The 71,538-nt window shown below is 49.9% G+C and overlaps 2 long non-coding RNA genes across 2 annotated transcripts; both read right to left on the bottom strand.

Annotated features, from left to right (window-relative positions):
• Positions 1-35,632: 35,632 nt before the first annotated feature.
• On the bottom strand, positions 35,633-38,125 carry LOC140594813 (uncharacterized). Its single transcript, XR_011996156.1, has 2 exons — positions 37,159-38,125; positions 35,633-36,908 (listed from the first exon to the last, which is right to left on the bottom strand). It is a non-coding gene; the product is annotated as an uncharacterized lncRNA (long non-coding RNA).
• A 6,035-nt stretch (positions 38,126-44,160) lies between these two features.
• On the bottom strand, positions 44,161-50,733 carry LOC140594812 (uncharacterized). Its single transcript, XR_011996155.1, has 3 exons — positions 50,654-50,733; positions 45,920-46,064; positions 44,161-44,350 (listed from the first exon to the last, which is right to left on the bottom strand). It is a non-coding gene; the product is annotated as an uncharacterized lncRNA (long non-coding RNA).
• Between the last annotated feature and the right edge of the window lie 20,805 nt (positions 50,734-71,538).

Raw genomic sequence — 71,538 nt, 5'->3', positions numbered from 1 at the left:
TAATTTGAGATGCTTCTTTTAACATATACTAAAATTCTTTTGGGTATTTTGGGTATGGGGGTGGGGCTTCATTCTGTTCACGTGTTTCCTGAAACCAAATACCTTGATTACTTTATTTTTTTTTATTACTTTAGCTTCATGATACATTTTATGATGTCTGCTAGTGTCATTCTCCCTGTTATTTCTATTTTTTACAGAATTTTCCTATTTTTGCACAGTACTTCTTCCTTTTGTCAAATTCTGAAACTGAAATCTTCTTAGCGTTTTAATTGAGATTCATTAGGTTTATACATTAATTTATTAATAAACAGATTAAAGAGAAGCTACATCTTCACAATATTGCAATCTTCTAATAAACACAATCCATATCTACTTACTCCTACAGTGCTTTCAGCTTTTTATATGCCAATTTAAGAGCTATTGATTTATTAAAATAACTTATATAACTTGCTTGCCAAAAAAAAAACTCATTTGGAAAAGAGAAACATAAAATATAAAAGAAAATACGGAAGCAAATAAAAATCCCATATAATTGCATCACACATGGAGAACATTCCGTCTCTTGTGCGTGCGGGGCACACGCAGACACATGCGCTGGGCATTATTATGCAGAACATTTAGTTTTACATTGTTTAAAAATGAAGCTTCACATTGGATCCCATGACAGTAGATATGCTCTAAAGTACAATTATAACTGCCCAACACTGTATCACATAAATATACTACGATGTATGCAACCACTCTTCAACTGCAAAACCTTTCAGGGATTGACTGATTTATTTAGGTAACGTTTTGTTCTTCTAAGGGCCCTACAGAGAAAAAACACACTTACCAATAGGTATGTGTTCTGGTTATTTCTTAAAGATAAATTTTTTGACATGACCTGTGGGCTCACGTCCCTTGCTACTTTTTCCTCTGACATACAAGACCTCTTTTGAAAGTAAAGATTTTGACCTCTTGTCTGCCAAAGGTATGGTAAGTTTGCCTAGTTTTTGCTGGCCTTTATTTTTTTTTTAAGATTTTATTTATTTATTTATTCATGAGAGACACAGAGAGAGAGAGACACACACAGGCAGAGGGAGAAGCAGGCTCCATGCAGGGAGCCTGATGTGGGACTCGATCCCGGGACTCTGGGATCACGCCCTGGACCTAAGGCAGGTGCCCCACCGCTGAGCCACCCAGGCGACCCTTTGCTGGCCTTCTAACTGTACAAAGTAAATAGGGGAAAATTGAATTTGCTTAATATTTGGGGGACATGGTAAAAGATGAGGAGCCATCTAACTTGATTTTCCTTCCAAATAGCCAATTATCACAAAAAAATATTTTGGACTCTATATGCTCTTATCGTTTTCCTTCCATAGCCTGATCTGGACCAAGTTGTGGTGTAGACAGGGCTATGTATTCTATTCCATTGGCCTGCCAGTTGATTCTTATGAAAGTGTCAAACTGTATCAATTACTAGTTTCATAATACATTTTAATAAACCAAAGGTAAGAATCTCCTTGTACTTCCTATTTTATTTTATTTTATCTTATTTTATTTTATTTTGTTTGAGAGAGAGCCCACGCACACATGCACGAGGTGGGGAGAGACTGAGGGAGGGGGAAAAGCAGGCTCCCCTCTAAGCAGGAAGCCCCGATGTGGTGCTGGGTCCCAGGATCCTGGGATCACGACCCGAGCCGAAGGCAGATGCTTAACCGACTGAGCTACTCAGGTGTCTTGTTCTTGCTTTTTTTTTTTAAATGCTTTAATTATGAACCAGAGTAAAAAGCAGCCTCCACTGAAGAGCAAGAAGTCCATATGGGTTGGCCAATATGTTCATATGAGAATCGATTCCATGCTAAGTGTACCGCCTCTGCTGGAGTGGAAGAGCTGGCAAGGAGAGCCTGCACCCCCACTGCCTACCTCCCGGAAACACAGGAGCTCACTGAAAACCATCATTCCCAGAATGTGCTATTGCCGGTCTCTCCCGGGCGCCTCCAGCAGCAGCGCAGGGTGAGCTGTGATTGTGGGCCACACGTGGCAGGCCAGGAGTCCTACACCAGGCCCCAGACGGCGCCCAGGGGAAGCGCGGGGGGTGTGGGCCAGAGAAGGGAGCGAGCAGAGATGTGCTGTGAGGCTTCAAATACCCTGCCACCGAGGTGGATGGCCAGTTGTCGGCTTAGACGGGACTCTGGCCCTCAGCTTCAAGAATCCCACAGACGAGGGACTCCAGATCTATCTTCCTTCCTTGTAAACTGATGAGTTCACTCTGATTCAAAAGGCAGGACAAACTTGGGCTTCCAGCAGCAATCTCCACTCCACCCCTTGTGGAAACTGTCCCCAGAGGCCTCGGCCAGCGGCCACCAGTCTTAGGTCCTGGTGCAGCCATAGCACTCTGCTCCCTCCATTACTTCCAAGGTCTTTCTGAAGGACCTTGGAAGATAGGAGTGAAGATTGCTTGCAAGATGCCACTTGGGGTTAGAACAAGGCACCCTCTATGTGTTTGTCAGATAAATATAACAAATGCAAAATACTATCTTTCAATACTAAGTTTTGTGAGACCATAGCCACAATCTTCTCTGGGTGCTGCGGCAAGCTCCTGCTTGGTGGTGGGAAGCCGGGGAAGAAAGAGGGAATGGTGGCTGCTAGAAGCTTAGGAGAGACTCTGCACCTCTGATCTCAGAATGTGCCCCATCACCTGGTCCCCAGAGGTCTTCCTGGGTGCTCCCACGGGGGTCCCGCTGAGAATCAGAAGCTGGTAGCTTTGTTCCCACTTCCCAGGCTTCCCTGGAGCCTTCCTCCCTCGCTTGGAGACCCTACAGGAATGAAGGAGGCTATTCAAGACTCTCCCGGGTCCTCTGGCCGTAACCCCATCACCACCTTGGGCAGTATCTTCCCCTGCTCCCCACATTCCGGCCCCCTAGTTACCCAAACACTAACCTAGACACTTCTTTCTGGGAAGGATTTGGCAGATGAAATCAAAGTCTCAAGCCAACTGATCTTTAAAAACAGGGATTATCCAAGCGGGCCTGACCCAGATGGCTGGGCGTTTAAAGGCAGAGTTTTCTCTGGCTGGTGACAGAAGAGGAAGTCAAAGGGACTCAAAGCACAATGGGGGATTTGATCTGCCTTTGCTGGATTGAAGGTGGAGGCGGCCGCATGAGAAGAAATGCCCACAGCCCTAAGTTGCTCAGAGAGGGCCCTTCCTTGCGCCGCGGCCGCAGGGAGACGGGACCCCAATCCTTACCTGCAAGGAACTGAACCCTGCTGATACTGTGCGGGCACGTGACAGATGTGCCCCCCGGCTCCCGGGCCCAGGCTCAGCCCGGCCATCGCCTTGAAATCAGCCCTGTAAAGCCCCGAGCAGAAAGCCAGCCACGCCATGCCAGGCTTCTGACCCACAGACCAGGAGCTAACAAATGGGTGTCATTTTAAGCTACTATGAAGCCACAGAAAACGAATGCACCGTCCAACGGCAACAAAACGCGCCTCCCACGCGGGCCCTCGCTGTGCGGAGCAGGGCAGCCAGGATTAGAGCCCCACTCTGCATGCATCGTTGCAGGAAATTCCCTGTCAAAGATCAAAAGTTGGCTCAGCGTGGTTCATGAAAGGAAAACCAATCGCTCCCTGCCTGGCTCTGTGCCCCCCGATCTGAGGGGAAAGGGAGAAAGATCTGCCCATATAATAGTGTCCCTGGCAGCAGGGACGGCAGGGCAGCAAGCGTGACCCATTAACACATCAAGAGGATGCCAGGGGACAGCATCACTAAAGCCCTGCTTTGATTTTTCCAGGCAGGAGGGGGAGGAAGCCGGCGCAGAGGCTGTGTTCTGAATCCAAAGCCATCTATTTCTATGCCTTCAAAAGGGAAAATCATCTAAGCCCTCAGGAGGGGAAGGAACGAGAAGACGGAGGGAATGAGTGTCTGGGCAGCCAGGCGGCCAAGAGCAAGTGCGGCCGCGGATCTGGGGCAGGGGACGCTCCCTGGGCCCCCGCGGACCCTGCAACTAGACGTCGAGGCCGAGTCAGGTTTTCTCAGCCTCAGATTAGCCCCTGTAAGCGCTTATCTTCTTTCCCCCCAATTGACTTTAATCAAGTGCTTCAGAAGCCGGGAAATATTTTAAGTTAATCAGGCCCTTAGCACGGCGCCTGGGGAACGCAGGGGAGCTGCCGTGCTCCCGCCCGCCGCGCTCGCCCGTCCCCGTCCCTGCGGTGTGTGTGCAAGCCTGCACACTCGGCTCCCCACTCAAAAGGAGGCGGAGGAAGCACGGGCCCGTGGACCTGGCACACGACAGCAGCTCGTACCCTGCTCCTCTGACAGTGGCCGCAGGGCCCTTCCCCACCACGGGCTTCGCGGGGCGCCCTACCAGAGCGTTCCAACCCGTGCACGGAACCCTCGGATCGGTTCTGAGGACCCCCACACAGGGCCCTGGTGTCTGAACCCAACCAGGAGCCCAAGGCCTGACAAGACAGTACATGCCTGAATGCCAGTGGCAACCGCCAACGCCCATGGCCCTCAGGAGGTGCCCGGTGCTGCTTCCCATCTGCAAGTTCTCTGCTCACACGGTCCATTAATATCAATACAATTATTACTCCCATTTTACAGATGCGGAGGCTAAGGAACCCCCCCTCAGAGATCTTCCCAGCTCACCTTCCACAGTGCTTGCGAATCTGGGGCGCTGCAGAGATCCCGATCTGGACGTTTCCCCGCACCTGCGGCCCAGTCAGGGAGACGCGCTGGTCATGGGCCACGAGGGACACACCCTGGGGCTCCCGGGAGGGCAGGCAAGGGTCAAACAGACTTCCAAACCTTAGGCCGGATGGCCCAGAAGCAGACCTGGAGGTGAGAATGTGTGTGCAAGGGATTCATTACGGGGTAAGGACAAGACACAGCTCAGCAAGAGGAGAAAGATGAACCAGAGAAAGGGAAGAAGCCAAGCAAAGGCGTGAGTGAGTCCAGGTGGGGTCCCAGCTTCCGCGGACCTCTGGAGCACATGTGACCCCTCAGAGGCTGTCCTGCCTCCAGGGCAGGAGCTGGCCTTCTGGACCCCAGTGCTGGCTGCTCCTTGACTGCAGGCCACCCGGGAGGCAGTGGGATTTCCAGGCTCCCATAGCCCAAGGGAAGGCCCCCTGGGAGAGTCACAGGTACCAGAGTTAGGGACACAGTCTGTGGAGCTGGGTGCAGAGTCGGAAAGACCGATCTGGGTGGTCTGGGCAGCACCCTGAGCGTGTCCACTACAACCTATCTGAATCTCTAGGCTTCTCATCTAGCTGTGCTGCTTCAGGAAAGTTGCTTAACCTCCCTGAGCCTCAGGATCTACGTCTGTGAAATAGGAATAAAGATTCCTATTCCTCCCTCACAGAGTTGCCGGGAGGATTCGATTCAATAAAACGAATCAGCATGGGTTCCAGGAGGCAGCATCACACCAACCGCAGTAAAACCACCCCCAAAGACGCAGGAAAAGACAAACTCCACTGAACGGCCACGAGTAGTAACTCACGAGGACTCGCAAATGCCCTCCTGAGGCCCACCCCCTTCCTCCTCTGGCCGGGAGGAGATGTCTGGTACCAAGCCCTTGGGCTGGGACCCTGCAGCTGGATCATGCCTCCCCCTCAAACCTCCCCACTACTCCCCTTGAAACAAGCTCATGGGAAGAGTTGAGAGCGATCCCCATGCGTAGCCGACTACCCCCTGCACATCAAGCGTCTGGGACCTGCATCTCTGTTGCCATCCAGGACAGCCCTGATAGTTTGCCAGCAGGGCACCATCTGAAAGATGGAGTGGGTCCTACCTACCTGAAAGTAGGTCCGGGGGCCTCGGCTGGGACTCTCCAGCTGCACTGCTCTAGCTCTCTGATCAGGGGGCTCCCCTCACACCTGAGCTCACCTTCCCTAGGAACCCAGCTCTACTGAGCAGATGGTAAAAGCTGACAGATTCTTATCAAATTTTCACAGCTCAAATTGTTCAGTTGCACGGGAAATGATTAGTAAATAGAGGGAGAAAGTGTCAGGCCCAGAGGCGGCCGGCAAGCTGGGGAGGACTGAAGGCAGTGCCCTGGCAGGGGTAGGGGGTGGAGGCCTCACTGAACTCGGAGCGGGGGCCTCCTTCCAGTCCTCGAAGGGCCCAGTGGGTCTTGTGCTGAGCGTCCAGGAAGCGCGGAGGGCCGAGAGCAGCTGACTGCCCCGTGGTGTCAGAGAGAGCTGTGCTCTTGCCAACGGCAGGCAGAGGGCCCGAGGCCAAGGCCAAGCCACCGAGCAGCTGGGGGAAATGGGGGAAGCCACGCCACATCCCCAGCGTTGGTTTACTTAGTCCACCTAGCCAGCACGAGGGCAGAAACCCGGGTATCGGCCACACCTGGGGCCTCCTCGCGCTTTAATGAGCGCTGGCGCCCAGAATCCTCTCCTGCAGCCGCATGCCACCGCGCCTTCCGCTCTGGGCTGCTGAGCCGTCTGCTTTACAGATGCAACCTGAACCGGGAGCCTTCCTTCCTGCCCGGGACGGCGGGCCCTCCCTCCCGTTACCCAGATGCTGACACTAAGCCCCAGAATCAGTGCGTGACCGTCGGAGGCCGCAGCCCTGTTGCAATAAAACATTCTTGTGGTTGCTGGAGGAATTGTTTTTTCCGTCAGGGATATGAAAGGAGAAAGCTTAATGTGTCTCATTTTCCTGGAATGTCTCCTTCAGATGAACTATTTGTATGTTGATGGTCTGGCCTCCATCCCCTACACACACAGAATCTACAAATCACACAGTGACGTGAACAGAACACTCAGCCACATTTGGACCCTTGGCGTGGATTTTTGACAACTATCACTCCCTTTGTACGAGATTTCTTCCCTCTGGTTGTTAAAAAGACAAAATCTATTATTTCTTTAAGCTCGGTTCCCTGGAAGTATAGAGGAGCTACAGGACCCTACAGAGCTCGAGTCTGGGATTGGGGGCAGGAAACCGGGAGAAACACATAGGGTGGGGGTGAGGAGGGGGTCCCTTCTCTCTTTTGGATCAAGATATTCCTGCGGGATAAAACCCGAGGAAGCAGAATTTGGACATAGCCTGGCTCAGGCCAAGCCAGGTAGAGAGAGCCAGTGGCCGAGGCCGGATTACCGGGCACGTGATCTGAGGATCTGAAGCAGAAGCAAAGCAGAACTCCTGGGACGGCCTCGCTCTGCCCCCGTGTAGGTGTACACTGGTCGCCAAAGAAGCATCGTCGTCTGCCCTGAATGGGACTCAAACATGAGCAAGAGCGTATGACCAGGATCTTGGGGAGATTTGCTAGGAACAGCCGAGCATGGAGGGGAGAAAACCCACCAGACAAAGACAGTGCACAAGAGTCCTGCTCGAAGCTAACAGAAACCCTGGCATTTTATCAGGCAGACGTCTTCTCCCATGGCCATGCTAGGACAGCAAACTGGGAGTCTCCGGCAAGCTCATGGGTGAACCAGAAAGAAAATGGAGCAGAGAGAGGACGGAAGCGAGAGGTGGAGCGTGCAGGAGACTGGGAGAGCCAGAGCAGGGAGGAGGCCTTCCCAAGGCCAACAGGGTGCAGCCTGCCTATGTCAACTAGAGAGCCGCCCCGGGCATGAGGTCAGGTAGGGCAGGCAGGGCTGCTCGCTGATGGGTCCCGGGACTGGAATTTCCCAGACTTGGTCCCAGATCCCTTCACTTACTCTCCACGGGGCCCTGGCTGAGCTCCAGGTATGTCAGCCACCTCCCAGGTTTCCGTGCGTACCAGTGGACTCGCATGGAAAAGCACCGATCACGGGTCCCGGGACCCAAGAGGCATCCTTGGTCCCCACCACACCCCTGCACAGCGATGTTGCCGCTGAAACACTTGACTGGGTCCCACAGAGCTCATGTTCCTTCTCTGTTGCCACCGGCTGCTGATAGGCTCTAGAGCAGCAGCCCCTTTAGCCAAGTTACCTACGACATGGAACCCCAACGAGAAAAGCCCCACGAGTAGAGCTGCACTGGTTGAAGTCAGAAGACAGAGCTCAGGCCCTCGCCGAAGCGCTCCCCAGCCCACACCCCAGCGCCAGCCTGGCCGGTCACTCACAGAATCCAGGGCTCTACACGCCCAGCTTGGGAACTGTGGATTCAGGATGACTTTTCACAAAGGAACGGCTCCACCAAAAATGACGGAATGACTTAAACATTTGTGCGGTTACTTTTCAGACGCAACCTGATGAGGTAGGTTTTGCCGTCAGGTCCATCTTACAGATGGAGAGACTGAGGCTGGTGAGCTCATCCAGGGACGTACACGTGATGGGTGATAGAACCGGGTCGTAAGCTCAGACTCCCCCACTGTGAATCCACTGTTCTTTCCGATGGCAAAGTTCCTGATGGGCCCTTTTGGCCTCCTGCAGAGGAAGCAGGGCCGAGACAGCGGGGTGGCCCGTCTTCCCAGCTCCCTCAACCCGTCGCCTCCAACTGCCACTGCCACCTGCTCCCTTTCAGTGTCAGAGGCTGGAGCCCACTGGAGCCCTGGCACACGGCGCGCAGACGTCCCTGGGGGCTCTCAGCTCGACACAGGCAGAGGCGCAGGCCGCAGCACTGGTCCCCCCGAGGCTCCCCTTGTCATCTACAGCCCTCCCTGCGCCCGCCCTGGAACGCAGAGGCGAGGCAGAGCCGAGTGCTCGCACCAGGCCATCCCACAGCGTCGGCTGCTCCCAGGCCGGGCATGTCCCCGATCCAGTCTGCATCATAAACGTGTCTTCCCAACCCAGGGTTTGGCCCAGGGCCTGAGGACCCTGAGAAATAGCCCCAGAATTGTAGCAACGACGGACTCGGGGCAAGAGGCAGACGCGTCACATACGTGGCAGGAACGTGGCTGTATTGTGGGTGCCTGCCCTTGCTCAGTTCCAGGGGGAATGACAAGACACGTGTCCCTGAGGACCCAGAGAGTCTGTAGAGGTCATTTAGTCCTACTCATCCATTCAAGATATGAGAAAACTGAGACCCAGAGCTGAGGGCTTGCCCCAAGATGCCCCCGTGATTGAAGCCACCAGAGCCCCTTCCGCAGACTCCTCAAGCTGGGGCGGGAGGCTGTGTGGCTGGGGGCCTTGGGGCCAGGCCAGGACGGCAGCACACTGAGGCACATGACACAGCCGCAGGGCTGAGGAACCAGCCAGAGGCTACCAGAGGCAAGACCTAGCTCCCAGCCCTGCAGGACCCTAGTGTCCAGGTCACACATCACAAGTCATTTTCTCTGCACGTGGCTTGCAAGTCCGGGGGCGTTACCTTTCCATCTTCCCTTTCCCCGAGTGGATGCCGGGAGCTGGGCCTAGCGATGTTTGCATTTGAGCAACAGTGAGAATGGGTGTCGGCACCCCCCCCCCCGGGGGGTGCTCCTAGTAAGATGAGGAAACGGAGCAGGCTGTCTCCAGGCGAGGGAGAGAAGCAGGGAAGGCCCAGGACGGACTGGGGTGAACAGCAAGGGAAGGAAGTGCACGGGACGCAGGACTCGCCGCCGCTGCTGCACTGAAGTACAGTTTGCAAAGCCAGCTGCAGGCGACAGGCCTGGCGTCTCCTGGCCGAGGAACCGAGGTCCCCGCCCGGGGGTGCCTTACTCGCTCTGTGACCTTGTGTGAGTTACTCTGAACTCGAGTTCGCTCACCAGCAAGACGAGGCCTGCTTCCGCAGACTGGCCACGCGCCCTGGATGCGCCGCACGCCCGAGACGCTCCGCAGAGCCCCGGCAGCCCGCAAGCGCTCGCCCACCCCGGACAGCATCATCGCTGGGCCAGAACCGGGAGAGCTGCTCACGCCAGAAGACGGTGGATGGAGAAGCTGCGTTCTGGTCTTTCTCACGATCTCAACGGGTCCGCCCTGAACAGGTAACGCTCACCTGAACCACAGAGGGCCGCTCTACCCTGACCCGTGGAACTGGGAGTTCTGGCACGGAGGACAACGTGCGGCATCCACCTCTCGCCTTCCGCTGTCAGGGTAACATGTAATTAGTATCTTATTTAAAGATATGCAAATGTCCAGGTCAGCTAACTTGAAACCACTAGAAACCACGTTGCGTGTGCCCCGGTTTTTCCTCGGGCTTGAGCCTTCTGCAAATGGGAACCTGTGCCTGCGTTACAGAGATAGTTTGAAAAAACAGGTTCTGCTGCTTTAAAAAAAAAAAACAAAGTTTGAAAACCACCATCCTAGCTAATAGTACCTCTAGGTACAGGTTCACGCCTCTGTGACCCCCTTGCAGTCACTTGGCTCCAGAGGAGATGCCCCTCTGAGGACGCTGAGCGTCCAGCCGGTTGAGGCCAAACCCCGGGAATGACGGCTAAAGAAATGCCAGTCCCACCGCTGATACTTGTTGGTGGTAAACAAGGAACGCGTGATGGGATTATTCCTCTGGTTTTAAGAGACCCTCCTTTCTGACCACGGAGGCACTGCTGTCAATTTAACGGAGCCAAATGGAGTTCATGGAGAGAGAGGGCCTCCGTTTCAAGGACTGCAACCTTTGAAAATGCATTTAAACGGAAGAGAACAAGGTTTTTTGATGTGAATAGCCAGGCGGAGGAAAGGTGACCCTGCCAGGTCAGCTGTTAACCTCTCCCAGGTAGGAGGCAAGGGTCACCCTCTGCCCCAAAATATCCACATAGGGCCCATGCTTGCCGTCCAGGCCCAGGGCCAGGTTTTTTAATCAGGATATACTGAAGTGTAACACCTAACGGTCTTTACTAAAGACAGAAAAATCCCCTCAAGCCCAGAGAGCAGCTGACCCGGGAAGAAATCCCCTGACCACCTAGGACGTGTCTTCCTTGAAGATACCGTATTTATTTTTAGTAGGAAAGCTGCGGAGGGGAGTCCTTTCCACTCCTTGACTTTTGTATGTTTTTTAAAAGAACTCTTAAAACTTCACTATCTGGGAATTATTTTCCCTCAACACATTTATATCAGGATTTTTTTTTTCCCCAGAAACTCTGGCTAACTTTTTTTTTCAAGAAAGGAATTTATTGGAAGCAAAGAGGGTCGCTCACAGAATCGGAAGCGAAAATATAAGTGTAGTATGCCTGGGGAAGGAGGGAACTGGTGGCTTATCTTTCTAGACTGTAGGGGGACAGAGGTGGCCTCCCTCACCTCCCCAGGCCCCAACTTGGGGCAGAGTGATTGACAGGTCCTCCCAAACATACATACCAAAGGAAGGGGGGGTAGCTCGATTTCTCCATGGGGAAAAAAAATCACACTGAGGTTTCGACAATTTATCACGTATGTGTCTCTTTCTGGTGAGAAATGGTGTTTAGTCAAACTCCCAAACCTCTGGGAAAAGTTGGGCATTCTATCAAAATAACAGCAGAGGGGGTGGGGGGGAAGGTTCTCTTTATCTCCTTCCATCCTAATACATACTCTGGATTAGATGCTGATTTATTCGGCACTAAGGGCTGCTGTTAATCAGTTGTATGTCAGCGATCATTTCCAGCGACATTTGAATTATAAAGCGCGGTGGGATTAACTGCACTTTTGCAAATTACCTCTTTATAAAAGTATGAGTAAACCTGATGTGCGCTCCGGGGGTGTCATCACCCCCCCCCACCCCCACCCCCGTTTACATTCGCTGTGATTCTGGGGGTTATGACAAGGCTTGGTTTGAGCTGATGAATCTGGTTGGGCCTGTTTAACAGGCATCCTGAAGAGACCTGGGACTTCCTGAGCCAGTTTCCAAAGTGACAACCACAGACTTCTTAGGGTCACGCCTGGCGGGAACCCCAGCTGAACCTGGCGATGGTGAGTGTCCTCCCCCCCCACCCCACCCCTGTCCTAGAGAAGGGGCCCAGGTGGCCCGGGGCCGGAGGCTCTTCGGCTAGCTGGCCCTTTCAGTGAGGATCAGAAAGTCCGGAGCAGCAGGAAGGAGGACCCGACACTCCTTGGATTCCTAATAGCCTCCAGGGATTGTTTCTGGCTTTTCTGGGGCTTCCCTCTCGATTCTATACACATTAATAGGGGAAAAGACAAAACAAAGATTTAGAAAATTCTGAAAAAAACAAAGTCAAAAAACCAAATGACCCACAACCCCGGAGCCCAGGGACAACCACCATCAGCGTTTTCAGACCGTTGCTTTCGGCTTCCCCCGGGGCCGAGGGGGAGGGCACGCAGGTGGGTTCACCTGTGCTGTTCGCAAAACTTAATGTGGAACAAATAAGGAATAAATAACTAAATTTATGTGCATAATTAGGGTCATAATATATGCATACTCTTGCATCCTGCGATTTGTCACTTAACACGATATCGTGCTTCCCCGTGTCATCCTCGTCTTCAAAAATCACATTGTTATAACTTGGGCTTCAATTTTAAAAGTGATAGAGGCCCTTGGTGAGGAGCGTGGGGCATGCGGCACAGCGTGCGGCCCTGGCTAGCTCACGCTCCTCTCTTGCTCCAGCCTGTGCACTTCACTATTTCCTATTCCCAAGTCAATTGTGTGTGTGTGTCTGTGTGTGTCTGTGTGTGTGCACACACGCGTGCATATTGAGACATTCTTGCACACATGCGTTCGTACAGCTTTGCATTCCTCCTCCTTCGCTTACCATTCACTCACATTACTCATGCGGCAAGTTTTTTCTTGTGACTTAAATGCTGTTTTTAAACCTCATCGGAATGACAAATCAATTATTGCATTATACGGTAGTACCATATTTTGCCTCTCCAATACCCAATTTGGGGACATTTGGGTTGTTTCTGATGTTTAATATGATAAATAGTGCTGGACAGAACATCTTGTCCCATGAAACTTTATGTCCGTCTCTCATGTTTTCTGGGATCTTTGGGAAATTAATTAAAAACTTTGGCTCAGTTTTATGTTAGGCTTCGAAGGCTGTCATCGCTGCCCGCCCCCAGTGCACCGAGGGAATACTGAAATTCTCACTGGAGTGGCAAGTGGCTTCTGTTTTGATAGGATGCCTCCATGACAGCGCACTCACTACCAACTGAACCAGGTCCTTGCACACTTACGCATCACAAACAAGGTCCTTCCTTAAACTGAAACAGAATTTAGTGCTTCCTACCAGGGACATGCAGAACTAGTGAACGCCTTCTCCGTGGGTTCTTCAAATATTCAGACATTTCTCTACCCCTTCCTCCTCCAGTCTAGTAAACCTGAGTCATTAGAGTTTCCTTCTGAAGCCTGGATGTTGGGGCCCCCACCCGTCATGGGCCCTGTCCCCTGGCTTCCCCCGGTGCTCACATCCTTCTGGGAGACAGGCCTAGCCTTTACAGGGTGACCCCTCACTCTTTCTCCAGCTCACATGGGTTTAGGAGACCCTTCAACCCACTATAATTGATGTGGTGTAGACGTGCCAAAGCCACCCCCTGAGGACGCTTGTTGCACCAGGGTTAAGTTCACAGACCACTTGTGCAGTCCTGGTTCTTGGCCTTGCTCCAGTCCCCATCAGCTGTGTGATCTTGGGCACATTCCTGAACCTCTCTGGGCCACCAAGGTTGTAGGAAGAATGAAGTGAGACGATGCATATGCAGCGTTCACAGGTCTAGGGTTGGCCCTAGATGCTGTGTGACTACTCTGGGCATAGAATTCTGGTGACCAATTCTCCACTGGGCCAATTCAGGGACAACATGGAAGAAATGTGTCATTCAATGTCCCCCTTAGACCCTACAGGGACAAACTCTCTGATAGCAGGGTTCTAGATGAAGCATCTAGGGTTTCTCCATTGTGCCCACAGGGTGCTGTCGAGTGGGGAAGAGTATGATGATGAGCTCACCAGACAGGACTGCTGTGTTTGGACCTGCTTATCTAGAGCCTCTCTGTCACGGACACAGGGACTGTAAGTCAGACGTGCCCAATACATAGGGAGGCTTCAGGCATGGCTGGTTCTAGGTCACTCACTCAGCCCTGCTTTTGAGATACTGAGCAGCCTATGCACGCGCATATACACATGCACATGCGTGCGTGCGCACACACACACACACACACACACCCTTTTCAGGAGAAAACTCCCAGATCTAGGACCTCAGGACCTAGCATAAGCTCTGGAAATAGAACAAATAAAAGTCCAAGAACAAAACAGGACAAAGGAAACAGGCCTTGATTTAGCATTCCAAAATAAACGGCATTTTGCATGCTGCCATCTGGTCAGAAATGGACATGTGTGTAAAGTTTGATTACGATGCAATTTGGAGAGACGAATGAAAGAATGGCTGGAACCACCCCGGTGGCTCTGGCGATGGGTCTTACCGCTCCCACCATCTCCAGTTCTGATCCAGTGGCACACAGCAGCCATACAAGGAGCGGCTCAGGGGGAGAACAGAGGGCCTTGTGGCTTCCCGGCTCTCTGAAAAGCCACCAGGCCCACAGCTCAGGTGACACAGGGACAAGCCATGTCAGGAGGGGTACAGCTGCCTAAATTCCCTTAACTCGGTGCCTCTGGACAGAGCTCAGTGAACAAAGGTGTTGAACGCAGTGTCTTTCAAACTTCGTTTAAAGCATCACCATCGTCCGTCCCTCTTGCTCTTACAGTTGTTACTGCTGCGATGCCCGTGTCCTGCCTGTCTGTGCCCCACTGGGGCACCGAGAGCCCAGAGGGCTGGTGCTGCGGCCCCCGTACGTCCTGTGCTGAGCCCGTGGCTTCGCACGGCCCTCCCTTCCTGCCAGGAGGCCTCTCCCTGCCCTGTCCGTTGTGCAAACGCCTACCCATCTTTTGAAACCCATTTCAAGGCGTTGAAACCCAGTAACCCTGGGAGCCCTTTCTGACAGCTCCTCCCCGGCCTGTTCCGAGTTCTCACCGCTTCTCCCTCTGGGGTCCTAGCCCCCTGCCTCCATCCCCGCCCGCCCACAGGCCTCATGGCCTCTCCCCAAACGTGGCCACTCTGTCCCAAGTACTGCACTGAGTATGTCACCAGCATTTGGCCCCCCGGCTGCCCCGCAGCCCCCGCCTGAGCGATGGGGGCACCATGGTGGCAGATCCACTACTCGCCCTTCTGTGACCTTGGGTAGTTTGCTTCCTCCCTCCGTGGCCTCCGTTTTCTCATGTATAAAATGGGCAGCTTGGATGACATCGTCTTTAGGACCCCTTGGAGTTCTAGAACATAGTAATTCACAGTTTCTTCCTTTAAAAACAAATGCCCCTCGTGGGCTGGTGTTTTCGGTTTTGTTTCTGGAATGGAGAACGGGTTAAGAACATTGATCAAATGGACTCCATGATGTAGCCCTCAGGGCCTCCAGAGAGCAGACTGGACCTAAACCCAGGGCCTCCCCGAGGGACGCGCTGCAACTGAATTCACAAGACAACCTAGGCCTGCACTCCCGAGAGCTGAAAGGACACAGGCCCTACAGATAACAGAACCCAGGTGGGAAAACGGCTCTGCCACCTACGGGGACCACCTTCCTGAGTCTCCTGGGCCTCGGCCTCCTCACCGGTAAAATGGGGTTAAAAGTAAACTTCCGCAGAGGACTGTGGGGAGAAACAACACACAGGGCGTCGGTAAGGTGCTCGGCTCGCCGCCGCCCGCGTAACTTCTGGTGGTTGATAGTGCCCTCGTCGCTACTGTGGTCACTTAGCGAAGCCACGACTTCGAGGGTGGGTACGGGGCCCTGCCCATGCAAAGCGTCTTTGGTGCTAACGTCACCTCGGGACAGACCACGGGACAGACCTCTGACAGCGCGGCGGACCCTGTTGCCAAAAGCCAGATGCACTTTGAGTCTTAATTCAAGGAAGACCCAAGGAGCTCACTCATTTTTTTTAAATCACAGCCTGAGGGAATCGAACCCCCAGACCTGCCCCTGGGGGCAGCCGTGGCCTTGCTTCCCACCTCGAGGGTGTCCACACTGAGACAACACGACCCTCTCTGAAAAGCAGGGGAAGGTCTACACCCGTGGCGGCCAGGCCGTGTCCTGGGGAGGGGAAGGGAGGCCCTGGGGGGGGGGGGTGCGTGTCAGCCTGCAGCGCGGGGCTACAGTGGGGCCTGGGCCGCCGCCGGAGACCAGGGCCCCTGAGAACTCGGAGGAGCACCCGCCCCCAGAAGCAGGAGGAAGTAAGGCGAATGCGGGGCCGGACACCTTCAAACCTCGCTGCCTAACTCTGAAGGACGGACGGTCCGGACAGTCGTTCTCCTCTTGCGGGTTCCCTGAGAGCCCTCAACGGCAGCTCTTCCCTCAAGGGGAGGGACCAGGGCAACACCTTATCGTCTCCCACTACAGCCATACCTGCTACCGGCCAGGAGCCTGCAGGCCCTAAATACCCCCTAAATACCTCTGGAAGATCCAGTGGGCAGTGTGGACAGGTGAGCATGGAAACCCGACGGCGGCGTCAAAGCTACCTCACCGCAGCGCTCCATGGATGCACCGACAGATCTACATTTTTGGAAAAGCTTCTCTCCCCCGTCCTTAAAAAAAAAAAAAGCAAAACAAAAACAAACAAACAAAAAAGTAGTTAATAGCACAATTAATAAAATTCTTTATTTTATTGGAAGTCAGTTTGTTTATTGAACTGCGTTTGGGAATTCCCAAACACGGTGAATAACGAAGGATGCGGAGATTTTGTTTTTTTAAAGCCCTGATTAAGGGGCGCCCAGGTGGCTCAGTTGGTTGAGCACCTGCCTTCAGCTCAGGTCATGGTCTCAGGGGCTCCTGGCTCAGCGGGGAGTCTCCTCGCCCTCTGCCCCTCACCCCACTCGTGCTCTCTATCGCTTTCTTTCTTTCTCAAATACATAAATAAAATCTTAAAAAAAAAAAAAAAAAAACTAAAGCCTTGATTTAGAACATGAATTTGGGGCAGCCTGGGTGGCTCAGAGGTTTAGCGCCGCCTTCAGCCCAGGGTGTGATCCTGGAGACCCAGGATCGAGTCGTACGTCGGGCTCCCTGCTTGGGGCCTGCTTCTCCCTCTGCCTGTGTATCTGTGTCTCTCACGAATAAATAAGTAAAATATTTTTTTTTTTTTAAAAAAGATGAATTTGGCTACCAGGCCAGGGTGTTCACAGCCCCGGTGGCACAGAATCACCCAGGGAGCCGTCGGAAAGCCCAGTACCTGACTCCATCCCGGCAATGAAATTGGAACCTCCGTGCAGGTGACACAGAGCAGGTAAACCAAAGCCTGGCTCTCCAGCCGCCACCGAGAGGGGTAGCGACCACCTCCCCTGCTCACATGAGGGAGAAGCGATGGGCCGATGTCGTAGGGCCATCGCAGGTTGAGCAAGCCAGCTCGCGAGGCCTGCACGGGCACGGCCGGCTCCTCCCCAGCCGGGCCGGGCACCGATGCCCACACCGAGCCACGTGCAACACCCGACGTCGCTGCACAGCTGGTGGCCCTTGCCTGGGCCCCGTGTCCTCACCTGTGAAATGGTGCAATAGCTGTGGTGACCCCAGAAAGTGCTTCTGAGCACTTGGTGATGGGGGTTCCGTAAAGCTGAACACACGCACGGCCCAGTGCACACCAATACTTGGCTCTCACTGCCAGAAAAAGTGAGGTGTGACCCAGCAGTGCCCCGTCAGAGAGGTGACGGTGACTTGCCGAAGGTCACCAAGAGGACCTCAGACGGTCTCTTGTCTCAAGTCCATATAGTCCCCTCCTCACCAACCTCCTCCTGCGGGGGCCTAGGCACCTCTCCCCGAGGACATCAGCCTGGCAATCGAGGTCCCGGAGGTGGCCTCCCAGCAGCCTTTCCAAGCCCACTGCCACTCACGCAGCGCTCCGGCACCCACGCCTGCACGTGCCTCTGCTAGAGCCTGGTCCGGGGCCGGCCCCCCGCGCCCCCACCCCGTGATCCGCCCGCTGGACATCTGCTGCTCTCCCTCCGCTGAGGCCCCGCAGTTGTGTTGGTGTCAGATCCTGGAAGCGAGTTCCAGGCCCAGCCGTCCCGCCGGACCGTGTGGGCTCCTGGCCCTGGAACCTCCTCTCATTCCTGTTCTGGCCGCTGCTTCACTCCTACGACCCAATGCCTTCCGGCTTCAACTGGGGGTTTGAGAGAAACATGTTGTCATAAATTGACCCATTTGATTCATAAGAGATGTCACAGACATACTTAACACTATTAATTTTCCATGCGATTTGGCTGTGAAGTGTTTGGCAAACTGTCCATGATGAGTTTTTGACAGCCAGTCATGCTGGGAATTTGGGGCAGCAGATGGGTGTGGTTGGCAGCATATGGCTGAGTGTAGGTTCGGTGTTTATGCATTTTTACAAACTATGACTTTATATTTAAGCGTAAAGAAGGGAAAGAATTCAAAATTAAGTTGTGCATTTTGAGGACTTGTGTTCACGCTTTTAAACAAGAAGCAAGTTTAGGGCCGCAGACAGGGCCCCGGGGGAGGGGGAGGAGAGCAGCAGGGCCTCGGGCTTTGGTCCCACCACCGCCACCACCCAGGATGTGACCTTGGGCCAATGAGTCCCTCTTTCAGAGTCTCTATTTTCTTGTCTAGAATATGTTTGATGTTTGTTGAAGGCCTGACATTCCAGGAATCACTGGATGCCAATTCAGTGGGGTCTGGATGCTGCTATTCATTCTCTGGGACCATCATGGAGAGAAAAAGTTTGGAGTTCTCTCCCCCTAGAATGACCTCTGCTGTTGACCTTTCTGCCCCACATGCTTTCTAAATGTGATGGACGGAGGCCCTATGTATTTTGGATTCATTTGACAGATTCTAGACCATCTTTCCAATAAGGAACATTGTCCTGTAGGATCTGAGCTCCGGGGAAATAGGTCGGGCTCCATTTGTTTTGTGGAGATACATCTGGGCCTTCACTATCTGGTAACCCCCAGGGCGACTACTCAATCTTGGCTCTTAGAGATCAGCCTATCCAACAACCGCCTTATTTTATGGGGGAAGCAAGGCCCAGGAAGGAAAGTGACTTACTCAAGGTCATAAAGGGCAACGGGGTAGGGCTGGGGCAAAGATCCATTCTCCTGGGTCGGAACCACCCTGCTAGACACACTGTGCTATGGAACTTACTGTAGGCTTGGCTGGGGTTGCGGGGAGATCTTAAGCCCTCTTGGGAGGAGGGGTTGATACAGAACCATGTGAACCCTTCATCCCACCTCTCTTGAAGTCAAGCAGGTCAGAGCTGGAAGGTATTGGAGGATGTCTGAACCTGTGTTCCCCATCCTAAAAGGGGCAGGCAGTGAGCCCGGAGCAGGAAAATCCCAACCTCAACAATGTTGGAGGTATTAGTGGTATCTGGAGGTGAGGGTCTTTGGGAGGTAACTCGGGTCCGATGAGGTCATGATGCTGGGACCCTCATGATGAGAGCATTGGCTTAATGAAAAGAGGAGGAGACACAGGATCTTGCTCTCCACTCTTCACCCTATGAGGACACAACAGGAAGACGGCCATCTGCGAACCAAGAAAGGTGTTCTCTCCGGATACTGGACCCGCTAGGACCTTGATTTTGGACTTCCGGCCTCCAGAACTGTGAGCAATTCAGGTTTGTTATTGAAGCCCACCAACTTATGGTCATTTGTTGGAGCGGCTCGAGCCAAAACACTGATCTCAGCGCAGCTCTTCATGTCCTAAGTGAAGAGACAGAGACTGAGACCCAGACAGGGTAAGTGGCCTTGTCAAAGGCACACAGGACCCAGGACACCGCGCCAAACCACAAGTTTGTCTTTCTGCCCCACCTGCTTTCTAAAGGGTCAGAAAGTTCTTACCCCTACGGGCACATCCAGAAAAGGCCAGAGCCGCTGCACACATCCTCCGAGGCACCAGAATGCTCAAGTCCGGAGGGCTTGAAAGATTTCTTGTTTTTAAAAAAAAAGACCGAAATCGAAAAATGCTGTCATTTTCTTTAAATACATTCTTTTGAATAAAACATCTATTCTTGATGCCAGCAGCAAGCTTCGAAACATGTTCAAGATGACATGATTGATAACAAGAAGGCTTCTTCAAGATGTTTCTAATTTCATCTTCCCGCTTAAAGAATGCGAACTTTCTAACATGATGTATGGTCTAATAAGAAGGTGTGCTCGAACCGGAGTTATTTATTTATGCCTCCATCTCTGACAGATGAATATTAACTACTGAGAAAATTGTAAAGCCAATTAGTAAAAGCTGAATAAACGTCCATATGAGAATGGGAGCACAGAAACACTAGTTACTTCGCATCCACACGTGCCGAGCCGGAGACACTTCCTGCCTTCCTCTGGGAGGTGGGGGCCAGGCAGGGCTTGGTGGCTCCTCCCCCTCCGGGGAGCCCTCAGGTTGGCCCTGATGATGCCCAGCCTCTGGGATGCCCAGGGGAGAGGCACCCCTGCTCCCGAATTCCCTCCACGCAGGCCCTGCAGAAAAATCGCATTGCTCCTGGCCGTATGACTTAGCCATTGGCCTCCAGGACGGCAGGCAGGTGAGGGAGAGCATGAGAAGCTCCCACAGTGGGCTCCTCCGCTCTCCTCGGCCTCTGGGAGGGGGTCTGCTGTGGGGGGGGGGGTGGTAATAAGCTGCCTCGCCCCCCATCTCCTCCTACTCCGCTCTGCTCCTCATGCCCACCTTGCTTGCAGGAGATGTGCAGGCTACACATCTTTCCTGAGCACCTACTACGTGCCAAGCACCAGAAATACGAAACAGGCACAGTCCCTCCCTGCCCTCGCGGGGCTTCCGGTCCAGAAACACTCCAGCCATTCCACAACACCTGGGGGCCCTGTGAGGGAGTGCACCCCCTGGGACAGTGGCCTCCGCATCCCGTGAGTCTGCCTCCTTGCTGAAGCTGAGAGAGGGAGGTGGAAGGGCTGGCGGCAGCTTCCAAAATTCACAAAACGTTAATTTATCCAACATGTGCTGCAAATGTTGTGTTCTGCTTCCAGAAATGAAGAACCAGCAACCTGAGCTGGAAATTATTCTTTCCCCAGCATCCCGAGCACCAATCTGTCATCTTGTGTTCTGTAGCCCACTGTTAATTTTTAATAATTTCTTGACAACTGCTTGCTCCATATTAACACAACAACACCAGGATGCGATGATCCCAGAGAACAATGGCCTTCGAGGGGTAGAGGGACGTGCCCCCGCTCCAGCCACCCCTCACTGCCCTGTATATTTAGCCAATGATCAGATCTGCCTACAAACTGACCTGCATGGGTTTTGTTTTGTTTTGTTTGTTTTTTCTCTATTGCAAGTTTTTTGTCTTTAAAGGAAAAGGCCTCTCTCCAAACCTGAGCCACCAATGGTATTAAAAACCCAGCAGGGCTGCCACTTCCCTCTGTCCCCTTACTCCCCTTGCCTTGTCTGGGGGCCTCACTAAAGTAGGGGAGTGAGTTTTCCATTAAGACTTCCATGCTTGCTTGAAGATTCCCAGGGGACAAACTGCAAAGACGGAACAGAGATCAGACCTGGGGTTGTAGAATCCTGGCCTATCTGGGCCGTGAGGAACCTTGGGGAGATTCTCATCCTACCGCTTGATTTTTCCCTTTCCCAGGGAAGGACAGTGCCTCCACCCACAGAGGAATGTCAGGCCTGGCCCACAAACCCACTAGAGCCCCTTGACCAAAGCGCACTGCTGTTCCGCACTGGACCACCTCCCGGCCCCAGCTCACCGTCCTGGGATCTAACACCCGAAAGAAACCGCAGAATTCCTGGGAACTCTAAGAATCCAGCCCCATGCATAGGATGGAAAACATTAGCAATTGCAGGCAGGATGTTCACACAGGTGATTAGGTAGAGCCTGAACCCCCTCTGGCCTACGGCCTCTGGTGTTCCAGAAGAGACTACGTGGAGTTTCAATTTCTCTCTGGATGTAAGTACAGAACCGGCAATGTTACAAGGTCTTTTTCATGACCGAATTAATTAGCTTCGCTGCATCCCCACCTAACAAAACGCAAGAGGTCCAAGTACCCAGTTTCCGCCCACGAAATCCATCCTTAAGTTTAATGCAAACATTGTTCTTCATTACTCAGCTGGATCTTCTCTGAGAGGAATTTCATTGTAATATGATTTGGGCAAACCCGCAGAATAATATTAAAACCATAAACTATATGGAAGTACATATGATGGCAGGCAGAGGGAGAAGTCGGGAACCCTGAGAAGTTATTACCAGGCTCCAAATTTAGTGTCGCAGCGTCTAACTACAACTCATGATGTTTAACAGACTGTTTACGCATCTTTATTTCTTGTCGGGAAAATAGTCGTCTCTTGTCACATTGGACCGCCTGAGTGTCCGTCTTCTATCAGTGACAACCAACATACGTAATTTCCTATGTGCCTGCGCCCATCATTTAAGTACAAAAGGACTTCGAATTCAAATTAATACGCTTGTTCAGGATACCAGTTTTGAAAACCTCAGCACAGTAGTCAACCAAGAACATTGCATGATGCGCGCGACTTGTCCTGCCTTTTTTCCCGTGGTTAAGACTGAAGGAGAGAGAAAGGAGTGTTTATCATTACAAGTCACTTCCAAAAGTGTACAAGTGTCCCTTTCATCATTGTAATTTGGTGATCAGCTCCATTAACATGGAACTATCTGTTGGTGGGAAGTGAGACTTTTTTATTTGTCATGGAATTTGCGAGAAATATACCGGCCCCACCCGAGTCCTTGGCCCCGTGTGGTTCTTGTGGATTTGGGCTTTGGTGGCGCACCAGGACCCAAGAGATGGGGAGATGAGGAAATGGGTCAGACAGAGGAGGACAAATATTTGCATGTTCTCACTTCTATGTGAAGTGAGAAGCTTAAAAAAGCCAAACTCGTGGAAACAGAGAGCAGAACGGCGGTTTCCAGGGGCTGCAGAGTCGGGGAAGTGGGGAGATGCCGGCCCAAGGGTATGAACTTCCAGTTATAAGGTGACTAAGTTCTGGGGGGGTCTAATGTACAGTGTGACGATCATGGTTGGCAAAGCTGTATTGCACACGTGAAAGCTCCTAAGAGAGTAGCTTTTAAACATCTTTATCACAAAAAGAAACGGTAATTACGTGAGGGGACACAGGTGTTACCCGGCCCTGTTGCGGTGATCACTTCACGACATATGAATGTATCGAGTCATTTTGCACACCTTACACTTACACAACACTACATGTCAATTATATGGAGATTTTTTTTTTTTAAAGAAAGAGATTATACGTAATTGAGGGTCAGAGGGCAAGGCGAAGTGAAGGGGCGGGAGTTCAACATAGGCAACGGACTTGGAGAACCTACTTGTACTAGTTCCACTACTTACTGGTCCTGTGACTGGTGGTAACGCAGGTGACACCTGACTGCGCTTCCTCCTGGTCTGCAAACCCAGGCCAAGGTGTCACCGCCTTCACGGCCTTGTAGAGGTGAGTGGCTGGAAAACCCTCACCAACAGCCTGGATCGTAGCCAGAGCTCAATAACTGTGGACTGTTTACCCCTTCCTAACACCCGAGGAGTCCCTCCCTTCCATCTTCCGTCTTTTCATCTCTTTAACACTCCCTCCTTCTGCCTTTCAAACATCAAAGTGACTGGACTTCATGGAATTGTTGGGTCCAAATCTCCATGCGGTATTGATTTTACTAATGACTCCAAACTGCCCTTCAAAAATACCAGCGTACTTTGCATTTGGTGTGCACACCCTGCCGACAAGAGAAGCCACTAAGTAATTTCGAGACCATGAGCGAGTCACTAAGTGTGTGGAAGCTTTCGATGTGTATTTATTCTCCATGAAAGAAAATACAGTCATCTTGATAGCTATGAGAAGTGTCGCTGGATACATAGAAATACGTTATTCTTGATCACTCACCTCAAAAACATAGAAGTGGGGGTGATAATGCCAATGCCCCCCCACCTGTCTCCCTTCTCTCCTTTGTCTTCACCTTGCCTATATTTCCCCGAAAAACAGAAGGCCTCAAAGCAAGTTCTTGCGTTGTCCCTTGTCATCCGCTTGAGCTGGTCCCATCTTCCCCTCTTCCCTCATCTCCCAGGCTCTCAACCTACCACAGACCAGTCACTCCCTGTGTGCCGGGACTCTGGCCTCTGATCCGTCTTCAAATTTTCACACCTCCAGTCCTCCCTCCCCGGATGGTCCATCCTGCACCACCCACCCCCACCCCCACCCCCTCTGAGCGTTCCCATCAGTACGAAAACACTCTCACCTCTTGAAACAAGAACACTCTTTCCTGACCCCATGCTCCCACCGCCTTCACCCAGGAGGTGTCTTCCCACCAGTTCTGCTCCTACAACCTGTCCATTAGCAACTCACTCCACTGGGGCTTCTGCGCCCACACCTCCGTGGAAACTGCCTCCTCCTCGGCCCAGACTTGAGAGTTGGCATCCAGGGTTCAGCCCTCAAGCCTGCTAGGGGCCATCAGCCCTCTTCCCTCCACACGCACCACCCCTGAGCACACAGACCCATGCGGGCTCTGACCACAAGCACCTGCCAATCTGCTCGAGAGCCTGTTCTGGTCACCGGAGCGTGCTCAGCTCCCACAGGCACAGGGACTTGGCACCTCCTGGAAGCAGCCCTCACCCCGTGATGGCCCAGCTCACTCACCTGTTCTTGTGGATAACCTTCACGTTCTGCGATATGGACCAGGACCCCAAGCTAGGTTGAGCCCCACTGTGATTATTTAGCGCTCCCTTGGTCAGGGAGACTGCATTGTGTCCCCCCGGAACTCACGTTCAAGCCCTAAGACTCTCTCTCCCACTCTCCCCAGCCCCACTGCATGAGGCCACAGCAAGGGGACAGCCACCTGCAAGCCAGGAAGACAACCCTCCCCACAACCTAACCGCCGGCGCCCTGATGCCAGGCTCCCAGCCCCCAGAACTACGAGGAGTAAATCGCTGATGTCCAAGGCGCCCGGCCCGTGTGTTCTATTCCAGTAGCCTGGATGAACACAGGGGTTTTAGGGTTAAAATTAACGGACGCCGGAGCCAGCTGATTTAAGGGCGAGGTCCAGGCTGGAGACAGAAACCCAGGAGGCCTCAGCCGATGGCCAAGGGGTCAAAACAAAAGGGGAATAAGAGACTTCCTACCTCACAGGTGGCTGCGGGGCTTGACATAGGTCCTTCACAGCGTTTGCAGCTGGGGAAGCTAAGCTAAGACGAGCATCCACTCGCCTGGCATTTTTCTACCATTAAAGATTGTTTTTATAAGATTTACGGACCCAGCAATAAAGAGGAAGGTGAAGTTTAATTGTGCCTTCATATTCAACTAGACAGAAGGGCACCAATAAACCTCTGAAATGCCAATGCCAGTGAGCACTCTTCCGTCCTGGGTTTGTGACTGCTGCTTCCTCCAGTCTCCAGACTTGGTTTCCCCGAAATGACATTCTCCAATTTCCCAGCAAGAAAGAGAGGGAAATTGGGGCACCCGGGTGGCTCAGTGGTGGAGCGTCTGCCTTGGGCTCAGGTCGTGACCCCAGGGTCCCGGGATCGAGTCCCACATCGGGCTCCCTGCGTGGAGCCTGCTTCTCCCTCTGCCTCTGTGTGTGTGTGTGTGTGTGTGTGTGTGTGTGTCCTGAATAAATAAATAATCTTAAAAAAGAGAGAGAGAGAAGGGAAAAGAAAAATCTGGGGTTTGGGTTGCAAACCCCAGAAGCAGAGCCCATGGCAGGAGTCAGTGTGGGAAGCAGCACAGTGCCGAGGAGGTGCTAGGAAGGATGTGACATCAAGCAGAGATGAGCCTCCTCTCCCGGGGAAGCCCTGGAGTAGGAACCGCACCCCAGGTCGGTCACAGCTGGCAGAAGGAGACCAGCCGTGCGTGCTCCCCTCCGTCAGTCGATGGAACAGGCCACCAGGGCAGAGAGAAGGGGGTACAGCCCAGGTCAGCTGGACAACGGCAGCCCCCGTCTCCCTGAGGGCAAGTCTGCGGGGACGGGGGCAGCTGTGAGTCACCGGCCCCCACCACTCACGGCAGCTGGAAGGCGGGTGCACCTGCTTCTCAGAAAGGGGGTCTGGGCAGAGGCCAGTCATGTCCACCGCGGAGAGAGGGAGGCGGGGAGGGAGAAAGGAAGGGCGGTTGCATTAACTGCACGTCCGAGACGTGCGCTGGAGGCTTTCCTTCTCATTACTGCCACCTTCCTGGAAACCCAGCAAGGTCAGTGGGCGGGCCTTACTAGCAGGCCACTGGCAGGAAAAAGGGAGAGTTTGTCTGAAATTTCAAAGGAACAATGAAGTGACACCCCCCTCCTGCCCCAGAAATGATCAACCAATGTGAGGAAGCGTCAGATTATTCACTTTGAAAGACCAACCCCCAGGTCTCAGACGGTCCCAATTCTAGGATGAGGGCGAAGCATCACACCTCGACTTCCCGTGCTGCTCCAGCTTTCCAGGCCTCAAGTCCCAGGGCTGTCACATGGGCATGGCATTAACTGACCACGGTCGGCCGACGCTCTCCAGGGCGCCCACAGCCTGCTCTCGGGGACCTGGGGACGGTACCTCAGGGGGCAAAGGGGACTTTACAGGTGTGATTACATCAAGGGCCGTGACGTAGAGATGACCCTGGACTACCTGGTGAATTCTAAATGTAATCACAAATGTCCTCGGAGAGAGAAGCAGAGGGAGATTTGCAGGAGAAGAGGAGGCCATGTGACAGTGGAAGCAGATTCCGAGAAGGAAGATGCCAAGCCTCTGGCTTCAAAGGTGAAGCGAATGTCCACAGGCCCAAGAGTACAGCAGCCTCTAGAAGCGACAAAGGCAAGGAAATGGACTTTGCTGGGGCCCCCAGAAGGAACTAGCCAACACTTTGATTTTAGCCCTTAGAATTGAAAATAAATTTGAATTATTTCAAGCCGCTGGGTTTGTGATAATTTGTTAACACTGGACATCGGTTTACTCTTAGGAAAATCATGAAAATGACTCACACGCTAGTGCTCTCAAGGCCTGGGGTAGGGCCAGGCAATAGCGGAGGCTGGGGTGGGGAGGCCGTAACTCTGGTTCCCCAGATCCACAGCTGCTGGAATCCACTGCCCTCTGGAGGAGTCCTGAGTGTTCCCACCGCACAACCTCCCCCTCAGCTAGGACCTGGGCTGGAGGAGTGTAGGACATGTCTGTTGATGGCAAATCAGGCAGCCTGGGTACGGATAAGGCCCGGTTTGACGGGGGCCAGTGACAGGACTTGTGCACCCACGGGAAGATAAGGAGGCCTGCAGAATGAATGGGTGTGGGGACACCTGGGTGGCTCAGCGGTTGAGCATCTGCCTTTGACTCAGGGTGTGATCCTGGGGTCCTGGGATCGAGTCCTGCATCGGGCTCCTTGTAGAGAACCTGCTTCTCCCTCTGCCTGTGTCTCTGCCTCTCTCTCTCTCTCTCTGTGTCTCTCATGAATAAAGAAATAAAATCTTTTTTTAAAAAAATGAATGAATGGGTGCTGCCCCAGTGAACCATGCCAGCAACACTAAGGCTCTTTCATTGGCCCGCAGAGCCCCAGCTAAGAGCAAGAAGTGGAGCCAAGGAAGGACAGTTGTCCATGCATCTCGGCCATCAATTTGCCCTGTGACTGCAGACAAGTCTCCCCCTCCCACCCTGCTCTCCAGGCCCCCATCTCCCAGTCCGTGTGAGCTGGGTGATGCCCAGAGAGCCAGCCTCCTCTGATGCTGGGAAGCCCCAGCTTCCTGGTCAGGCCTGCAGCCAGCCAGGCTGACCCCTGTGGACGCTCAGAATTTACAGGCTCACAGAGCCAAAGGCTCAGGGAGTGCAAACCCTGGGGCCTCCAAAACACAGACGAGAGCAGCAAGACCAGGAAGGCACTGGCAGACGAAATCTATTTTGTCTAAAACCAGACCAAGGCAGCCTACAAAATGCAGAGTGCACGTATGTCCTAAACCAAAAGAAACTAAATGGAGTGTTCCAGATACACGTACAGCAACAGGAGCAGCCCGCTGTAGTCGGAGAATACACGCACTGGTTCCTAGGAGAGGCAAGTGATTCAAAAGGGGCCCAGGGCTCTGGAGTCTTCTCAATGACAGTACTGTCCAAGGAGCTTCCCAAAATTCCCTATCAACTTCCTGGGAGGAGAGAGGCCTCGTAACCAGCGTGGAGTGGGCAGGTGTGGTATCTGCATCTCTAGATGCCCTGTGGCCAGCTGGGGAGCTGACTTTGGAGAAGAAAACACCTGCTCAAGGTCAGGAAGCTACAAAGTGGCTGAAATGGGATCCCACATCAGGACTACTAACCCTAAACCCCAAGCTTCTAGCTGCCGGCAAACTGCACAGACAAATTCAGACAGCGCCCCCCATAGTAGACCAACCTGAGTCATTAACAGAAAGTTCCAGAGGTTGTGGCATATGCCAGAGCTTTGGAATGGCCGTGGTACTGGAGGTCATCACGCTCGCCCCAAAACCAAATGTCCATTGCTCTCTCAAGGACAAAAACGAGGACAAAAGGACCAAGCGTGGCATGGGATTGTCCTTCAGGAACCTCCAAGGCCAACCAGGCACAGGTTTGCTCTCAGAAAGGACTTTTTTATGGGTCAGAGCTGAAGGGGGAATGGGAGATAGTGAGCCTCCCTTCATCACAAGGGATGTTCAAACAGAAGACCTGTCCAAAACCCAGACTTGACCCTGTCAGGCCTGTCCCTGGTGCATTCCAGGCCTTTCCCGGCCCCCCACACACCCCCTGGCCACCAGCATCTGCTCTCCACGCTGGAACCTCTTACCAAGTCCAGGCCTCTCGGCCTTCAAACACAGCGGCCCCTCGGCTGCAATGTCTATGAGCCCCTGTTACTCCTCAGGACTCCCCCCTGCCTTAATCAATCTGCTCAAACACCTCTCCCCTGCCAGCCTCACCCCGAGCTGGTTCGGGGACATCATAACCTCCACATTCCCATGCAGTCAACTGTGTACTTGCCTCCTCCCGCATCTCTTCGGTGATCACCCAACAGCAGTGACCCTGCTGCCCCCACTGCCCAGCGCCCCGCCAACTCCAAGTGCACTTCTGTCAAGAGTTCTGCATGACACTGGCTTGATGGTGCTGCCTTCCCGGCTTCTGGGCGGCAAACCAGCCCACCCCGGCTCTGCTCCCCGGAAGGGAGAAAGCTGGACCTGCTCTGCTGGAAGGTGTGGTCGGAGGCTCATCGGCTCATCTCTGAAGCTGAGACCCTAACAATTCTACTTTAAAAAAAATTTAAAAGCTCAAGGAAGAAATCATCAAGGAGCTCAATTGGGAACATCTGGGCTCAGAAATCCTAAAAGGCAGTGATATTTTAAAAATAAGAAGACTTCCCCGATTCTCCAGGGACACACCAAGGTTCACGAGTATCCAGCCATTTGCACTTCCTCCCTCATGGAGATCAAAACATCTACCCAGCCTCCCCCCGGACCCCGCGGCTTCAGCACCGAAGCCAATCCTCTGGCGCGTGGCCGTATGGGCCAGATGGCTAGCGTTGCTTCAAGCAGGATACAGTCCCACTCCTTCCTCAGGACGGTAGTGTGGGGGCGGCTCCTGGTGGACGGAAGCAACAGCCCCCCCTCTTCCAGGGAAATGCGTAGGGACAGTTGCCCAGGGCCCTGACGTAAGCCAATTCCAGCAGAATCTCTCTGATCAAGTCGGCCCGTGGAACAGCCCAGTGAGCTCTCATGGGGACACAGGGACACAACCAGGACGTTGGGCTCAATAACAGCCCCCACCCTCACACTTAGGCGGAGCTGTGTTATTTGCAAATGGCTCGCACACCTCCCCTTCCAGGTAGGGGCCCCAGAACGCGGCAGGGAAGACGCCGTTGGTCTCTCCCTGGTTTCCATGCAGAGGCCAAGTCCCGGAGAAGGGGAAGCGGCTTCCCCAGACGGCCTCCTGATTCCCAGCCCCAAGCTCCACCACCACGGGCGCCTTTACCCAGCACCACGTGAGGGTTCCCTGAGCATCTGTTTCACTGAGCTCAATTTAATTTTATTTCTGCAGTGAAACCAAGCGAAGATGGCTCTTGCTATTGGTGCTAACCTATTTTAGGGAGCACAGGATAAGGCAGTCAGATGGCGGGTGGGCATCCTGAGCGCCCCACTTATGCCCCAGCAGAGGCTTTCGCACATCCCATGGACAGAGCCAACTGCACCCCTACAGCCGCAGAACGACCCCCCTTCCCTCTGGGGGCCACACAGCTGCCAGCGGGCAAGAGCAGGTTTTGAACCCCGGGCACCTGCCTACAAAGTCCCAGCCTCATCTCCCAGCGGAGACTTAACTCGTTGCCCATCCCGGCCTCCAGTCTAGTCTTTCAGGGTCCCTTTGGCCCTGGGGCTCCATCTCTCAGGTTTTCGGCATTGATAGCTCGTTGCTCACCTCCACTGAAATAGCGTGGGGTTGAATGATGTTGTATTTGTCACCTGTGCCTTAAGAGAAGGGTGTGTGAGTCACACGTGGGCTCGCCCAGGAGGACCTGGGTCTTCAACGGTCTTCTCCATCAATCCCTGGCACTGGGATCCAGAATGTCCCCGGGGCATGGTACTTGGGTCCCGGGCCTTCCTCGGTGACCCGGCTCGGGAAGCGTGTTGGGGGACTTGGCAAGGAGCAGGTGCACAAGAGTTCCTGCCAGGACAGCTCGAGCAGTACAGTCTTTGAGTCCTCATGGGCTCTGATCTCTGAAGTCACTCGGAAGTTCACACTGCACGGCGCGCCAGCAGCCCACTCGCTGCAGAGAAATAGATGGGCCGGTTCAGGCAGAGGACCAACGGGCTCCAACGAGGCGACGCAAGCTGCAGGCTGGGCCCTGCCCTGGGCAGCTCCCACGCGTCCCAGTCCTCCCAGCCAGGGGCAGGTGGGAACAGGCCCCGCTTGCTCTCATCGCTCCGCTGGGCAAGGCCCTCCTGTGCGAGGGGCTGCACAAACGCCTCGCCCTGCCTTCTCCCCCTCATGCGACACAGCAGAGGGCATTTGTCACCGTGGTCTTCCAGCCCCGGGACCGGCCCGTGTGCATCAGCCGCGAGAAGCCAGGTTGGGCCCCTGTAACAACTGATCCCCCCCTGTGGTTCTGATGACCACAAACGGTCACTTGCACTATTACGTTCAAGGCAGGGCTTCCCGTCATCACTGTCCCTAGGGCAGGAGAAGCAAAGGTAGCAAATCATCCAGGGTGATACACATGTTTTTCCTAATGTTTTACTGGCCCCAAGCAAATCGGGCCCATGCCTGACTTTAAGGGGTCAGGAGTACTGATCTACCATTTGCCCAGAAGCAAACAGCAAATACTTGGTGGACAGCATTTCTATCACACCACAATAGTAGAAACAATGACGATGACAAAACCTCAAAGAAGTTGACTTTCTTTTTTTTGAAGTTGACGTTTATTAGTATTTACCATACACCAGGCACTGGGCTAAGTGCTCTATATCCTTTATTTTATTTAGTATTTACAACAAGGTAGATGTTACCATCAGCCTGAATTCACAGGTAAAGGAATAGAGGCTCGTGAATTGAAGGGACTTGCCCAAGGTCAGCTGGTCCACGGTGGATCCAGGACTTAGCCCAGGACCCTAAGGCACTGAGACCCTGCCGTCAATGTCTCCACTACCCCCGCTTCCACATGTATTTAGGGACACTCGGAATGAGCAAAAGACAACTATGCGGACTTTGAGCCAATAGTCAGAAACTGCTTTTTCATCTTACCCCGCACCCCGAGCCAGGAGCCCTGTCATACGCTGCATGTGGCCTCCGGGCCCAGGAGGGGAGCATCCGTGTTGAATGAACCAGTTCAGGTTTGCCGATCACCCAATCAGCTTGCCGGGGTGCACAGGCCCCCCAACGGGCAGGGGTGTGACTGCCGGCCCGCTGGATCCTCTTGCCTCTCTCAGGTAGACCTCGCCGGCCCCACTTGGCAGCTGAGCAATCAAAGCCCACCCCTGACTAGAGCAGGACCGTGAAGCCAGCTCTGCCGGCTCTCAGGCTGGGGATGACCAAGAAAGACCTCCCTGTGGGGAGGATGGCCCAGGTGGTGGGGTGTGTGTCTGGAGAGAACCGTGTGAGCGAGGGAGCCCGAGGCCACATAAACCCGGGCATGCTTCTGCAGGCCGCCCCTGCCCTTCTCAGGGCCAGAGGGAGGGGGCCCTGGACGGGGGGCTCAGACAGATCCCAAAGCCCCCACTGGACACCTCTTCCCCTTAGCGAAAGGCAGTTGTGCCTGTAGGAGTCCTGGGAAGGCAGCATGAAGTCCCCACGGGGCAGTCCAGGGCAACGGGGGCATGCGGGCCTCGGAGTCCAGCGCAGACACCATCTCTGCACCTGGAAGCCCACTCGGGACTTGGGCAACGTCCCAAGCCCTGGTTTCCACAAACAGCTGGGAGGATCTCCCTGAGGGTTCCACCCTTGGCCTTGTTTCAGGAACTAACTATTCTCTGATGAGCTCAAGCAAAGGCCCTGGGGCAAGAAGAGGTGGGGGGGGGAGTCAGTGAACGAAAGTCCAGGGACAGCGGAAGGCAGCCAGTGGCTATGAGCCACCTGCGCGTGCCGGGGAGCATGGAGCTGCTCCCCCCGCTAGTGCCTCGGACTCTCCCTACTCCGCACGACAGGAGAGCTCGTACCACGGTGTGCCAGGCAGGAATCGAGGGAAACGGGACGAGCCCCCAGGCCCGCAAAGGCAGGAGCGTGTGTGCGTGTGCATGTGTGTGTTGGTATGAACAGCAGGTATGAGAATGTGAATGGAGGCCAAAGAGCAGGAAAGGGCATTTCTTCCTGATTCTTTTGGTTTTTATTCCGATCATGAGGTCAATTCCCACCATGACAGATTCAGACAACACAGAAACTACAAGATGCCCGCGGGCGTCTCACCCCTCCTCTGGCACTTCTCCCCCAAACAGGCGTAAGCTCTGTTAACATCTCCATGAGGCTCCTTCCAAATGTGCTCTGCGCTTCTGCGTAGGATTTTACAAAGTAGGACCCGTTCATCATTTCTTATGGGCTGCCCTGGCTAGTGAGGGCAGGCGCATTTACAGAGCACGTCCTGGGGCCACGTTCCGTCCCAGGTGCTGGGGGCAGCTGTGAACAAGAGGCGCGGCCCCTGCTCTGCGGGCACGTCAGCAACGCCCTGCCACTTGTTTCAACCCTCATTTACCAACAACACATCATGGACCATCATCCAAATCATCAACTATAAGTCCCCTACCGTTTTTTTTTTAAAGATTTATATTTATTTTTATTTATGATAGACAGAGAGAGAGAGAAAGAGGCAGAGACACAGGAGGAGGGAGAAGCAGGCCCCACACTGGGAGCCCCACCCAGGACTTGATCCCGGGTCTCCAGGATTGCGCCCCAGGCCAAAGGCAGGCGCCAAACCGCTGAGCCACCCAGGAATCCACCCCCCCTACATGTTTTTAAATGGAAGATTTGGTTGCATTTTGTAAGTATATTCCCTTTGATTTGACCAGCCCCCTACTGATGTAAATGCCAAACTACTTTCCAAAAAGAAGCCTGGGCCGATGTACTTACCCATGGAGATTAGGTAAGAATGTCATTTTGTAGCAGCCTTGACAGCACTGGGTTTTATTAATTTTTTTAGATTTTGCTAATCATCTAGGGGGGAAAAAAGATTTTTGTTTGATGTTAAGGGCTCTCTATTACCAAACTCAGTCTTTCCATAGAGAGAAGCAGGAGGTGGTGAAGTTTTGGGGTGGGGATGACAGGTTCCAAGCAGGATTTGGGGGAAGGGCTACCCCTCTGGGTAGCAGGCAGGAAAAGCAGCCATGGTTCCCTCTCCTTTTCCACAGAACTGAACTCTTCATGGAAAGGGCATGTCCTGACCTTGAAAATCCCTTTTGGTTTCCCATTAATGGGCACATCATCTGCTAATCAGGGTTAATGGCCTCCATCCACTGCAAAGACTAGGTAGGAAAGCGTAAGAGGAAGGAGAGTCAGGTTCAGGCGGGGGATTAACACCTGTTGCTCCTCAGCACAAAGTGCTGCAGCAGCTGACCTGTGGTTTCTGCGTCCTGATGCTCACAACAATCAGAGCCAGCGCCCTGGTCCCTGAGGGCAGGGCTCCAGGCTGGCACCTCCCCCCGCACCCCCCTGCAAGCTCTTACACCGAGACAGGCCACATGGCTTGTGCTCAAGCAATCCTCCCAGTGGCCTGGCCCGATTCCTGACAAGTGTTAGCAACACCTAGAATTCACGAACGGTGGCTGAGGCCCTGATACGCACCACCCGCACCACAGCTGGCACGTGGGAGCCTGTTGGGAGAGAGAGCAAATCAGTCGACTGGAGAACTTTGCCCTGATGGAGCAGTGGGGGCCGGTCCCGTCCGGGGAGGTGGTCTGGACCAAGAGAGACTGGGGCCTCGGCGAGGGCTGGGTAAACGCGGATGAGAGGAGGAGAGAGCACAGCAGGCAGGGGAAGGACGCAGACAAGGTCCTAAGTCTTCTAGCGCTGCCAGGTGCCCTGTCGGTGATGTGCCGTCACTCCTGCCACTCAAGGAGGCCACCGTTGAATCACATTCACGAGCGCTGCCGGCCAGGGCACTGCCGCTTGACATAGTGGGAGTCTTTACACCACAGCAATCAGCAAATACCGTGATTCAGCTGCCTCACCAACCAGCACGTGACAGTTTATAAGTGTGCACGATTATTATAGGAAACCACAGAGGGGCTGAACTCGTCAGGTTTGCATTTGTGAAGGGGTCACTGTGGGGCCAGTGTGGGAGGGACAGTGTGGGGCGGGAGTCAAAGCAGAGACAGCACGGAGGCTCCTGTGCTTGTGCGGGCGAGTGATGAGTGATGAGTGATGTGGAAAGGAGCCAAGGGGCAGCTTCTATTGAAGAAGTAGAACTGATGCCCTGGGGGCTGCTGGGGTGTGGGGAATGGGAAAGGGAAGCCTAAAAGGCCATTGGAGCTTTAAAGGATGAAAAGCCTTTCTCAACTTGGCAAACATGTAACCTTCTCTATCTGATCTCCCAGCCACCCAGGGAAGAAGGAAGATGTGGGAATGGGTTCTAGAAAACCTGGAGGGGCTGGTCTGGGGCAGGCTGGCAAGAGAAGGGAAGCAACCCCCACCCCGTCACCTCTTTTCCTTCCTCCTCCCCCTCTTCCTCCTTCCTCTGCTAACAAAGCCCTGGAAATCTGACGCTTAAATATTCCTGTGGTCCTGCCAGCAGCACACAGCTGCCTTAGCTCCAGTGGTCCAGCCCACCATTTGCATCTCGGCTGGAAACCCGGAGTCCCTCAGATGCAAATGTCCAAGGTTTAGGATCAGAGCCTGCCATTAAAAATACATTCCTGAAATCCTCCTCTCCCTGTGCTGTCTGCCCCGGGGCATAAACCACAGGAAAGTTCAGGAAAAGGGAATAGGCAGAGAAAGAGCACAGATGCAGTCACACTGACCGAGGGCCCGAGCTTGGACCTGCCCCCGGACCCAGGAACCTGGGTCTCCTCTTCTGAGAAGGGGAACTGTGGCCCCCACCCTGCAGCTTATAGGCTCTTTGGGAAGATGAAGCACAGAGGAGAGGGGTGGGCCCTGCACGCAGAGCCTGACAGCAGCAGGCACCCATTCCAGGTAGTGGGTCCGCGGAGAAAACGAGGATTCTAGAGAAAGATAAGCCTGCGGTCTGGCCGACTCTCCGGCCACTCCGAGCTGTGGGCCCCTGGACCACTTACCTAACTTCTCTGTACTACGACCTCCACCTTACAGCTATTGTCTTGGGCCAGTTGGGCCAGCCGGCTTGCCTCAGTGACCGAATCTGTGAGGTGGAGCAATGCAAGGCTCATTGCAAGGTTTAGGTGACACCCAGCCTGACACAAAAGTGCTTTGAGAAGCCCTCACTACACAAATATAAGATATTATTCAAAAGATTCTTTTATAGACTTTTGCGGGGGGAGGAAAAATCTGTAAAACCTAACAAAACACGATTCGCTGCTGTTCCTTTTTTTTATGACTTTATTTTATTTATGAGAGACAGAGAGAGAGAGAGAGAGAGAGGCAGAAACACAGGCAGGGGGAGAAGCAGGCTCCATGCAAGAACCCGATGCAGGACTCGATCCCAGGACTGCAGGATCGCACCCTGGGCCGAAGGCGGCGCTACACCGCTGAGCCACCCGGGCTGCCCTTTGCTGCTGTTTCTAAGCCCAGAATGCTAGCACTCGCAAGTGTGCATCCTGTGGCACCCCAAACACAAATCCGTTGCACCCCTACTATGTGCCAGGTGCTGGGCCAGCCACACAGACATGAAGGGACCCGCTTCCCGGACCACACAGGCAAGGGGACAGATGATGACAACCAGCGGGTCAGCCAGAGGATGGAGCCAGATGCCCCAGGAGCACAGAGCAGAGTAGCTACTTTCAGGGGAGGCGGCCCAGGAACGCCCGAACCCATAACCAAGGAGAAGTTCACACTCCAGCAGAAGGAAGGGCCGGGGTGTCACATGCAGGTCCCCCCAGCTCAGGCTGCTGTGACAAACTAGCGTAGGTTGAGCAGCTTTGAAACAACCGGACCTGGCTTCTCTCCGTTCTGGAGGCCGGAGGTCTGACGTCACGTGTGAACGTGGTCAGCTGTGGTGAGAGCCTCCTCCAGGTTACAGACCGTCGACTTCCCTGGGTCCTCACCTGCGGAAAACAGAGTGAGGAAGCAAGCTCCTTGCAACCCCATAAAAGCTCCCGGAGCCCATCACCAGGGTGCCGCCCCCGGGGCCTACTCACCTCCTAGTCCCATCACGTAGGAATTCAGGAACAAGTGGGGCCCTGGGAAGAACCCGGGACACAATCCCCCGGGGCGGCTGGGAGCCTGGGAGGGGCTCGCCCCATGGTGGCCACTGGCAGCGGGCTGCTCTGTCTCCAGTTCCCGCTCCTCCCTGCCTGCTGCCGGTGGCTCCCGAGGCATCCAAGCAGGGTCTCGGCCCTGGCCACCCCCTGGCTGAGCAGGCCCGGCTCCCTTCTGACTCTGAGAAAGTCCTGCAGCCCAGCGGTCCGTGCCGGCCCCCAGTGGGCCCGACGCCGGGCGGAAGGCGAGAGGGAGCCGGGGCGTGCGAGGGGCTGCGAGGGTGTCTGGCTTCCCCCCAGCAGCACCTGGAGCCTTGGGAGGACTCCGGGGCAGCAGCGTGGTCGCACCTGGGACATGGGCCACTCCGGCTGCCTTCTGGGAGGGGACGCGGGGGACAGCCTGGAGCCACGACGTCAGCAGGGAGAGAAGCGGCTCTGGAAGACCTGAAGCCAGAGGCACAGAAGCTGTTCCCCTCCCCCCCCACCACCACCATCCAGACCTGAAGCTCCCCGCCTCTCCCTCCCGGCGGGCCTCCCAGCGCCAGGTCCTGCACTGGCCAGGGCCCCCACTTCCCGCCCAGAGCGGCCCGCGTGGACACGGACAGCCCGATGGCGGGGCAAGGGCCTGAGGCACAGCGCCAGCCGGGAGCCCCCCCCCCCCGCCCCGGGCGCCCCCACGAAGGACGAGGCCCACCTGTGCACCCGTGCCCCTGGGCCCTCTCCGGCAGCCCAGCAGCCTCCTGGCCCCGCGGCTTCTTTCTTCCCGTAAAAGTCCTGCCTTTCTTTTTATCTTTTAACAAGGTTGCAGCAGGACTGGGGGAGGCAGCCTGAGGCCTCGGGCTACATCTGCCCTTCATTTAAAACCACCCGGACTCCTGCAAGGCCGGAAAACAAGTCTCCGAGCCTCTTTTTATGGGCTTTGTTAGATCCAAGTCCAGAGTCGTTCCCGCCAGCAGACTGCGGGCCTGCAGCCCGGCTGCCCCCGAAGCCACCGTCCTGCAACCTGCCGCGCGCACCGCCAGGGCCCCCGCGCACCAACCCGCCTTACAAGGGCCTTTTAAGAAAACCTGGAAGCTTTTTCTCTCCTCCTGGAAGCTTCAGGACTCCTCCTCCGCCCCCCCCAAGCCCTCCATCAGCCAGGTCCTCTCAATTCTCCTGCGATGTGCGGTTCCGGATTAGAAAATGTGTTTTTATTTTCCACTAAAAATACGTGGAGGAGGGAGTTTATTGTCGTTCCTAATTACACCGAGTGATGTGACAAAGAGCATCTGGACAAAGACAAGGCACGTTTAAAGGGGGATCTCGGTCACTGACAGCAGAATGAAGGGAAGAAGTAAGCCAGCGCCTCCAGCTCCGTCACGCTTAGAGGGAGCCGTGCCCCCCCCAGAGCCATAGCCCCACCCCCTGGGGGGCCTCTGCTGCTGCTCACTTACCAGGCTGCACCCCGACCCCAAGGCCAGGCCCGCCCGCTGGGGAGGCAGCGCTAAAACCAGCTCAGGGGCAGCCAGGGGGTCTCAGCGGTTTAGCGGGCGCCTTCAGCCCAGGGCCTGATCCTAGAGACCCGAGATAGAGTCCCACGTTGGGCTCCCTGCGTGGGGCCTGCTTCTCCCTCTGCCTGTGTCTCTGCCTCTCTCTCTCTCTCTCTCTCTCTCTCTCTCTATGTCTCTCATGCATAAATAAATAAAATCTTTAAAAAATAAAAAAATAAAAAATAAAACCAGCTCGGGCCGCCCCAGCTTCCTCCTTGTCCTCCCCCCACCCCCCCCACCCCCCCCACCCCCGACTCTGCTCTGGAGGCAGGTGGCCTGGAGAGCGAAGGCGCACTTTGATTTGGAAAGGAGGAAAAAAGAAGGCCGTTTGCAGGTGTGGAGACGAAATCGTCCAGGCAATCGGGGGGAAGCGCCTCTGGGCAGCCACGGGTGCAGGTGCGCCTCCACACGCGGCCAGGCGGCAGGAGGAGGAGTCTGTGGGCGCAGCGAGGGGTGCACCTTGCTGGAGCCCAGAAGCGAGTGGAGTGTTACTAATTCATCCCCGTGCCAGGGTCACGGAGGGGCTGTGGCTGTGAGGTTCCTTGTTATGAAGTTAGCCACAGTTAATGGGTTTTCTTAGACCCTGTGTATATTTTATTGGGGCCAGGATGGGGAGGGAGTGGGCATTCATTATGCACGTGTGGCTGAAAGTTGCCCAGACGCTCATTCATCTAGGCAACCCCTCAGCCTGCATTTATTATTAATAATAATAGCTACCATTTAGCGCCTTCCCTTGCAGCCCAGGTGCCGCATGAAAGCACTTTACCTTTGGTATCTGATTCAGGCCTCACAGCTTCCCCATAAGGCAGACATCATGGTCCCCATTTTACTGATAATAAAGCAGGCTCAAGAAAGGACGGTGACTCGCCCCAAAGCCCACGGCCCGCAAGAGCAGAGATTCAAAGCCAGACCTGTCTGACTCCAAAGTCCAGGCGCTTAGCTGCTCAGATCTCCAGCCTCCCTCTGCGGGTCTCTAGCCAGGCCTTAGGCTGGGTGCTAGAATAAATGTTTGATGAACGAAATGTCTCTGGAATGACAAATTACAGGTCCACCCTGAATGTACAAGTACTAAAAGCTGGATTTTGCCTTCACCCTTTGCCGTAAGACTACTAGTCCCAGAGAGGACAGCGAAGGGCAGCAGGGAGCTTGTGGCTTCTCCTTCGGAACCCTGCCACTGGCATGTGACAGCCGCCCTTCACTGCCTCCTGGAGGATTAGGGACCCCGGGACCCTGAGCCACAGCCATCCAGCCAGCACACACTGAGGCCAGCGGAGCTCCATCGACCCCCAGCCAACCTGGCCCCGGCTGCGACAGGTGCGTGAGCCCAGCCAAGACCCCACAGTCCCGACTGCAGAATCGTGAGCTTAGTGAATTCTGCTGATTCAGGCACCAGGTCTGGGGGTGGCTCGTTACCCAGGCAAAGCTGACTGACATGTTGCTCATCTGCTTCCCTAGAGCAGAGAAGCCACAGGAAATGTGGCACAACCCCAGGACAACCCTGGTGCCCCTGGACCCGCCGGGGTCCAGGCTGCTAAACCAAGGATGTTTCTAGACAACTAGTTTTCCCCATAGCCTGTTGTTTGTTTCTCTGTTTCCTCTTCCCCTATTGGATCTAATGTTAAAGAAGGAAAATGTGGCTGACTGGAAGGCAGAGAAGAGAGGCCAAGGCCTCCCAGCAGAGCCAGTGAGGAGAGCACACCCGAACACTCATGTCACAGTCTGTGTGACGCTTGTTTTCATCTGTGAGACATCAGCTCTTTGTAGCAACCACGTAGCAGAGAAGATGCTGTGTGGGGGAGCTTTGGGACCATGGGGAGGAGGAGAAGCAAGGCCAGAGGCCCCAAGCACCCTGGTACGAGTATCCCGGAGCTGCTGTAACAAATTACCACAAAAATTGGTGGCTTAAAACATAAATGTATGCTGTCACACTTCTGAGTCCAAACATCCAAATCAAGGTGTCTATAGGATTGGTTCTTTCTGGAGCTTCTAGAGAAGACCCTTTCCATGCATCTTCCTAGCTTCTGGAGCTCCCGGCCGTCCTTGGGGTCTTTGGCTGTAACTGTACCCGTCTGCCTCTGTCCTCTCACGGCGTTCTTCCCTGGGTCTCTGTGGGTCCTCCGTTGGTCTTAGGCACCACTGACTGGGGTTGGCACTCACCCTAAATCCAGAATGGCCTTATCTTAAGATCCTTAACTAATTATATCTGCAAAGGTCCTATTTCCAAACAAGGTCATATTCTGAGTTTCTGGGTGGACATGAATTGTGGGGTGGGGGCGAGGGGATGCTGTTCCACCCACGACCTGCTCCTCGGGTCCTGGAGCAGTGGCCTGTAGGGGACACAGTCAGAGGAGCACCGCCCTTCTGGGCCAGCCCCATCCTCTCTCGGGGTATGCTCCAGGGTTGTCCTTGACCAACACAAGCCTGAGATACTGGGGCGCAGTCCCATCCCAGGTCCTCGCTTGTGCCCATTTTGTTTCAGAGGGTAGAATCCAAGCCATGTGCCTCCGCCCCAGCCACGGAAACAGCAGAAATGAGGCTTACATCTTAGCTCTCTCATTTATAGGGAAAATGGAAAGCAAGATGAAAGCTGAAAACAGGGCTTTGGGTCCCTAAATCCAAAAATTGCCTAGTAGGCCAGCTGGAGACGCCACAGGATAAACCTGCCTGGTCTCTAGGAAAGAGATACCCTAAAGCCTACACAGTAAGGAGAGGCCCAGAGCCTGGCCCAGAGCCACGCTGCCAGGCTTCCGTCCTCCCACTCAGCCCCTATCACGTGTGCACCGGCTGGGTGCTGGGACACTGTTCCTGTCTTCCTGGAACCGAAGGCCCAGCAGCAGAAGCACAGAGCTGGTGGCAGGTGGCTCAGGAGGGAGACAGGCTTGTCATGGAGACAGCGCCTGAGCCGGTGTGCACCAGCAAGTCCTGGTGGAAGGAACCGCTTGTGTGCAGCTCGGGAGGGCAGGCGAGCTCGGGGCTCCAGAATGGCAAGTCCTTGCAGCGGAGGGTGTGAGCATGCATGGGCAGGGCAGGAGGCCGGGGCATGGGGAGTGGCGGGGGGTCGGGATGGGGGCAGTTTGGCGCACGCACTATCCCAGAGTGGACACCAGTGATATAGTAGCCAGGACCCACGCACGCGCTGTTCAGCTCTGCCCCTGGGGTCCTGGGAGGATGTGGACGCAGAGAGAGGCTGTAAGGACATCACACTAAGTGGGGTGGCCCGCACCAGAGGAGCCAGGAGACTAATTCCTTGGTGCAAACCCGACCTTGAGAAAGAACTCTTCAGAAAACAGAAGCACCAACATTATGGTTTCTCAAGTGCTTCCCACTGGGCTCGGGCGCCTCGAAACCCAGCCCTGAGCACCCACTTGCAGGACGGAAGGCAGAGAGGAGGGGGAGAGAAGTTGCTGGAAACGTCATCGGAGGTAGTCTTGCCTCCGATGCTGCGTGTTCTTATCTCATCTTTCGACACTCCAGTTGGGCCATCACCAGACTTTTTGGTGCCTGAGACAAACCTCAAAAATCTTGAATTCTGGACTCGACCCACACATGAAATCCAACAGGCCTGCTCTGCTCGCCTTCACCGTGACCTCTGCTCCTGGGCTTATGTTTCCAACGCCTGAGGCCTGCTGTCTTAGGAGGCTCTAAGACTAGCGGGGAAGGAAGACTGCACCCACCCTAAGAAGGTAGCAGCTCCTGGAGGGGGAAAAAGAACTTGAAGAAAAATCTGGAAGCCTTCTGCCACACTTCTCAAGTTCTTTTTAACATTACACTTGCTTGAGATTACTAATGCCAGGCCCCGGCGGCCCCATCCCCATAGTTTGAAACGGTTTGCTCCCCCCTGGCATCATTCCCTACAAACTCCAGGACTCAGTTCAGCTCCAGACCTTGAGAACAAGCCCTCGTGGTGCCTGGGGGGCTCAGTGGTTGAGCATCTGCCTTCAGCTCGGGTCGTGATCCCAGGGTCCTGGGATCAAGTTAGCACTGGGCTCCCCACAGGGAGCTGCTTCTCCCTCTGCCTATGTTTCTGCCTCTTTCTCTGTCTCTTGTGAATAAATAAATAAAACCTTAAAAAAAAAAAAAAAAAAAAAAAACCAATCCCTGAACTAGTGCTGTGCAAGTCAGCTACTCACCAGGCCTGAAATGCAGGACTTGGGGGCCTCCTGGGTAGAGAGGGGCCCACGTGGAGGCAGGGCTCCTGGAGGCCAGTAGAGCTTGGGAGGAGACAGGACAACAAGGATGCCCCGATTCTGTCTCCACGGCCAGCCTTGGGGAGGAGCACAGAAAATGGTCCCATCCGTCCAGTCCGTCCTCTCCCTTGGCACATTCCAGACCCTCTGTCCAGTACCTTAGGCCCCCTCTGCTTAAAAATCTCTCCCGTCGAGATGCAGCCCATGGGTCAGCTCCTCTGAGAAGCCTGGCTTCCTCCCCCAGGTGCACTTCTCTCTCCCCTCCTCTGCATCCTCCCAGCACGCAGCCTCCACGACTCGCCTCGGTGCCATCCATCAGATTAACTTTGACCCCTTCTGCTCAAGGCTGCAAACTCCTTCCTACAGAGCCCAAGACTTATTCAACTGATTCATCACTGCATCCCTGACATTTCCCAGGGAGTCTTCCCTTAGTAGGTGCTCAGCACATCTGGGGAGAGGGGAGGGGGGATGGGAGGATGGACGCATTCAAATGATCAATATCTGTACTTGAAAAGGAAGGGTCTGGGAGCCCGGGGACAGGGAGGAACACGAGCTCTGCAGCTTTCCCTCCTGGTCAACATTCGCGGGAACTAAGAACCCCACCACTGCTGACCTGGCTCCTCAGCCTCTCGGAGACGCCCACGGGCTCCCGACACCTGCCCCCCAAGAGCATGGGCAGTGGTGAAGACCAAGCCCCCAGCAGTGCTGGCGCAGAGGCCGTCTGAGCATAAGGAGAGCCGGTTAGCCCCTCCCAAAGCAAGCAGGAGGCGGAGGGGGCCCAGGGACCACAGCAGGCCCCCTCCAGCTGCCTCTGTTCTGGGGGCAGGGGGAGGGGGGCCTTCCACACACAGAGCTCCCCTCCTGCATGTGTGGTCCCTGAGAACAGCAGGATAATGTGATGAGACAAAGAAGTCCTGGCTTCCAGCAGCGCGAGGCCTCGCTTCATCCCCCGCAGCCGCCTGTCAAACAGGATGGGCCCGTGATGGAGCTGCCGGATGCCCCGCTCTAAGAGAAACTGGGGCAGTGGTTGCATTAGGTCAAAATCCTATCTCCCTGTGGACTCTTTACCCCCCTAGATTGGGACCCTAGATTGGGTCCCCTCCCATCAGCACGGCACCCCACCTCCCCTGACAGGGCTCCAGGGCATAAGTGGGAGTGATGAGGAGAGGTGAGCACATGCAACCTCAGCGGCAGTGCCCGTGTCCACCCTCAGGTCCCCTCTGCTCATCTGGTGTCTCCGGTGGGTTCCTGGCACCTCGGACCACACAGCACCCACCCCGGACCTGGGAAACACCCCCCCTCCTTGATATCCCCAGATCATCTCCTGAGAGGGTTTACTGGGCCGGGGCAAGCTGTTCAGGACCCCTTATAAAGGAGTACTAGAACTCTGGAGTTAGGGGCGCCTGGGGGGCCCAGCGGTGGAGCGTCTGCCTTCAGCTCAGGTCGTGGTCCTGGGTCCTGGGATCGAGTCCCACATAGGGCTCCCTGCGTGGAGCCTGCTTCTCCTTCTGCCTGTGTCTCTGCCTCTCTCTGGGTCTCTCATGAATAAATAAAATCTTTTAAAAAAAAGAAAAACCTGGAGTTAACACTTCTCCATCCCTCCTGTCCCATAAACGGAGGCTTCACCTGTCTGCCAAATGAACTCCTTGATTTATTGGGCAACAGGACCTGATGAAAGCCAACACCCTCACGGTGTCCTGGAACACCCTCCCTGGTTGGCTTGGAGGGCCCACAGCGTTAGGTGTATCTCTGACTTACTGATCCCAGATATGAAGGAATTCTCTAGAGATAATCCTCCGCTGAGATTTTAGGTAAACCCTGGGTGCTTTCAAGGGGCCCCTAAAATGGCAAGTTTGTACCAGGTGGAAAATTCTGTGATCACCCGAGCCCACTCCTGCAAGCTCCCAGGCTGCCCTGGTGACGGGAAGGGCCAGCGCCACCCACGGGCCAGGACAAACTTCAGAAGACACCGAAGCTGACCTGTCGGGCTGTGCGGTCACCTGAGATAACCTTCCTCGCGCTATGGGCCGCCGCTCCCAGGGCTCTTCCTTCCGCAGTTCGCTCAGAGCTTACAGGAGACATCGCCTCACTCTAAAGGGGCGCTGGCACACACGCGGGATCCACGGTGGGTCTCTGTGACGGGCATCAGACGTAGGACGGACCTCAGGACCTAGGAAGTATCCGCAAAGATTTGGGGAAAACTGCAGGAAGCCTGTTGTATGGCTGCAAAATTTCTAAGATAAATGGGGCTTCCAACAATTATCACAGGGGACGGTGGCTCTCCACAGCAGGGAAACAGGTCCGCGCCTGACTTGGAGAGCAAAGGGCGGGTGGTAGGGCCACCGGCCGTGGGATAAGCCCAGGGGTTAGACCCCCTTCTCGGGCAGGTGCTCAGGGGAGCCTCCGCATTTCTGCATGAGTGAGCATCTGCAGGTCACGCTCCCTCGGGCACCAGTGGCACAGGACGTCGCAGAGGACAACTCAGGGATGCGGGGCCAGGCCTCCTCTTCGCTTTCCACCAGAGACGGGGCCTAGGGTCACTTCATCAACTGCCGTGTTACCAAAAAGGGGCCAGGGTTCAGGAATCGGGGGGACTTTGAGGTAGGCCCCTGGGGAAAGCAGGCTGGCTTCATGCCTTTAGGTCAATGGGTTTCAGACAGTGCTCTGAAGATTTCCTAAAGAAATCCACCCAGGAAAAAAAAAAAAAGAAAGAAAGAAAGAAATCCACTCAGACACACTCCAGGGAGGGGAGTTGCCCTCCTCTTCCACTGGTCACCTCACTTCTCTGTATTTTACACATTTGCACACATGAGTGTGCCTACAGAAGATTTTTGTTTCAAAACTGGATTCTACTACCCTAAAGAAATTCTGGGGACCACTCTTTCAGATTTTCAAAGCAAAATAATGAGCTACTTCTGGCTTTATAATTACGCTGCCATTTATTTATTTTTTTTAATATGAAAAAGGACTCCATGAAGGCTGAGCCATCAGGTCAGGCCCTGCTGACTGATCCAAACCAGGACTAGACCCTGCGGGCTGGTTCACAGTCACATGGCTGTTTGTAAGAGAACACCGCCACTTGGCAGCGGTGGCTCAGCTCCCTCAGGTGCAAGGGCCGTGCAAGCCGGGAGACACTTCTAACCTCGCGTGTGTGCACGTGTGTGCATATGTGCAAGCACGTGTGTGCACAGTGGTGGCAGGAAGTCAGTACTGTAGGGGCATCAATTTGGGTGTTCTCCTCCACACGTCCCTGGGCTGCTCCTGAGCTCCAGCACTTTGCATTTCAGGACCCTGCCTTCACAATTTATGGAGCCAGTTCTGATTTAGGAAAGAATGGGGTGGGCCCTGTCCTCTGTCTTGAGGGCCCACAGGACAGAACTAGGACCGTCTAGAAAGTTATGGAAAGATCTACCAAGCGTCAATGAAAGTAAGATTCTGTGGCAATGGGGGTTGTTGGGGAAGTAAAGGCAGGCAGGGTTCATTTGCAGAGGTATGTGGATTTGACTAGTCTCTGCTCCTGATCCAGTGCTCCACCTCCATCCTCTGTGGCTGGTTGAAAGGCAGTGGCAGGGTCAGGGCACACTGCTGAGAGTTTGGTGAAGGGAGTCAATGATGGGCTTGAGGGGACTCATGTCTTCTTCGGGGGGTGGGCGGTCTGACTCTCCAGCTCAGGCTCCTACAGACAAGACAGCTGGGACTAGGCTCCCCCCAGAGACAGAGAGGGGAGAGAGGGGCTCACCATAGTGGGATGGCAGCATGCTGTGTTGAACCTAGCATCGATAAGACAGCTCAGCACAGAGCCCCGGGCCCCGGCTCCCTGCTCCAAAGCCCCATCCAGGGGCCGGCGCTGGCTCTCCAAGAGCACCAGCCTTCAAGGGAAAATCCTGCAAAAGACAGGAGATGTGAATTTTGGCAGTGCTGTTGTGTGTGTGTATATCTGTGTTTTCCAAAACACACAGGGTAAATGAGCCAGGATAAAAATAGACGGCAGCAAAGAGCCGGAAGTGGCTCAGCCTCACTTGCAGGTGCCAGTAACTCTCCTGCCCATCATTTCTCAGAATACAGAAGGTGTGCTTCCCCAGGAGGGACTGATGGGGGGAGGGACCAGCATTGCCACACCCAGCCTCTGACTCCCGGGATGCCCAGAGACCCTTGGTTAAATCAGAGACTAGAGAAACAACTCATGGAATGGAAGGTTCCTGCTTGGAAAGGTGGACTCCTTCCCAAACAGGAGTCTTGAGTTGCTATTACCTGATTCAAGGCCAGTGTCAGCCTCAATCCTGGCTGAGACCATTAGGAAAGATGGTTGCAAAGCAAACGTGAGCTCATTCATTAACTGAGCCAACAAGTCCTCGTGGGAAAGGAAGTAGAGGGAGTCTCCATCTATCTGTGAAATCCACTAATCAAAGGTCTGCTATACCCCAGGTTCTGTGCTAGGCCTAGGGTTATGACAGGGACCAAACACCCTGTCCTTGTCCCTGGGGAGGAGAGGCAGGAGTTGACATCATTGGGTGGATATGGATGCCATGATTCGTCTAAAGAAGGAGCACTCTGGGGAGGGGAGAGGTTGGGTCTTGTCACGGACACACTGAGTTCAAAGGGCCTATAGGATGCCAAACTAGAATGACCAGTGAGTCTTTAGGATGTAGGGTCTGGAGCAGGGCAGAGTCTGAGAGGGAGTGTCCAGAAAGCCAAGAGGAAACCAAAGAGAGTTATGAGGGGGAGGGAAGAGTCACTTGAGTCCATCAGTGTCGAGGGGTCAAGGAAGATAGACTCACTGAGATCTTAATGAGAAGAATGTCACTGTCACATCAGGGACATGGCCAAGTTCTGGTGGACTGAGGTGTGAGTAGGGGAGGCCATGGAAGCTACAAAGGTGAGGAGACACAATGGGTAGGAGCTGGAGGGGAAAGTGGGGTCAAGGAAGGTTTATGATTTGGTTCTATCAGGATGGAGGGACACGGTTTGAGGCTGTTGAGAAGGAGAGAGTAAGTTAAAAAACAAGAGGGTCTAGAAAAAAAAAGAGATTAGGAAGCCCAAGCAGGGAGGAATGTGAAGTGGAGCCCAAGTAGACTGGCCATAGTGGGAGAAGATGCTGTTTGCTGCATGTGGGAAAGGCGGAAGGGAGAGACAGCTAGGAACGCTTCCAGGTCCGCAGGCAGTTCTCGCCTGTGGTCGGGGGCATTTCTAGGAAGGCCTAGGACAGAGGAGGAAATAAAAGGCCTGACCCCAACCTGCCCACAGTCACAGAGCTAGTGAGCCGCAGAGTCAGGATTCAAACCCAGATCCACGAGTCTCCAAGATCTACGCTCTTAATCCCACAGGCGCAGTAAGAGGGTAAAGCAGCTTTCTTTCCTCTCTGGGTCCCTTCTCCGAGTTTCCTTTTAAAAGTTCGCTCTTATTGGGGGAGGAGAAGAAGAAGAAGAAAGAAAAGCAAGGCGAGCTCTGTCATTCTGCTCTGGCCCCGAGGAGGGTATGAGCCCGGAGAATTAGTGTAGCATTTACCACATCCTTAAAACAGGCCCGCAGTCTTCCGGGCCTTCCCCTTCAAATGATAAAGCAATTCATAAACACAAGACTTGCAGGGGAGAGCAATGAATCTCGGGGGCCCTGCTAATTAAAAAGCCCGTATTACATTACTTCCTCAAGGGCTCATCTTCTAATTTTTAGGATTATGGTACATTGATTAATTTATACAAGTTTTTAATCCCTCTGTGCTTAATGAAGTCCAGGAACATGGGAACAGGAGCATAATTGAGCTTCATATTATTTTATTAGGGAGAATTATGGTGCAATGTGTCGTGGAGAAGTTTGTGAGGGTGGGGAGGCCGCGCTCGCGCTGTTAACCAGCTGCTTTCCAAATGCCAGCAGGGACATTCCCTCGGGGGCGGGCACAGAGGGAGTTCATCTTTCTGAGCTCTGCTGTGCTGTGGCTCCCGGCGGCCTATAAGGAAAAGCGCCCGTCTTTGGTACGGGGTGCAGTGCCCGCAATGGCACGGTCACCTTTCCATATATGTTCCCTCCCCTCCCCGGCACCCTATCACCCACATGCACGCAACTGGCCCTACGTCTGCCCTTGCTGCTCCTCTGCCCCACATGCTCTTCTGTTCTCATCTCTTGATTCAGGCTCGAGTGCCATCTGGGGAGCCGGCCTCGAACCCGTCCCCTTCCAGACAGAACCCACCTGTAGCAGAAGGCCTTGAACCCCCCTGGGCTTCCCAGGTTTTTAAAAATCAAGAGATCTTGGGCCCATAGATCTCCTACATCTCCTGCAGGCCTAAGAGCCTGTGTCTTTGGCCTTGGGAGCTTCCACCCCAAGGGAATTTACTTAGTTACTCAGAGGGATTCAAAGGCCAGAACATTTCATAATAAACACGGTGGCTGAGGAAGAGAGAAGACAAGTTGGGAGAGACTTCCTCCCTAGAGCCCAGTCTCCCTGCCACCCAGGGTTTGCAAAAAGCCTGAACTGGGGGCGGCCGACTCGGGCTCCCTCCCTGGCTCTGCCTCTAAGTCTCTATGTGACCTTGGGTGAGTTCCCTTCTCTAGGCCTCAGTTTCCCCAGCTGTGAACTGAGGCAAGGGACCTACATCTGGCTCCTGGGGCCCTCCTCTGCAGGAACATTGAAGAATTCCAGAACTCCCCACAAATCTGCAGGATTCTGGCCCAGGGCCCTGGAGTTTGGGTCCTACCCCCTCTAGAGGCCAGAAGTGGAGTTGCAGGAGAAGGTGGCCAGTTTTCCCTGGATCTGGAAGATTTCAGGACAAATCCTTCACCCTCGAGCGCTGGCCCATCTCTGGTTCCTAAGGAAGCAGAGTCCAGAATCTGCATTGCATCTTGATTCTTGCTCCCTCCATCAGTCCAGCCCTGCTGAAAAGGCACAAAGCGCTCTGTCTCACGCTCCTCCCCATGGAAAGTCTGTCACACCAGAGATGGGAAAGAGAATTTTCTGGAGCTCTGGATGCCCCTAAAACCACAGCCTCAAAGAAGCTCATTGTTCACCAGGGAGAACGAGAGTGGAGATGGTGGCCTGGCATCTCTCAATCCCTCTCCAAGCCCACGCTGCTGCTCCAATAGGAGCATCTCCAGGGGATTTTTTTTTTTTTCAAGGAAACCGATCACTGCCTAAAATCATTCTACCGTGAGATAGGCAGAAAGGGGAATTCATGCTTGAAAAAAAAAATCCAAATCCTGGGCCGTGACTCAAGGTCATATAATTCTACACCTTTGCTGGGGTGACAAGGAACTGAGGCAGAGAACGAGAGTAGCTGTCCTGGAGCAGACCGAGGTTCCTGACCCCAAACCCCTGTCCAGGGACATTTCCTCCCACTTCAGGAAAGTTCCCAAACAGGCCTCCATCCACGGTATCCTGTGTTCAAAGTGAAGCAGAAAGTGCCCGGCGAATGACTGCAGGGAACATTTGTCCAAATGACCATTTTACTACAATCGCGTTCGAAGCCCCCAGGTTCACAAATGCATTCATTTCAGAGTTTCCTGTCATCATAACAATAAAACTGCCTGTTTCAATTTTATTCTTTAAAAACCAATAAAACAGAATTATCAGTGTGATGTTTTCTTTTTCTTTAAAGTAGAATGGTTCAAGAGCCTTCCAGGGCCGGCCAAGGGAGCCTACGCAGGGGTTGGCAGGGGTCAGCTGGATGTGGAGCTCAAAGCTCAAACACTGGGTCCTTTTACCCCGGGACATGGACATACACAGGGAGCATAAAGTGAGGATGACCCTGCAAATTTCTCCATAGACGATCTCACCCAGACCTGGAAATCCCATTCATTCATCTATACAAAATTCTAAAGGAGCATCTAAAATTCTCAAGATGAGTCACTTTCTAAAGAGAAAAGCGTGACGTTCTGATGCTTTATTACAAATGGAAAACATCTACAGCCCGTGAAGCATTATTAGTGGGGACCGGCTCACAAACAGTAAGTTAGGTCATTTGAAAGCAAGACTAAATTCGCTTTTAAAAGAACAGTTTTAATTTTAAGTAAAATTTCAGACATGCTGAATGTCAGGTCATGAAAGCATGCACATCAGTTTCTGCAGCTGTAATATGTAGTCATATATTGGACCCCATTAAATATACATTTGGCCCCAAATCCAAACATGATGTCAAATGTCAGTTTAAATCTACAGGCCAACAAATCATGCTTTTTCATACTTCATGAAGCATCATTTGTCACTTATTACTTGGAGGAAGGTCAAAATTCGCCTGTTTCCATATCATAAATATTATTTATGATTTTATTTAAAATGGTTTTTTAGTCCAATATTAATAACACATAGATTTACTGTCATTTCTTACTGGAAATCATGTTTTTAGTTTTTACCACATGAAAATATTGTTTTTTAAAATTCCAAAGTTTTTTTTTTGTTTTGTTTTTTGTTTTTACTTAAATACATGACTGTGAAGAAAATCTTCAAGCCAACCAATGTAAAGAAGTGCAGGTCTGATGAACTCACCTCCAACCACCTTCAGATGAAACCACAAAGCTGGATTTTGTCAACAGCCTCCAAGTTCTCCACACCGCAGGGTACACGAGCTAGAACATACATGGCAGATGGTGAAGTTACCTGTTGTCCATGGGGTTGGGCCCGCCCAGGAAGTACAGAAGGAGAAGGAAGGGTTTCTTCCCCCAGGAGAGCTAACAGCAACACATAGGGAGTCTGGGACCCCATATCCTGACCAAAGACTTCAACCTTTGGGTGCCTTCGTCTGCAACCTCACTAAGTCTCTAGCACATCCAGCTGCCTGGCTGGTAAGAGCCCAACTTGGTAGCTCCAAATGAGAGTGGAGATGGTGGCCTGGCATCTCTCAATCCCTCTCCAAGCCCACACTGCTGCTCCAACAGAAGCATCTCCAGAGGATTTTTTTCAAGGAAACTGATCACCACCTAAAATTATTCTACTGTGGGAGAGGCAGAAAGGGGAATCACCAAAAACTTGGACCCAATCACTATACATCACATACATTTCCAAGGGAAATGACCAGATGCAGACAAAGCGTTAAGTACAAAGATAGTCTGCAAGGTTTTTCTAATCATACCAAAATCCAAAAAGAACCTAAATCTCCCAAAGGGGATCATTTAAGTATATCACTGGTGCAAGCATTCATCAGAATAGAACAGAGTTCGTGTGGTGTGTAAGCCACGTGCACACCCGTTCACACTGCCAGTTACAGAATATCAGAGCTGTGAGCACCTTGCTTACCGACATTTGTTTTATAAGGTAAAATGCATGGGGCATGAGGTTTTGAAAGGATAAGCTCAAAATTCCACCTTAAATTTGATGATGATTAAGAGCACAAATTCTGCTGTGTGACCAGAGCTTGTGGCGTCTCAGGTCCCCTCATCTATACAATGGAGCTAATGAAAGCAGGATCATTGTGAGAATTAAATGAGATAAAAAAAAATATGTAAAATGTTTAGAAAAAGCCTTGGTTTCTGTTGCAATTAACGCTTCCTTGTGGCATTATTATTGTTATTATCCTGCCTTGTTCACTTTTATTAAGATAACTGGATCTTTTACAGCCTCTGCTGTGAATAGGTGTTCTCTCTGTTTTGTGAGAACCAGGACAATTTTCACTTTCTGACTCATGCTCTTAGGTAATTTCCTAACTTCTTTTTTTTTTTTTTTTTTTTTTTTTTTTAACAAGGGACACATTTACTTCTATAACCAGAAAAAAAAAAAAAAAAAAAAGGATAAAGTAAGCTATTTCCCACAGAAAGTTCCCAAACCTGCCTGGTCTTAGTGGGGGGCCGGTGCTTTATTTGTGACTCAGGTGCTTTGGTGTCTCAGTTGGAAAGATCCCATTTTACAGATGAGAAAAGTGGGATACAGAAGAGTGATAATTTTGGCCCACGGTTGCTCAGCCAATTAGTGATGGAGCTAGCACTGAAACCTATAAATCCTGACCCCCAGCTGTATGAAAATAGATTCAAAGTCCTGCTTCCTCTGTAGGTCGCAGGATCCCCATTACCAGAAGCAATCAGAGACCAATGCTCACCTCTCAGAACAGCCACAGGAAAAGATTCCTTCAATGTGAACAAAGTAACCTGGCAAGATTTCTCTAGTGTTGGGATTCTATATATAATATAACTGTAGATATACTGGACTTTTAAAAAGCCAATCGTGAGGACAGTGCCTTCCAACAAACGTATAGAAGTTCAAAAGAAAATAAAAGGATCTCACTTACGGTGGAGGAAAAAAAAAAAAAAGAACTGTAATAGTGGCAGAGATAAACAAACCTTCCCAATGTGGAAAGCTCTGAAAGATGATTAAATTTTGTACTTCCTGCCCTGCCCCTTTCCCTTCAATGGCCATGTGTGTGAGAGTGTGTATGTGTAAAGAATACTTAACATGAGATCTGCCCTCTTAACAAATTTTTAGGCATACAATGTATTGCTGTTGACTACAGGAACAATGTTATACAGCAGCTCTCGAGAGCTTATTCATCTTGCTTGACTGAAATAGCTCTGTTCACAATAGCCAAGATGCAGAAACTGCATAAATGTCCCTGGATTGTGAGTGGAGTGTCTATTTTCTAAGGAAATGTAAGTTGCACCCTCTCAGAACTTTGAGGGTAGGAATGGCTGCCGGCTTCTTTACATGGAGGGCTCCTCTTCGTGGTCACAAAAAGCAACATAAGCAGAAATCAATCCTTCCTAATTTTCAGATGAGGAAAGGAGCTGAGAGGCCAAACAACTTGCCTCAAGTTAGAAGGCTTTGGATCTCCAGGTATCACGTGGTCCACTCCGTGGCAGTGCTAAGGAGCAGCCAAGGGACAGCCTCCAAGGACATGGGCCCTTTATCTGGGAGAGGCCAGACACCACTCAAATCAGGTCATCCTCAAACAGGCCTTGGCTGACGCTTGTCAGTGGGCAAAGTGGGGGCATCTGGTCCCAGGAAATTACAACAGAAACCATCCACAGCTCTCTGCTTCATGGTCTCCTAGGAGCAACAGAGACAAGAAAAGGACCATGTGAGAAAGAGGCTCTCCGTCCTGGAGACCTGGAGCAGGGTTCCATGAGTGTGACCAGTGAGGGGATTTTAGGTCAAATTACATGGAATCACACAAGAAAGAAGACATCTCCTCTTCTGAAGTCTCTTTCATTTTGTCTTCATTTTAAATCTATTATGAAACACTTAGGATACGCAAAAAGGCATATGAAATACTGCCACTCGGGTACCTATTATTCTGCTTAAGAAATCAAACCTTATCGATATAGCTAAAGTCCCCAAGACTCCCTCCCCAAATGCATGACTCCACCCCCAAGAAGGAACTGCTATCCCGAACTTAGTGTCTACCATTCTCATGCATTTCTTCATATTTTACTATATCCATCTGTGCCCCTAAGCAACATGTATTTCTTGGGGTTCTCCAAAACTAATAGGACACACATAGGCATACAGAAAGAGATTTATTTTGAAGAGTTGCCTCGAGTGATCATGCAAGCTGGAGGCCCTACAAAGCCAGTGGTATAGTTCTAGTTCAAACCTGAAGGCCTAAGAAGCAGGGAAGCCAATGGTATTCCCAGTCCAAGTCCACAAGTCCAAAAATCAGGAGTATTGCTTTCCAAGGGCAGGAGAAAATGGATGTCTCAGCTCAGAGGCAGCAAATTACCCTTCCTCCGCCTTTTTGTTCTGTCCAGAACAATGGATTAGATGATGCCCACCAACACTGAGAAGGGTCTTTCTTTACTAGGTCTACACATTCAACTACCAATCTCTTCTAGAAACACTCTCATGGTCATACCCAGAAATACTGTTATACCAGCTATTTGGGCATCCCTTAGCCCAGTCAGGCTGACACATAAAATTAACCATCATACACTGTCTGGTAGTTTTTATTTATTTTTTAAGAACATTATGTAAGTGGTATCATATATATGTTTTTCTTCCACAACTTTTTCCCCCATTCAATCTCAAATTGACAGGATCCATCCACCTTGATCTATGTCACTCTAGTGGGTTCAATCTCATTTCTGTGGCCAAATCCAGTTGACCACCTGTTTTTGTAAGCAAAGTTATTGGAAAACATCCACACTTGTTCACGTAAGTATTGACCTATGCTTGATCACTAAAATGGCAGATGAATAGTTATGATAGAGACTGCATGGCCTGCAAAGCCTAAAATATTTTCTCTTTAGCCCTTTACAGAATAAGTTTCTTGATCCCTACCATAGAGTAGTCCATTATGACTATTATTCAGCTAATTCATTCATTCTTCTATTGACGGATGTGTAGGTTGTTTCTAACTGACACTATTACAGACTGTGGGCATGAACTTTCTCACATGTATCTGTTTGTGAAGTCACATCGGAGTTTCTCTAGGGTTCATGTCTATAGATGGAAGCACTGGGTCTTAGGGTTTATGTCTGTTAAACTTTTGTAGAAATTCAATTTTTTTTCCTAATTGATTTTACTAATTTACACTCCCAACAAGAATGTAAAATAGTTTTATGGCACCAAGTTCGCAACCACATTTGGCACTGTGGCACATTTTGTTGTTGGTAGTCTGATGAATGCCATGTGTGCTCTTCCATCACTTGCCCATTCATATCTTTTGCCCACTTTCCCATGATGGTGTTTGTCTTCTCCTAATTGATTTATGTCCACTTCCCATGTTCTAGATATTGATCTTTGGTAATATTGCTAGTATCATCTCCCAGACAATTGGTTCTTGACTTTCAATAGACTTTCAATAGGTTTCAATATCAAACCTTTTTGATAACAGGTTTAAAATAAATACTTAGGAATAGAAATGACAGATCTCTGTTATGGTTTGTGCTTCTTTGTCTTGGGTAATTGTATACCCAAATGTTCAAATCCAGGCAATAAAGACAAAATGTTTTCCAAAGTATTTATGCCACTAGGGCAATGTCTCAGAAATCTGATAGACCCAGATTTACTCCAATACTAGGTATTTTCATCCTTTTAATCTGTGCCAACTGAGTGGATGAAAATGACCTTACTGTGACTTTAATTTGCATTTCCCACAGATGTTAAAGAAATATTAAATATCTCTTTGTGTGTTTACTGACCTTCTATACAGTCTCTACATGCCAAATGTTGACTCATGTCTTTAATTTGGTTTCTGGAATTTTATTTTTGATCTTTAAGATCTTTTTTATATTTTTAATACTATTCCATTTCACGCTATGCATATTGTAAATATCTCCCCCCCAGTTTATAACTTGTCTTTTCATTTGTCTGTTGAGAAACAAAAGTTCTTAAGTTTAATAAAGACAAATTTTCCAATATTTTCTATAATCAATGCATTTTGTATCTTGTTAAGAAATCTTTTTCTACCCCTAAGGTTACCCAAGGTAAACTCTTGCAATATGTACAACAGGAGACTATACAAAACTGTTCCTAACAGCATGCTTCATAACAGCAAACATCCTGGAAACAACCAAGTGGCCATCACTGGGAGAATGTATAAACAAATTGGTATACTCACACATGGAATATTATAAAACAGTCAAATTAATTACAGTGAGACATAATAATAGAAAAATCTTAGGGATATAATATAAAGTGAATAAAGCAATTCTCAGGGCAGCCCCGGTGGCCCAGCAGTTTAGCGCTGCCTTGAGCCCGAGGTGTAATCCCGGAGACCTGGGATCAAATCCCATGTCAGACTCCCTGCATGGAGCCTGCTTCTCCCTCTGCCTGTGTCTCTGCCTCTTTCTCTCTCTCTGTGTGTCTGTCATGAATAAATAAATAAAATCTTTTAAAAAAAATGTTAGCTGTCATAAAGTAATTCTCAGAAGATGAAAAACACCATGACACTCTTTTCATAAAGTCAAAAACAGTTAAATTAAAAACATACAGCTTAAGAAAACTTGAGTAGAATTAAACTATATAAAAAGAAAATAAACAGAATAGTGAGCATTTGGTGCAGAATGATGGTTTCCTTGTGCTGCAGATAGGGAGACCATACTGTTAGATATAGGATATTATCTCAAGGTAGTTTTTGTTTTAGATGATGTGTTGTCCATAAGTGCTCACTGCATTATTAATAATAGTCGACCATAGCAAATAAAAGCAAGCCAAAATAATGGTGAGAGTATGCCACAAACCAGGGATTATAATTAATCCAATTCTGTCCATCTAAAATTTAAAAAAATATTTCCTACACTGAAGTCATGAAGATAACCTTCTAAATCTTCATCTAAAGATTTTCTTAGTTTTTCCTCTTCGGTGTTTGATTCACCTGGAATTTATTTTTGTGTATGAGCTAGCAAGAGAATTGTTTTCCATATATATAATTAATTGTCCCTACACCATTCATTAATCTGTTATGTCATCTCTGTCACTAAAAGACTTGGGTAGGTGTGTGTCTGGCTTCTCCATTCTGTTCTGTTCATCTATTTCCACATTAATAGTATACCTTCTTGATAACTCTAGCTTTTTTAACAAGTCTTGGTGCCTAATAGAGTGATTCTGCACCTTAATCTTCCCCAAAGGCGCCCTCGCTATTCTTAGCCCTTTGTTATTCTATATCCAATTTAGAATAAGCCTATGATACCCCACAATAACCTGTTCAGAATTTTATTGGAATTATATTAAATTTATTAACTAATTTGGTAAGGACCAATATCTTTTTTTTTTTAAGAACCAACATCTTTTAAATAGAGAGTTTACATATCCTTGAACATGGTATATCTCTGTTTATTTAGGCTTTCTTTTAAATAAATCACACATAGCTTGCATTATATTTATTCCTAAGAATTTTATTCTTGTGCTGCTATTATAAATAGTATTTTGAATGGCTTGTTGCTTATGTACAGAATACAACTGACTTATGTAGATGGATCTTATATCTAGCAAACTTAATAAACTATCTTCTTAATTCTAATTATTATCTTTAGAGTCTCTCAGGTTTTCTCTGTAGATAACCATAATTATCCATGAAGAATGCCAGTTTTATTTTCTCTTTACAGTCCTTATACCTCCTGTTATATATACATCTTCTGTTATGCTGTCCAAAGATGCCAAGGTAATACTGAAAAGAAAAGGTAAGCATAGACATCCTTCTCTCCTTCTCAATTTTAAGAGAAATGTATATCTCCTCATTAAGTATGAGGAGGTTTTTTTAAATATTTTATTTATTCATGAGAGACACACACACACAGAGGCAGAGACACAGGCAGAGGGAGAAGCAGTCTCCATGCAGGAAGTCCAATGTGGGACTTGATCCCAGGACTCTGGGATCACACCCTGAGCCAAAGGCAAATGCTCAACCACTGAGCCACCCAGGCATCCCGAAAAGTTTTTAATGGATTTTGGACATATATACTTTGTCAGGTTAAAGAAGTTTCCCACCACAAGGATTGTACAAGTACAGAAGGTCCATGCCTGTGTGTCCCAATTTGCCAAATTTACACCTGTCATCCCAGAATAATTATTATCAGTGCCCCTTTCATCCTCTAAAGGGTTCTAGTTTGGACAATAAATTATATGCTCCCTCTAACAGAAGGGTGACGTTACATGGTGATGACAGTGAGGCAATTTGATCTATGATTATGAGATAAATAAGAGGACCTTGGAGGCTTTTGTCAGCCTAGAGGCTCTAGGATGTTTTCTGCCTCACGGGGAAATTTCCAACCTCAAGTAACAAAGCAATAACGACCTACTCCTTCTCTTTGCAAATTCCTGAGGAGAAATGCTCCAGAGACAACCACTCTATTGCCCGAGTTGCCATAAGAGAAGCAAGAAACACACACAAAATGAAGTAATTATCTTATCAAAAACCCAGCACGATCGGCAATCTGAGAATGAAGCTGACAACAACCTGGCTTGTCACATGCTCTATTTTGTCACTTACATCCTCAATATAAATGCAAAAATGTGAAAACCAAGGGCTATATTGAATGGCAATGGATCCATTCTGACGCTGGGCATGAGCCACTTATTGAAGACATAAATTATAGTGCTGTCACCATCTCCCTTCTTATTTGCAAATAAATGTTGTCATCTAATTGTACAAGACTTGAAGATTGTTTAACAAATTTCTCCGAGGAAGGACTTGCAGCAGCTTGGATTCCCTGGACACTCAGATTCTATCTCTCTACTTTGCTCGTCTCTCTGCATGTGGCTCTTTTTGTTTTGCATGACAGGCACTGTTATCCCCTCTTCTCAGCCTTTCATAGAGCTAAAGCTACAAAGATCTGATGTGTTTCTTGACTGATTCCATTAAAGAATCATTAAGGATGAGAGATGGAGAGAGGCAGGCTCTAAATAAAGTAGTGAAAGGAAGGCTTTTCTTGATGCCTTGAGGGATCACCAAGCACAGTCACCAAGGATCGGGGCTCTACAGCAGAGAACCTCTTCTTCCCCACTCTATCATGCCAGAAAAAGAAGAAGGAATACAAAGACAAGGAGCAAAGACTGAGAACAAGGCCTGGAGTTTCTGGAACACTTGGGGGGTTAGTGTTTCTGAGTATGTAGATGTTCATTTGCTACCTGTACATAGGAGAAAACTTCAGGGATGACAGCACAAGTGATAAGGGCAGAACCACAGTGATGCTGGCTGGGTCCAACTCATGAATTTATTCATTACCCCACAACAAACTATTGGGCACCAGCTAGTTTGGATTCTTCCAGGAGCAGACTCTCAGATAAGAATGCAAGTGCTGGATCCCCAGGTGGCTCAGCGGTTTGGTGCCTGCCTGCCTTTGGCCCAGGGCATGATCCTGGAGTCCCAGGATTGAGTCCCACATCGGGCTCCCGGCATGGAGCCTGCTTCTCCCTCCTCCTGTGTCTCTGCCTCTCTCTCTCTCTCTCTCTCTCTCTCTCTATCATAAATAAATAAATAAATCTTTAAATAAATTTAAATAAATAAATAAGAATGCAAGTGCTAGCAGTCTGTTTGGGAGACAAAGGAAACACCGAAGAGGAGTTTGAAATTGGTAAGAAAGAGGAGTGTGGCCAATAAGAACACCTTATTAAGCTCCCCCTATGGTGACCTCTGAGATTTGGTGTCTGGCCTGTGCCTTGGACTTACCCGCCAGAGAGCAGAGAGAACTGGGGTACTTACACACTCTGCCATTACCTGAAAGCTGCTTTTCCAGGGGTATTAATTTCCCCATTTCTGGTCTTCCAGACAAAGGTCTACCCCATCCCACGCCTTCAGGGGGGCAGAGAGGGCTTCAGCAACCTAAGAGCTGCCCCAGGCAAAAAAATATAGACACTAGCAGGAAGAAAACAGGCCAAGTGACTTTAAAATGGTAAAGGTTAGGAGAGAGGGATGGGGCGCCAAGGTCTGCTACCAGATCCTACTTTTGTCAAGAGCCATGCTACATGCCCCGGCTCTATGAGCAAGTAAGAGAGGGTCTCTGAGGCCATGCAGAACTTGCTGGAGACAACAGCAGGCTATGTGTTGCTGCACTTCTTTCCTCTTCTCAGGACAGACAAGAGGCTGCCACAAGCCTATGCCCTGCCTGTGCACCCTGCAGTCACCTCTGCATTGCCAGGGTCTTGCACGTCTGCCTGTCGTATGTCTTCATGCCCATCCCTCCCTCTCTCGGTCCCTCTCCCCAGGCTCTGAAATGTCTCCTTCCAGTTCATCCATATTATCTCATAAAAACACTGATGTTACAGTTGCATCAAAAATAACAAAATACCTAGTAATCAATTTAACCAAGAAGCTGAAAGACCTAGATATTGAAAACTATACAAATAAATGAATACACCATGCTCATGGATTGGAAGATTTAATACTGTTGAACTGGACATTCTAACCCAAGTGATATAAAGATTCGATGCAATCCTGATCAAAATTCCAATGGCATTTTCCACAGATATAGAACAAAAACATCCTAAAATCTGTATAAAACCATAAACATTCTAAATAGTCAAAGCAATCTTGAGAAGAACAAAGTTGGAGGCATCACACTCTCTGGTTTCAAAGAGTATTAAAAAGCTATAGTAAATAAAAACAGTATGGTACTGGCATAAAAACACATAGATCAGTGAATAGAACAGAGAGCCCAGAAATAAGCCCATACCTACAGGGGTCAATTAATTTATGATAAATGAGCCAAGAGTATACAATAGGGAAAGGATGGTCTCTTCAATAAACGGTACTGGGAAAATTGGAGAGCCACATGCAAAAGAAAGAAACTGGACCACCATCTAACACAGTACACAAAAATTAACTCAAAAAAATTCAGATTACAAATCTGAATGTAAGCCCTGAGACTATAAAACTAGAAGAAAATAGGCAGTAAACTCTTTGGCATTGGTCTTGGTGATGGTATTTTGAATCTCACACCAAAAGCAAAAGCAATGGAAGTGAAAATAAGCAAGTGGGACTAGAGCAAACTAAAAAGTTTCTGTACAAAAATAAATAAATAAATAAATAAGAAACTAAAAGTTTTGCACAGCAAAGGAATCCACTAACAAAATGAAAAGACAACCTACTGAATAGAAGAAAATGTTTGCAAATCATAGATCTGGTAAGGGGCTATTATGAAAAATATATTGAGAACTTATACAACTCAGTAGCAAAAGAAATCCAATTAAAAATGGGCAGATCTGAAAAGACTTTTTTTTCAAAGAAGACTTACAGGTACATGACAAGATTCTCGACATCATGAATCATGAGGGAAAGACAAATCTACAGCAAGATATACCTGGTAGAATGGCTATTATCAAAAAGATTAAAAACAAAAGGGGCTGGAGAGGATGTGGACCAAAGGGAGCCCCCTATGCACTGTTGGTGGGAACATACATTGGAGCAGCCACTTTGGAAAACAACATGGAGATTCTTTAACACAGTAAAAATAGAGGTACCATATTATCTAGCAATTCCACTTCTGGGTATTTATCTGAAGAAATTGAAAACACTAACTCGAAAAGATATATGCACCCTAATACTCACTGCAACATTATTTACAACAGCCAAGATATGGAAACAACCCAAGTGTCCTTCAACGGATGAACAGATAAAGAAATTGTGACATATACACACAATGGAATACTATTCAATCATCAATAAGAATGAAATCTTGCCATTTGCAACAACACAGATGAATCTTAAGGGCATTATGCTAGTGAAATAAATCAGACAGAGAAAGACATATGCCATATGATCTCTCTCATATGGAATCTAAAATAAAAAATTTTTAATTAAAAAAAAAAAAACAAGCTCATAGATACAGAGACAGTTGCCAGCAGTAGGAGTAGAGAGGTGAGAGAAACTGGGTTTTTGTTTTATTTTTTAGTTTAAAATAAATTGACAAAAAGGTAAATAAATAATAGCGATGAACGATACCTTTATTGAGTACGTACTACATGCTAGTTACTAGGCTAACACGGTTATTATCTCATTTAAGTCCCCTAAACAATGATACCGTCATGCTCATGCTCCCAACCCTGCTCCTGTCTCATTCCACCTGCCAGGTGAGGCCTCCTTAGAAAACGACGTGACCCAAACCAAATGCAACGTGCCCCAGGCAACTGGTCACTCCCGCCCTGGGTGAGCCGGGCAGTGTTTACCCAGGCCCGTCAAGCCCGGCCTCTGTGGTCGCCTGCAGCTGCAGTCCCACATGGCCCGCATCCTACAGAAGGCCCCTTCTGCTCCGCTCTGGGGACTAGCCCCACCTCCTAGGGGTAGCCATGCCCCCCATCCCCCATGTTAGGGTCCCCGGAGGCAGGAGAATGGACAAAATGGCTTCTGTGGTCCTTATTTGCTTTGGACAGATGTCACACTTTGCACCCCTTTCCTCCAGGCTTCTATCTTTGCAGCCTGAAAACGAGGGACTGGGCTGAATCCGGAACCCTCGAACTCTACTCTCATAAGTCAGGATTCCACTTCTCACAGATCAGTGCATTACCTCGTCACTGATGATGTATTTTCATGGTGCTTTCTAGACACAGTGCCCTGGTGATAAGGGAGTAGTTTTCATGGTAGGGATCCAGGCACCTGGCAAGGTGGTAGGAGACTCTTGGGGGGGTACATCTGGGTGGCCCCCTCGGCCGCTGGTGCAGCCAAAGAGCTCAGAGTCAGAGCTTGGGAAAATTCAGGCCAAGAAGGGTCAATGACGACGAAAGAAAAGATAATCACTCTCTACTGGGGGGAAAAGCAGCAAAGGAAGGCCGAGCTGCTTATCTTGCTTTCTGGCAGAACGAGGGACCACCAAGGCGGTATTTCAAACACCCCTGGCCGCGCTCCCCAGCACCACCCCCCCAGGCTCCCGCAGAGAGAACATCCTAACACAACTCCTCATTTTCTTCTGCACTTTTGATGTCCAAGTGTGGTCTGGTTAATTAGATGCTAGCGGGGGCCGGGGACCCTGGGATCCAAACGCAATAAATTCCGTCTCTGAAAGACAAAGAGGTCAGGAGCGCACGAGGCTTGGGCGCCCGCTGATCTGTGGGGCATTTGCTGGGCCAGGCTCCTTAGGGTGGGGGGGAAGGAGCAAGGGGGCAGGGAGGGCGGGGGGCGGGGAAGCCCATGGGAATCCACAGTTTCAGCCACTGTCCACCCCTCGCAGGAGGCTGGCCCCATACACTGCCCGGCCTTCCTTCTGCCTCCTGCTGAAATCCAGCCCACTGGCGCTGCTGTCTCTCGGGGGAGCCCCCCCCAGCCCCCAGGGCCGTGGGCCACAGAACCAGAGGCTCCTTTGCTCAGGCTCCACCCCCCACTTCTCCAACCCCAACGACAAGGAAGCCCCAACACAGGCCACCCAGCCTGCGGCCTCCAGAGCCCCGGCTCCCAGCAAGGTGCACGTGGAGAGCAGGTGCGCTGCAGTCCGGGTGCGGGTCCGGGTGCAGGTCCAGGTGCAGGACCAGGCCCGGGCCCTCTGGCCTCAGTCTCCCCACCGATGCTCCTGCTCCGGGGGCAGCTCTCCAGGCCTTCCCCGCCCCCCTTCCTGAGTGAGCACCCCCCGCTGTCTTTGCCGGGATTCTGACCCCTTGGCCAACCCTGGACCTGGACGATGCCCGATGCCCCGGGCACTCTGGGCTTCCTGACTCCACTTCGCGTGGGTACGGAAACCCGCGGAGCCCGAGGCAACTCCTCAGGGCGCATTTTGAAATATCCCTGTGGCTTGGCTTTGTTTTGTTTGTTTTCTTCTTCCCTTGAGTGTGTTTTGATTGGGGAGCAAGGTGGTTAGTCACGCACGCGGCGTCTGCATTTAGAAAATTACTGATTCAGCAGTTTAATTACATTTGGAGGCCACTAAATAGGACGTTTTCCCTTTATTTAGACAGCCTGGATCTTCTTAGTCATGATTTAGGAATGTGATAATGCAAGTGTTGCTTTATCTTGAAAACTCACTAAGCCACCAGAGCAGTCTCTCCACGCGAATGGAATGTCACAGCGAGACACCCGGGTTTGGACATCCCTAAAACCCGCTATTTAAGATTTCTTGTCTGGCAAAATCTACCACCGCCTGCTGCAGCGCTGGGTGGGCGGAACCGTCTCTAACTGCGGCTCTCCTGGTCTATTTCTGCAGCACAGAGTCAGGCAGCTAGAATTATTCCTCACTCCTGCACCCCGGCTTTTCCATTGTTTTCGGAGAGGCCCTTTTCTGTTTTACACTTTAGCAAGAGGCAGTCTGTTGCGGTGGTAGGAGTTCTGCTGAGCCTAAAGGCCTGGACTCAAGGCCTGCTTCAGCACCTCTTCAAGATTCAGAGACCCGAGGTAGGAAATCCCTAAAGAGCTGTTTCCAGTTTAACCGCCTGATAGTCTTAATCAAGAAGGGTCAAAAAACCATTCCCAGGGATGAACTAACTCAGTGGCTTCCATCATCTGCCTACTTTTTGGATCTTAAAAATAAGTTGCCAGAAATTTCAGAGCTGTGTCTGAGAGGGAGGCAAATTATGAAGAAGGATCCTGGTCAAAGAAAATCTTCCTTCACCTAGTGGGAGGTGTCAGTGCTCTGGAGAAGGAGGGGCCCAGAAACTTCAGAGGCGGGAGAGCCTCAGAGAACCATCTTCTCTTCTTCTCTTCTCGATGCAATCCCTAAACTCCCACTGGGAACCCAGTGGGATGTGACTCAGAGCCCAGACTAAGCCTCTCCCAATACTGGGCAGGCCCTTTCCATCAGCCCACCCATCAGCTCAGAGACTTGTCCCAGGGTAAGGCTGGGTACTTGGTAGGGCGGGTCACTCCACCCAGAAGAGGAGCCTCTAATAGGTCCACAGCCTGGACCAGGAAGTTTGGTCTGGAATAAGTTTGATTCCCTATACTACTGTTGAGAGGACTCTATTTCAAAATATTTAATATCCTATCCCCAAGCAGATTCCCGAGTAGAAAGTCTGCTGTGGGCTCATGTTTCACAGTCATGTTCAACTACAAGGAATAATGATCAGAGTTCTAGCCTCATTTTCAGTAGAGCCTTGTGCCCCCACCACAAGCTGCCATCTTGCCCCTCACCTCTCCTGCTTCCTCATCTATCAGGCCCTGACCATCTAGAATTTTTGGCCATATCTGTGGGTTAAAGAAGGTTGTGTGATGGCTAGGGTCTTGGAACCTGACCTCTAAACCCTCTACAGCCACAGCCACCATCCACTTCATTGGGGTCCCCTTAGGAAGATGTGTGCTCAGTGGTCAGAGATCACAAAGATGATCTACACTTCCTACAGGCTCCTGATGAACCAGACTGGCCAGGAGGATAGCAACGTTTATTTAAGTGAGAGTCAGCAAGGGTAGTTCCCTTTCTGCTTCCCTTTCTCTGCTCACATACCAGCCCTCTATGTCTCCACAGCTAGGAAAAGCCAGACCAAGGAGAGGAGAAAGAAGGCATTTTTCCTTAGTGCCCTCCAAACCAGAAAGTTCTATGTGCTCACCTCATTCCATTCAGTGACCCTTTGCAGTGTGCTTTTGGCTAGATAATATGTTGAGATGTATTTCTCTTTTGAAAAAAAAATTATTAAACTGTTCTTCAAAAAGTGATTAGAGTTCTTCTGCCAGCCATAACAAAGTAACTGGAATCAGATAAGCCCTCTTGCTGTAAACAACTAGAAAACTGTACAAAACATATGAAACAACTGTTTTTCCATTATTAGATAAAAGAAAATGCAGGTCTGTGATCCATGAAGGAGAGAAACATGAGCCTCACATTGCCCTGGCTTTCTGTTTGAACTTGCTATCCAGACCACGGAGGGGGAAGGAACCCAAACAGACCACAGCAGTCTCTGTGAGCTGAAGAGGCAAAGATCAGAGTTCTGCTGAGGCAGCTGGAATCTGTGGGTGAAATCTTGGACAGAAAGGAGTGGCACCAAAAACAGAGCTCCAGAAATACTATAAAGGTCCTCTTGAATCTTTGGTCAAATTCTAAGCTACATTTGCACAGAGCAAGACACCAAGAAACTTGGCTAAAAACAACTACTGAGTAGTTGTGAGCTGAGTGGAGATCCCACAGCAGTGGGAGACACAGTGGTCCCAACCAACAGGAGTTAAGTCCCTGAACACCCTTGCCATTCAGTTAAGACTCTAGAGAGAATACACCTTATCTCTCTAACTCAGTGGACTGCTTTAAAACCACCTAAGAAAGATTCTTTTTTAAAGCCTAAAATAAGTAAGCTATCTTTTAAATATAAATTGCCTATCCAGAAAAAAATCTATATTCCTTAAAAGGAAATAACAAAATTCAAAAACTAAACAATGTGCCATCCATAATCTTCAGTATGTGATCAAAAATTACTAGCCATGTGAAGAAATAACATGTGATCCATAATCAAGAGGAAAAGTAAGTCAAAACAAATAGACCAAGAGGGGTAAAGGGATGGGCAAAATGGACGAAGGGGAGTAGGAGGTACAGGCTTTCAGTTATGGAATGAATAAGTCACAGGAATAAAGGGTACAGCTTTGGGAATATAGTCAATGGTATTGTAATAGCATTACATGGTGAGAGATGGTAGCTACACTTGTGGTACACCCAGCATAACATATAGTTAGCAAATCACAAGTTGTACACCTGAAACTAATGCAACGCTGTCTGTCAACTGTACTTTAATTTAAAAAGAAAAAAAATAACAGACCAAGAAATAATAGATATGTTGAAATTAGCAGACAAGTATTTTTAAATAGCTATCGTAAATACTTTCAAAGATTTAAAGGAAAATATAGTGAGGCAGAATAAATGCAAAATTTTAAGAGAGATGGAAACTATTAAAAAAAAAAGAACCAAAGAGAAGCTTAAGAATCCAAAAAAAAAAAAATCTGAATTGAAAATGTTAGTAGATTGGCAAAAAGCAGATTAAACATTGTAGCAGGAAAGATCATTGAAAAAGAGCAACAAAAAAAAAAAAAAAAGGAAAAGAAAAAGAGCAACAAAAACTATCCAAACTAAGCACAGAGATTTAAAGACAAAACAAAATGGCAGACATTAATACAATCAACTAAACTTTGACAAGAGAACAAAGGCAAATCAATGGAGAAGGGAGTCTTTTCAACAAATGTTGCTAAAACAAGTGGACATCTACATGCAAAAATTTAATCTCAACATACACCTTACATCTTTCACAAAAATAAACTCAAAACTATAAAACTGCTAGACCAAAGACTAGAGGAAAAAATGTAGGCAAATTTGTGGTTGGCAATGACTTAAAAAAGAGTATGATCTGTGAAGGAAAAAATTGCTAAGTCAGACTTCATTACAATTAAAAATTGCTCTGCAAAAGATACTGTTAAGAGAATGAAGCAAAACATAGACTGGGAGAAAATCATTGCAAAACACGAATCTAATAAAGAACTTCTTTCTAAAATGTATCAAAAACTCTTAAAACTCAACAATAAAGAAACAACCCAATTTATAGATAGGCAAAAGATCTAAACAGACACTTCACCAAAACAGATATATAGATGATGGATAAACATATGGAAGATGCTCAACATCATGACATTAAGGAATTACAAATTAAAACACTAATGAGATATTACATCATACCTATTAGAATGGGTAAAATCAAAAAACACAACACCAAATGCTGACAAGGTTCTAGAGCAAAAGGAACGCTCATTCATTGCTGGTGGTAGTGAAAAATGGTACAACCACTCTAGAGGACAGTTTGGCAGTTTCTTACAAAACTAAACATATCATTACCATGGGATCCACCAGCCATGCTCATGGGTATTTGCCCAAATGAGCTGAAAACTTATGTTCACACAAAAACCTGCACTTTAATGCTTAGAGCAGCTTTGTTCGTAATTGTCAAAACCTGGAGGCAACAAAGACGTCCTTCAATAGGTGAATGGATAAATGGATAAATTGTATATCCACACAACGGAATATTATTAGCTCTAAAATGAAGTAAACTATCAAGCCACATGGGAGAAACTTCAATGTGTATTGCTGAATTAAAGCAGTCAATCTGAAAAGGCTACATACTCTACAATTCCAACTACAGAACAGTCTGGAAAAGCAAAATTATGGAGACAGTAAAAAGATCAGTGTTTGCCATAGTCTGTGGGGAGAGATGAAAAGGTGGAATGCAAGGAATTTTTAGGATGGTGAAACTATTCTGTATGACACTGTAATGGTGGACACATTTTTATACATTTGTCAAAACCCATAGAATGTACAACACAGAGTGTTCCCTAATGTAAATTATGGACTTTGGGTGATAATGACACCTAAGTGTAGGTTCAAATATATCACTGTATATTTGACAAATATACCACTTTAATGCAAGATGTTAAAAACAGCAGAAACAGACAAATGTGAGTGAAGGAGTATATGAGAACTCTGTACTTGCCATTTTTCTTTAAATTCAAAAGTGCTCCCCAAAAAAAGTCTCTTGGTTTTTTAAATGAACTTCAGTTCCTAGGAAGCTTTGGTGTCCTGTGGGGTAAAAAATTCGAGGGCCAAAAAAAGAGGAGAGAGAGTTGGACAAAGAGAAGAGAAGAGAAGAGAAGAGAAGAGAAGAGAAGAGAAGAGAAGAGAAGAAGGGAAGAGAAGGGAAGGGAAGGGAAGGGAAGGGAAGGGAAGGGAAGGGAAGGGAAGGGAGGGGAGGGGAGGGGAGGGGAGGGGAGGGGAGGGGAGGGAGGGGAGGGGAGGGGAGGGGAGGGGAGGGGAGGGGAGGAAAAAGAAAAAGAAGACAGGGGGGCTACTAAAGAAACAGTAATGCCAAAGATTGTCCAAAATTGATGAAAAATACCACTCTACAGATCCAAGGTGGTCAACAAAATCTAAGCAGGATAAACTTAAAGAAAACCATACTTAAACACATCATAATCAAATAGTGAAAACCAAAGATAAAGAGCAAATCTTTAAAGGAGCCAAGTGTACGGGAGAGTCACCTGACAGAGAAAGAACCAGGACCCATCATCATTGATTCCTAATCAGCAACAACACAAACCAGAAAATAATGGAACACTTTTTTAAGTGGGGGGAAAAGAAAAAACACATGTCAATTGCAATTCTAAATCCAGTGGGAAAAAAATCTTTCAAAATGAAAGTAAAATAAGCATTTTTAAACAAAAACCAAGAACTTTTGTCACTACTGGATTGAACAACAAAACCTTTTTTTTTCTCTAGGAAGTTATTCAGACTGAAGGAAAATGATACCAGATGAAACCTCAGATCTGTAGGGCAGGAAGAAATTATTCACTGCAAACCATAAATATAGGGTTCAGTAGAAAAGACTTGTTTTTCTCACTTCTTAATTTCTTTAAAAGGCAATTAACTATTTAAAACACTAACAATAATGTATTTCAGGAAACATAACTTATGTAAAAGTAAAATGTATGTAAACAGTAGCATGGGGCACCTGGGCAGTGCAGTCTATTAAGCGTCAACTCTTGATTCAGCTCAGGTCATGATCTCAGGGTCCTGAAATCAAGCCCTGCCTCAGGCTCCATGCTCAGCAGGGAGTTTGTTTGAGATTCTCTCTCTCTCTCTCTCTCCTCTCCCCCTCCCACCCCTGTGCTCACACACACCCTCTCTCTCAAATAAATAAATAAATCTTTAAATAAAAATAAACAGCGACATAAAGAACAGGAAGGCCAGATGTCATGGTATCACTACAAGGTTAATAAATCATTTCAAAAAGTGATTATTTCATATGTGATAAGGTATTAATAAATAAGTCTAGGGAAAAATCCAATCTAATAGATAAAATGTAATACCAAAAAATGCCCAATTATTTCAAAAGAGGTCAGAAAAGGAGTAAAAGAACCAAGGGGACAAAGAGAAAGTAAATGGAAAGATGGTAAGTTTAAATACAACCATACAAATAATTGTGTTAAATGTAAAGGCAGAGCATTTCAGATTAAATTTTTTAAGTAAATGCCAAACATTGAAGTTTACAAGAGATTCACTTTTTTTTTTGTTTAGAGAAAGAGAGAGTGTATGTGTGCATGTGTGCCCACACAAGTGGAATGTGGGGAGGCAGAGGGAGAGGGAGAGAATCTCAAGCAGGTTCCAGGCCCAGTCCCAATGCAGAGCTCAATCTCATGACCCTAAGGTCATGACCAGAGCCAAAATCAAGAGTCAGATGTTTAACTGACTGAGCCACCCAGGAGCCCTAAAAGATTCACCTGAAATATAAAGATAAATGGCAAAAAAAAAGTATGCCACACAACATAAATCTACTAACAGCAGAGATGAAAGAGAGGACATCCCTAACTACACTCCAGACATTGCAAGGATAAGAAAAGACTATTCTAAATTATTTCATGCCACAAAATTTGATAATCTGATGAAATTGACAAACGTCTTGAAAAGCACAAATCACCAAAACTGATACAAGAAGAAACAGGAAATATAAAGAGCCTTATATCTATTTAAAAATTGAAGCTATTATTGAAGACTTTCCCACCAAGAAAACTGCAGGTCCAGAATGCTTTACTATTGAATTTTATGTAACATTTAAGAAAAAATAATGCCAATTCTACATAAACTCTTTCAGAAAACAGAGATAAAAAACACTTTCAAACTCACTCTATAAGACCAACATGATTGTGAAACCAAAACCAAACCAAAGGGTAGTCATAGAAAAGAAAACCACAGACCAAGATCCTCGTGAATAGAGATATGAATTCCTTAGTAAAATGTTAGCATAGTATACATGTACATATTAATATAATTAAATAAATATAATAGTAATATATATAAAGTAATGTATCATGACAAAGTAGAGTTTATTCCAGGATTCCAAGAATATAACATTCAACTATCAATCTATGTAAGTTAGTATATTAACATATAAACTGTATGTATCTCAGTAGATGCAAAACCACTATTTGAATTTTTTCAAATTCATAAAAAAAAAACCAGAAATGAGTTTTCCTCAACCTAATAAAGGATATCCACAGAAAACTTACTTACAGCTGACAAAAGACTGAATCCTTTCTCCATAGGATAGAGAACAAGGCAAGATGCCTATTCTCACCACTTCAGCATTTTACTGGATATATTTAGTGCATCAGAGCAAGGGAAAGAAATAAAAGGTATAAAGATTGAAAAGGAAGAAGTAAAACTGTCTTTATTTACAGGTAATGTACTCATTTATGTAGAAAATCCTAAGAAAGCTACAAAAAAAAAAAAAAAACAGGAGAACAAAGTGAGTTTAGCGTAGCTGCAGGATAGAGGCTCAACATACAATAACTAATTATATTTCCATATTCAGGCAACAAACAATTGGAAATTGTAATTTTGAAAGTACTGTTTATGATAGCATCAAAAAACATGAAGTATTTAGGGAAACATTTAACAAAATATATGCAAGAATTGCAACCATGACTTCAATAAAGGAAGTTTAAGACTTAAATAAATGGAGAGATCTATATGGGGCACCTGGGTGGCGCAATTGGTTGAACATCTGACTCTTGACTTCAGATCAGGTCATGATGTCATGACGGAGCCCCACGTTGGGCTCCCCACTCAGAGAGTCTCTTTGAGGATTCTCTCTCTCTTTCTCCCTCTTCTCATCCCCCCATTTGCCTACATGCTCACCTGCTCTCTTTCTCTCTCTGAAAAATAAACAATTCTTTTTTAAAAATGAGAGATATACCATGCACCTGGATTGTAAAACTCAGTATTGTAAAGATGGCAATTGTTCCGAATTTGATGTATAGCTGCACTGTCCAATATAGTAGCCACAAATGGATCAAGCACTTGAAATGCGGCTAGTTTGGTTTAGCATGTGGTAGAAGTGTAAAATAAAACCATATTTCAAAGACAGCACAAAAAAATAATGCAAAATATCTCATGAAACATTTTCAACATCTATATTACACATTGAAATGACAATAATTGGATATACTGGGTTAGACAAAATTCATCATTAAAAATAATTTCAACTTGTATTTTTTTTTACTTTCTTTAAAGTGATTATTGGAAATTTTAAAATTACATATATGGCTCACATTTGTGGCTCACATTATATTT

Source organism: Vulpes vulpes, chromosome 12 (assembly GCF_048418805.1).
Source record: "Vulpes vulpes isolate BD-2025 chromosome 12, VulVul3, whole genome shotgun sequence".
NCBI classification, from domain to species: Eukaryota; Metazoa; Chordata; class Mammalia; order Carnivora; family Canidae; genus Vulpes; species Vulpes vulpes.
This window is presented reverse-complemented; position numbering and strand designations above follow the sequence as displayed.